Source organism: Coptis chinensis, chromosome 4 (genome assembly GCF_015680905.1).
Source record: "Coptis chinensis isolate HL-2020 chromosome 4, ASM1568090v1, whole genome shotgun sequence".
Lineage (NCBI taxonomy): Eukaryota > Viridiplantae > Streptophyta > Magnoliopsida > Ranunculales > Ranunculaceae > Coptis > Coptis chinensis.
The window spans coordinates 87,071,560-87,143,648 of NC_141459.1; the positions used below are offsets into that span (position 1 = coordinate 87,071,560).

Genomic DNA, 72,089 nt, shown 5'->3' on the forward strand with positions numbered 1-72,089 from the left:
CTATTACATACTTTTCACCAATGCAAAAAGCCAGCGAAATCAACATGGAAATAGTAAACACAACTATGGAAACCCTTAAACAAACTTTATACACTACTACGAAAACAAACCCAAGTTGATGGCGGTACATGTAAGTTTCTCTTTATGGTGGCATCCACGAGTCTTCATTGCTAAAACCTAAGCGGGAACCGTGACTGCAAAGGCAATCAAGCCACCGATAATGCTTTCGGTTGTTTTCTTACGCTTTTGAATCATGCCCCGAATCATATTCAAGTAGTCAATCCATTTTCCATCGATCTAGAAAGGGACTTGTTCATCAAGTACATCAACAAACCTTCCACAAGACACATGAATCCTTCTAAGAAAATATACACATCAAACACTTTCAATTTCACCTCACCATTACATATCTTCACTCCATGCAAAAAGAAAAATCAACATGGAAATAGTAAACACAACTATGGAAACCAAAAACTCTATACACAACTACATAAAAACAAACCCAAGTTGTTGATGGTACATGTAAGTGTCGCTTATGGTGGCATCCAAAGAGTCTTCATTGCTAAAACTGACTAACCAAAAAGGCAATCCAAGAACCACTAATGACGCTTTCGGTTGTTTTCTTACGCTTTTGAATCATGCCTTGAATCATATTCAAGTATTCAATCCATTTTTTCATCGATCTAGAAAGGGACTTGTTCATCGGCACATCAACAAACTTTCCACTAGACACATGAATCCTTCTAAGAAAATATACACATCAAACACTCTCAATTTCACCTCACCTATTACATACTTTTTCACTCCATGCAACAAGAACAAGGGTAGAACAAAATCAATATGGAAATAGTAAACACAACTATGGAAACCATAAAAACTCTATACACTACTACGTAAAAACAAACCCAAGCTGACCTAGAAAAGAAACCAACTTCAAGACAACAAACCAAAGCTCAAAACATTTCAATAAACAATGAGAACCGTAGAGGGAGAGGATAATCAAGAAGATGAACCTTAGAAAAATCCATTATCAAGATTTGTGTTCTTGTCCTCCATGATAAACCTTACCAAAATCACGAAGGACAGGATAACCAAGAAGATGAAGTAAAAAAACTAGAACCTTTGGAGGTTTGAAAACACTTTTATAGTTTGGCACAAAAATCAAGGTGAACATTGTCTCATGTCCGTACAACAAAAACAAACCAGAAATTGATGATAGTAGAACCATAAGTTACTGGTTCGTGATCCCACAATAGCTAAAGTCCGTTTTCATTTTTACTAGGTTGAAATCCAACGGTCATTAATTGCTGGTACGTATCGCTAAGAGAATCTAACGGATAGATATGATTGTGCATGTCAACATCGAAGTCAAGAGAGAGAGAGAGAGAGAGAGAGAATGTTATGCGGAAGGATAAAAGGATCAAAAATCCGTTGAATTGGTCAAAATTGAAAGGCATGGCGGTTGGAGGAACAATGTCGATTTAGAATGGCCGATTCAGGCAATTACCCTAATGTACTGTAGCCAGCCAATGTCTAACAAAGTTTGAATTTTATTCAGAATACTTTTTGGGTCGGGCTTGAGTTCGGCGTCAGTTATTCGACCAAGAAACGTACAAACGTGCATAAGGGTAGATATCACATCAACTTTGATGTATAGGTTTACCAAACACTACACTGGGATTAAGGTTAACTTTCATGGTAGGCCCATTAAAATGTGTAACTTGTACATAAAAGGGCTAGGGTCCAATATAATTACTCAACTTTCATGAGTACGAGATTACAATTTAATCAATTTTAGTCAGTTACCAAATCTTTTTTTCTTAGATAAAATCCAAAAAAAGTCCTATTTGAGGACAATAACGTGAAGAATTGAAATGGAAGCAAACATAATATAAGTGCAGAAAGAAATTTCGGCTGCAATGTCAACCTAGAGTGTGTGAAAAGATATACATGGCACTAGGGAAGGTTGCATCATAAAAGAAATATGAAAAATTTCCAAGTATATGTTATGTTAGAAAAATAAAAATATTGTAACCAACACCATAAATAAATTTCATTTCTTCATGAAGACTTATCATGTGCAACAAGAAACCTTTCTTTTGGATAGAATGGTGAAACGTCTTCACCAATCAGGTTGCCCTATCTCCACTCAAAGTTTTTCGATCTTTTTCTTTCTTATTATTCTCTTTTCTTTTCTTCCATTTTTTAGTTTATGTTTTTGGAGACCTACCTCCCTGCTATTACAAAAAATTGTAGACTGCTCCAGTAGGGAAAAAAAAAAAAAACTTCAAACAAGCAAAAAGGCCAACAAGCTGGCTTTATGCAGTAGTTAACAAAGCAAAATTAGGTGCTAAGCTGATTTTCGATGTTGGTCAGAAATCTTGGCTTCGCATCCCACCACAAACACACTCGCTCTATTGCCTAAATTCTCGTCATGTCTCGCACACTTGTCTGCCCCTATATTGACTTTTCTCCATGCCGTAGTTGCTCCAGTATATGTAGTTAAGGTTTGACCGATCCAATTCATAGACATTAATTAATTGTGTATACTATTCTCAATGAAGGACCAAAAATAATATGAACTACCATTACATGCAATGCAATACCTGTACTTGCAGATATCCTTCAAAAAACTTTATGTATATAACACAGTGTAGATGTCTCTGAACTTTAATAAGATACATAATATAGGCATATAGCTATTGGAAAACTGCGTTGTCAACATTCTGAATGATCTTAAAGTGCATCACAATTTCTGTGATTTTTTAATACCATGCATGTGCGCTCTTTTACAGCCTTAGGGCAAACTCCAACGGAGGGTGTAGAGTAACATCTCCACACAGGTGCCACTAAAATTCACAACTCCTACACTATATTCACTATAAGAGCAAGTCAAAGAGGGGGCACTTAGGATTTTTAGATTTTTTAGCAACTCAGTCAAATTTGATATGCCAAAACATGAAAAACATCTCTGGGATTTATTTATTTTTAGCGTTTTGTGGAATTGGTGGACGGAGGATGACAAACTACATTTTACCGTCTGTCACTATCTCTTGAACATTAATAGTAAACAATACGTTAATAGTGTGAGGAGAAAGTAGTTTTTGTCGTCCATTGAGCGATAAAAGTACTACTGTGAGAAACGTCTCCCCGAAACTTATTGCTAGCATTTGCTAGACAAGACCACAAATTTAAGCTGGGTATATCACACCAGCCAAATTTAAGACCCTAGCTTCTATTAGCCCCATCACAATGGTTATTTGGTTTTTGGGGTGCTATATGCTTTTTAGCAGCCCATATAGTAGTACCCATTGGACTTGTTCTAATGTATAGTATAAAGACATCTACAACGAACATCATCAAAGGGAAACTAATACAAATTTGGAACTTTAAAACAGAAGCGTCCTCGAATTAAAATTAAATAGGGACGTCCAAGCTTATTTTACATTATCATAAATTACTTATTTTAATTATACTTTCGTGTGTCACGTACTCCAAGTGACACCCAAGTCTTTACTTGTATCCGAATGGGGAATTCTCCACTCGATCTATTAGTTAATTATCTGCGATTTACATCTTATATGGTTTACACTCCTATTGGAAATGTTCTTACATATAAACTAACCTTACATAATAAAGTAAACTGTACATACACATTATTAATCATATACTATTGTAATTAACACTAATCTGATGGCAGATTGCGAAAGTAATTGGCTAAAACTTGATTATAGATCTAGCCGAACATTCATTGATAGTGCAATTCAATCAAAATTGGTCATGCTATATATGTGCAGAAGAAGTACAAGGCTTCAAGAGGCAAATATGCAAAGTCAATCTAGCTAGGTTGAAGTCAAAGGTTTGAGGAAATAAATTAAATTTCTTAGTATGTAGGGCGCCAAAATAAAGATGTATATGTCCCCATCAATTAATAAAGTAGGAAGTTGAAATGTTTTGGTCTAATATTCCACCTGGCTTTGTACAATGAAAAATGGATGTCAAACTCATTTTTTGAATACAATGCCATTTGTGTATATAGCTACGAAAATAACAAAATACAAATTAAAATAGACATATATGAATATAGCTAAACTTAAGATGCAAGCAACCATTTACATTTTTAGGAAATTTAGATTATTTGTAGTTGTACTGTAATTAATAGCTAGGTAGAATCTCTTTCTCTCTCTCTAGAACTAAGAGGTGGGGGGATTCAACTCAATCATAGAAAAGAGAAAAAAAGTGAAAGAGAACTAAATTCCTTCCCTTACCTCAAGAACAACAGGACTGAGGTTCACATACTTTATATTTATACAAGTTTCTTTTCTTTTACCCCTTCTTTTTCTTTTGTATCTTTATGTACCTGTTACTTCTCCCAAAGATTTGCTAAGTTTGGAGAAGTTGAGGGAACAAGAGAAAAAGGGTCACTGTGGGATGGGCATAAGAGCAATATAAGGAAAGATGGCATGGTGCAATGACGAGTGCAACGAAGACAGTGGTATTGAAAGGAGATCGCCGTCCTCTGGACCTGTTACTGAAGAAAAATCTATTGTAAATCACAGCAAAGCATGCCCTTCATGTGGTCATCTGATCCAGTGTGAAGAAAAGGTCGTAATCATGTTAATCATCTTCTTGTTGGTGCTACAATAATAGTACTATTTACTTGACCTTAATTATATCGTGTTGTTAATAAATTTTCAATGAATTGAATTCAGACTGGAATCCACAATTTACCAGGACTACCAGCGGGAGTTAAGTTTGATCCAACTGACCAAGAGATTCTTGAGCACTTAGAGGGAAAGGTTCGGTCTGATATTCTCAAGCTTCATCCTCTCATTGATGAATTTATTCCTACCATTGAAGGAGACGACGGAATTTGTTATACACATCCTGAGAAGCTACCAGGTGATGATCTTTGAAGATCCATACTTTTTTTTCCCTTTGTTTTAATCACCATGTATGTAAATGTTAAATACTAGTAATGAAGTTATGAGGAACGGAATTGTATATTGAAGGACTGTGTTTATAAAACTGAAGCCATAATCTGTTCATTTTAGCCAATTACCAAACCAAATCTTGAAACAGATAAGGTAAAGTAGATAGATTCTTCCATTACAAAGCGTTACACTGGTTAGTTTGTTTCAAGGTTATTACGGGCGGCTTCTTTCTACAATAGTTTGGCATATGTTATATTTATACTAATTTAATTTTCTTTTTTCTTTCGAGAGGGGGGTGGCCGGGTGGGAGTATGAACATTTACTTTGCATGGAATATATATATTATTAAACCGTCATGTATGGAGAGACCATTTTATGCGTTGATTTGAATATGTAGGGGCAAATAAAGAAGGGCTGATCCGCCACTTCTTTCATCGACCTTCGAAGGCATACACAACAGGGACTAGAAAGCGCAGGAAGGTTCAAACAGATGATGATGGAAGGAAGCGAGACCCGGTGGCATAAAACAGGAAAGACTAGACCTGTTTTTGTTGGTGGGAAAACAAAAGGTTACAAGAAGATACTTGTTCTCTATACAAACTATGGCAAGCAAAGGAAGCCCGAGAAAACAAACTGGGTGATGCATCAGTACCATCTAGGTAACAATGAAGAAAGAGAGAGATGGAGAATTAGTTGTTTCAAAGGTGTTCTACCAGACACAGCCTAGACAATGTACCTCGAGTGCGAAAGATTTACTTCCTAACAGTTCAAAACGTCGAAGCGGACAAGTTGTTCCAACTCTTAACGACACTGGCCTTGTGGATTACTATAGTACTTCAGTTGTCGCCTATGATCAAAGTGGTCATAATAGAGCAAACCAACAAAATCACATTCCAAATTTCATAGTCCATGCTGATGGATCTTCATTTCTGCGTTAACATATATCGTTCTCTTCAAATGAGGCAGTAGATCAAAACCAAGACTCTGGCCTGCAATCAAAATACAAATTTTGATTGTTCGAAAATAAAATAAGTTAATCAACTTGGTAAGTTTATGAGGTAGAAATAAATGAGACGGGATCCGAATAAAACCGAAAAAGTTACTGTAATGATCGAAGAGGGATTAATTCTTTTGGAGATTTACGTAGGAAGTTGAACATAATAACAGTATTTTCGTAATTTTTGTAGGTCTCTTGCAGGCTTTGTACAAGGGCCCTGAGGGGGTCATTGCTCCCTTTTGGAAAGAGACTTATGCTGACTGGAAGTGTACAAAGATGACTCGTACTATATAACTTCTTGTAACTTCTTATGTTTTAATTTCTTACAAGTTATTGGATACATCATTGATGATTTGTCTATGGAATAAATTAATTGCAACCTCTCTCTCAAACACATGCACACACAAAAGTTCACAGATTTCAGTCTCCTCATTGACTGATGGTTAGCTTCCACTTTCATCAACAATTAAACCTCAAAACAAATGGTTGTGGTACTTCTTTATCACCAGGGACGGAACCAGGATTCACTCGTGTAGGGGTGCAAGTGTATAATATATAATTTTTAAGGGCATTTCCAATGGGGGGTGTAAAATTACACCTCCACATAGGCTTCATCTAGGTGTCATTATAATTTTACAACTCCAATTGTAAATTATTATATAGTCCATAAATATCCACTCTCTATTGTTCCTAATGGAGAAGCGTAAAAAAGTTCAATTTTAAACTCGGATGACACATGAAGTGACATTTAAAGAGGGACGTTATTTCAAGTGTCGTCCGAATTTAAAATTTTCAAATTATGACTTTAGAAATAGATAGGGACGACCGTCCGAACATTTCTTTTGTTCAGACGTGTGTTCAAGTGTCGCCTGGGCTATTTATCAACTGATAGCGAGATGGGGAATTCCCCACCCCCTCTATCAACTAATAGTCTATTACCTACGGTTTAGCATTCGATTGGATAGAGTTTTTGACACTTTGAGGAGGTTTTCACTCTCTATCGTAATTTACTCTATATATAGAGAGTATTATTGAGATACAATCATACAGAGTACATTCCAAACCACTTCAAATGGAGTGGTATGACTTACTTTTCTATTCCGCGCCAGTTTAAGTGGAGTGGTAAGACTTACTTTATTATTCTGAGCCAGATGAAGTGAAGTGGTTTGTCGAGGTTTTCATTCTATACCCGTAAAATCATTTAACCCATTTTTCCTTATCTATATCTGTAAAAACACGGTTAAATTGAGGAATAAGGATGAAGAGTCCAAAACATTTAACCCATTTTCCTTACCTATATCTGTAAAACACGGTTAAATTGAGGAATAAGGATGAAGAGTCCAAAACCATTAGACTCAGCCTTATAGACCTAGACACATTCACAGAGGCAATGGCCAATCGATACATTTGAAGTAGACCTTGGAGACCTCGACTCATTCATAGAAATGAACTGTAAGAATTAAAGAGTCGAAAAAAAGAACAGTGAGTTAAATTGTAAGTAGGCATGCACATGTCAAATTTTGTGCCATTCACATAATCACATGTCAAATCTTGTGTTCACTTTATCATGTTGAAATAGTACCACCCTAAATAAGTAAATAGTAAAATCCTTATTAACTCAGAACCATCCGTAAATACCGTTGCCAATACCATTGCTACCCCGAGGATATCTCTATAGGGATGAGTGTGCCGATACCGTTGGATCGAAATCTAACGGTCCGAAAATCAAAAACAAAAAGGAAGAGAGAGAATGTGAATTTGTTTTTGATTTTCGGAAGATGTCGTCCCCCATGAGGATATCCCCGGGGTAGACGAACTCAAATAGTAGCACCATAAAATCATAAATCAACAACTCATCACCCAGATTTACCATATGTGGAGATTTGTTACCAATAATAAAAACTAAAATTTCTTACTTTAAATCTATTATCGTCAAATTAATACAGAAACAAATTTATCAGTTTCAGTTTTAGACTAGATAAACTTAACAGAACTTTGAGAAACTGCAAACAGTAGCAAAGCAGTTTAAGTAACCTGGAAACATTTACAAGAATCTGTAAAGAGTTAAAATATCCCTTACATTCTTCACACGATTTTGTTAAAGGTCGCTCTAAGAACTGTGCTTGATGGTCACGGCTTGCAGCACAATCACAGAACGAGCAACCAATCTCAACAATCACCTCGCTGCATAAACTAACCAACCACAAGTAGCAAGTACAAAAAGAAAATCTTCAAGACTCTAAGAACATCTCACTGTCACTTCTCCTAACAAACCGATATTACAACCATATGAGTAAATAGGCAAGGTACTATCAGATAGTCCAACCTTCCGAACACTTTCAACAATTTTGGCAACCAAAGTTGATCTATCACTACCAATTAGAATACAGAATACATATTCCCACTGCACACTAAAATATTAGATACTTCACTACCTCTTGAGAACATGTTTCTCATACAAAGATAGAATATCCCTTTTTTTGCAAGGATTCTTCAACTGAAGCAGCTCTGCACCAAAACCATGATCTGTAAGTTCCTGCTTCAGTTTCAACACTGTAAGCTTTGTATAATCCTCTGAACCAGTATACTGGCTGTGGTTGTTATCATCGTCACCCTAAAAACTGAACCTCCATCGTCAGCCTGTGTAACCTTGAGAGGACTGTTTGTGCTCTTGGATCTCTTCCTCCCTCCACTTCTATCATCAACCTCCATATCATGGGGCGGAGTCCATTCCCATATCATAGTTTTCTGACCTTAAGCGTTTTCCATGAGAAGCAGTCTTGAGTTTGCTATCAATGCAGTTTCATTCAGGCGAACAGAAGTCAACTCTTGCTGGAGTAAATCAAGTTTACTCTGTGTGGACTGGAGCTGCATAGATAGTGCTTCTGCTCTGTTATTTGCCTCTGCTCGTGCTGCTCGTTCATTCTCCAGAAGACTTTCAAGGACTTGGACAGTACTTGACCTCTGTTCATTATTTGATTTCAATAATGATTTCGATCTCTTTCTCCCTCTCGTCAACCGGGCCTCCAATAATGCAACCTTAGAAACGGCATCCATTTCAGAGACCGTAATCCATCTACTTCATTAATCAGGTCAGCTTTCTGTCTCTCCAGATTTTCAATCTGCCTTTCAGCTCTTTTCGATCTGGTTTAACCTTTCCATCGCAACCCGTTGAACTTCACTCTTTTCCCTCTGAGCAGTCCCAGCTTCTGCACGAGCTTTATCGGCCAAATCAGTTGCTCTCTTTGCCTCCATTTGGCAATTTTACATCTCTCCTGGACTTCTTCAAACCTTTTAAACTCCGAAAGGTACTTCTCCTCCAGATAGGTCTTTTCTTGTTCCACTATCCTGGCTCTTCTCTCATATGATTGAGCTGTCTCCTTAACAGATTCTAGCTTCTCGTCCAAGTCCTTGATTTTTTAAGTTGAAGGGCAGAAGTTTCCACACCATAATTCCTCAATTTTGACTCAGCAGCCTGCAAAAAGATAACAAAAAAATCATACTTAATGACGGAGGAGAGAGATGACATACTTAATGATAAAAGAGGCTCACCTTCAACTCTAAACTCAAAGTTGTCAGACGCTGGTCAGCATATTCAATCTTTGATACTTTTCCTTGATTACTTCTTCCTGCAATTGGTTTGTGGAGGGAGAATAAGCCTATAGTTAAAAGCCACAGAGAGAGAGAGAGAGAGAAAGATCACCTTCTCAGCCAAACTGGCAGAGAATTCTTCCCTCAAAGCATCCTCCCTTATTTGAGTTTGCTTATTTGAGCGCTCCTGCACCGTAGCAGCCTTTTCCAAAGCTGCCTTGGCCTCTCGAGCAGCAAGATCAAACTTCCGTCTCCACTCAGCTGCTTCCTCCTGAGCCGATTGAGCCTGTTCTCGAGCAGCACCTAGCATAGCTTCAGTGGCACTTGCTCTAGACTTCAGAGTTGCTATTTCTCCATGAGCCTGGCCTTCTTCTGCTTTCTGCTTCGACAAGATCTGGTCACATTTTCTTTTCCAGTCCAAAGACTCCTGCCGTGCAGAGTCTCGATCTTTCATTAAGTTAGTGCACCTTTCCTCCAAAGAGCTGCATTTACTCTGTAGATTAGTTATCCGGCCCATATAGTCCTCTGCAAGAGCCTTCTTGTCATTGATAGCATTCTCATAACGCCTCAAGTATTCTGTTTTATTCATTTCACTTGCTTCCAGTTGCTTGTTAAGCAATCCCATTCGATCCTCAATTGACCGGCATTTCAACATGAGTGCACTTTTCTCTGATCCAATTTGATCTACTTGTTTCTTAGCAAGATCAAGTATCGGACCTTCCAAACTGGGAAAATTGATCACATTAATAGATAGATAGAGATAGAGAGAGAGAGAGAGAGAGAGAGAGAGAGAGAGAGAGCATACCTTTGTTGTAAGAAGGTGGTTAGCTTTTGCCATTTCCCAGGACCATGGGATGATGCTTCATACTCAGATAGCAAACCATCGAGAACCTAACAGAAACAGTTTTTAGCATGATATATTAGTGTGTCACAGGAAAAGAACTACATAAACGGTATGGTGACAACAAACTACGCCCCAAACAAAACAAACAATAATTTAAAAAAAATCTGACATATCAAACTGGTATATCCTAAACAAGGAATTCGGACACTCCATATAGGCTATCTCATGTAAACTGGATCATTGATCTTTTTCAAAAGAGCATAACAAAATTAGATAGAAAAATGAGGTACTGGAGTGCACATCAAACTATGTATTGAAAGTATACCCATGACGGGCTAAGAGAAAAAATTCACTCCCGATTGGAACATCACAGGAGAGTTTTTTTGTTTGATACGTAAAAGATAATATATCAGTATACTCAGAAAAAGGATTACATTAACACTTGAATTATTAACAAGTAGCTAATTTTCAAGACCAAAACCCACCAAGTATCACCCCTAATACACCCACCCTGAACCCCATAACAGTTTTAAGGAAATAGCTCACACTTGCTCACCTCATACGTAAGGGATTTAATCAATCAAATATTATAGTTGTCTACAAGTAAAGCACCAAAGCATAAGTTCATGTGTGAATAATTCTACATATAAAGAAGGAAATGTATGACCATACAACCTATCTTCCCATATAATAACTTGTGTTTGTATTGCCAGCAATGATCCCTACTTCCAATATCAATCTTCTCGACAAATGATTGTTCTCCAAAACCATGTAAACCACTCACAATAAAGATTGATTGAATCTTTCACTTCTCCTACTTCCTAAAATTGCCTGTCATCGTTGTTTATCCACTAAGTACACCATCAGAAGGCGTTTGTGGGCAATGGTGTTTTCCATTCATCATTGTTATACACTTAGACATCGTTATTTATCTACCAGGCACACCGTCAGATCGTGTTTACCCAACAAACTTGTTATAAAACCTCTGAACGTACACGACATTGTATTTTGTTCTTTTGATGGGACACAAAAGATAAAATTCATACCTTGATAAAAATGTCCATCATTGTTTGTTATCCACCAAGCACACCATCAGATGGCGTTTGCTGGCAATGGTGTTTGCCATACATCATTGTTATAGACCCTCTCATTTATGATACCTATCAATCCTATCATCATTATTTATCTACCAAGCACAAAATCAGATGGTGTTTGCAAGAAAAGGGATTTGCCCAACAATATTGTTACACAACCTCTAAATGTTCACAACATCACATTAAGTTCTTTTGATGGCCACACAAGATAAAACTCATATCTTGATAAAAACCTCCAAAAGAAGGCGATTTGGAAACAAAAAAAGGTCTTTCAACATTCTCAACTGATGCAAAAGATAAAGCAACTACCATAGAAAATGGTATCAGAAAAAGACCAGAGTTTCATAGGACTAGAGAGCAAGGAAAATGATCCTTACACTTAAAATGTAAGTGTCGATGCTACGCTAAAGATGCAGAGTTGGATTTTACATGAAAGTGTTGATGCAAACTTTATATGATTGGTGCACTAACAGCCGGTAAAGGGTCCAATACAAGATTATGTGAATATGGAGATTACTTTCAGGTATTAAATGAAGGTTTCAATATAACACCAACAACTGGTCAGTGGACCTTGGACTCACAGAGCCTAAAAGTTAGAATAAGGTAAAAGAGTCAAGGAAAGCTATGACAAGGGAGAAAACTAAGAACTACCAATGCACCTAGGCGGTATCAGACTGGGTTAAAGAAACGAATTTCCAATCTTGAGCTATTGTTGCAAAAGTTTGGCTCCCATGTCCTACTTACGCTAGATACTATATCCTTTTTTAACTTTTTCAGTTAAGATACAAATATCAGTGTGTGAATGATAATATTCATTTTGCATATGTTGCTCTGAACATAATACAATGCTTCCTCCAAAATCGTACTAATAAACATGAGTCACTCAACCAAAATGATGATCTCAAACCTTTCCAAGGCAACTTTCTCTAAAGGAAATAAAACCAATTACAGTTCAGAAAAGAAAATGAGTCACTCAACCAGATAACTTGGTAAACCTAATTAAACCATGCTCACGCTGGGCCTGGCTGGCTGCTAAGAAACAAAGGAGCACCTTGCTGTATGTATCTGAAATCACAAGTGCATAATAGTATGTTACCACAGGCATGCATCTTTCCACATAGATCTTCCCTTGAGCAATCAGTTACTTAGCTGTCTAAGTACAGGATGTGAAATGAATAATAACTGAGCACAAACAGGGGAGGTGAAGAATTGGAACACTGGCTTACTTTAATAACATAATCAACTTTTTGCATCAGGTCCATGACACGCTGACCGTAACTTCTTTTCCATGGACTGTATAGTGTTTGAACATTTTCGCGTCGCCTCCATGAAAGCACTCTTTCTGTACTCCTGCATTGTTTGTTTAACCAAGTTAATACAGATGCAATGTGAACAGATTAAACAAATGACAACATGAGTACTTAATTCAATATCAGCATATGATACAGCAATTTTGTGGACGACATAAAAAATCTTCTGATTCACCATAACAACCACCATCTGATGCTTGTAGCAGTGTTATTAAAACCTTAGAATTCACAATTTGAATTTCACTAATCACCATGATTCCAATTGCTCAAGTATACAACTCTGATTGGGAACATCACAAATATTACAACAGGTCCACTAACTTAGATCAGGCCACAGTTTCTAGGAGAAAAATTTTAGGCACGAGCATTTTATGCGATTTAAACTGCGCTTTCCAACTATACACTCACCCTATCAACATTACATAGTAAAGACCATACATACGAGCATAAATAACAAGTCAAATCCACGGTCCAAACATTTTATTTAAAACATAGGGTCTGTAATTCGCTAAAAAGTCATTATTTTATTTGGACTTTAAGATTCATAATATGACAACGTAGCATGTAATACTTATATACGTTACATTCGGAGGAATCTTTATCAACAAATGACAAGTTGAAAAATGTGTACCGATGATACCAATAAAAGAAACATTGCAAATCGTTGGCCACTAAAATCAAAAAAACAAATTATAGAGTTGTAGTCATGTAATAGAAGCCACAACAAAGAAGTAGAGCATCGTTATACATACAACAGGAACAACGTGCAAAGCTATGAAGGATGGAAATTCAAAATCCATTGTTCCGAGTTAGCTAGTGGACATTGCATGACGTTTTATTACATGCTTAAAGGAGTTTTAGATGCAATTCTGACGGTTAATTCTGAAATGTAATTGGCCCATCAATGCAGCCAATAAGCGTAACCTATTTAAAAATAATATAAATCCAAAGGAGCTTGGGTGGGACCTTAGAAAATCTTATATAATCCTATCAAATCAAAGGTCTGTACTCAGCTGTTCATTACTGGTCCAAGTTCACATGACATCAGGTTGTTAAATTATCAACTTCCCTTCTAATTAAGGTATTCCCTTAAGTGCACAGTATCAGTCAAAATGCATTTGAAATCAATCTCTGAGGGGTTCTCATTATGAGCCTTTGGGTTTTTCTGTATTTGTCAAATAAATATCTGCATTTGGTGTTCACATGCTTAGTTGATTTTCAATTTTTAGTATCAGTTTTATGGCGGTTCAACAAATGATTTATCTAAATGAACTTCAAAGTACTTGACCGAAAGTTCATTACAAATTTTCGACTTATTTTTCGAAAACCTCATGAACTGCTCAAGGTTTAACATAATGATGCCAAAATCTACTGGAAAAGACGTTAAATATCACCTCAAAAGCCCTTCTTAAGAAAGTCTGAAGAAGCTTCTCGTACTTCTGTCTAACCGAACCAACTCCTACAGCAGAAGCATTAAATGCAGCAATTGATTTTTGAACTGCTTCCTCATGAGCTTCTCTTAAGGTAGCCTATAATATAAGTCATTAGATACCAGAAAGATTTTTTAAGGAAGCTCTAAACAATGCATACTTACTTCATCAGGAGGCTTCGAGCGATCAAAGGAGGCCATATAAACCTCAGAAGCTGTGTCATATGCCTTTCTACATTCTGCTTCTTCAACACTCTGCAAAGTAAATGTAACTCCAAAAGTGTACACAGAAGTTAAACATTCATTTCAACAAACATTCATTTCAACAAACTGCCAAAATAGAAGGGGCCATTATTAATTCCTTTTAGTATTGGAAGTAAAGAATAACAAAATCATCTTTCATTTCAACTATATAAAATGAAGTGCTCAAGTAGGAAATGTTTTCAATATTAATAAGTAGTAGCATCAAAAGGACCAAGTCATTAAGTTCAACTATCAGTCACCCGCAATTACCAGCTCTACTGATTAGAATTTTTGAGGTTTTAAAAAAATTTACCTAAACCTATTTCAGATTCCGTGGTTAGATCTCAGATAGCCCTGACTTGGACCAAGCTCTGTGCGAGGGCTTTGAGCGAATGGGCTTTGAAGAGCATCCCCAATTGAAAGGCTGAGGTTCCTCTTGACCTACAGATCTGTGAAAATAGAGTGTGGCATCCCAGCAAAGGAGGTATCTTTTTTGTCAAACCTTTGTACTTTTCTATTTTATCATGGTTGGCTACAGGGTTACAGCTAAAACTCCTGCCTCTATTCCTCAACTTCCTGGTCTAATCATCTAATGTTCCAGAACTCTTTTCAAGACTGTTTTTCTTTTTGTCTGCTGTGATGTGTACATTCTTTGAGTGCATTTATACCACCACTGATAACCTTTGGAAGCCCAAAACAATAGTACCTAACTTTTTTTCATCTGTAATAATGTGCTTTTGTGGTTTTCTGGCGCATTTGATCTGCTTTCCATCTAGATACTCAAATTACTTGGCTGTCTCAGCGTAAGTGACATCATTTTAAAGCCATCTCAGCCAGTGGCGGAGACAAAAAAATTCTCCAATTCACAAAAAAAATCCCCAAATCAAAATGAAGTAAAGTAAAATGCTAATTATTATGTCACTAAAAAAATTATTTTTTCTAATATTTTTTACATTACATGTGAAGCATTCCAAAAATTTCAAGCAGAAGAAACCTTTTTTAACAATACTATTTCTCTTTCTTGGTTTACCTCTAAAAATATGGCTTGGAGATTGAACTTTGATGGGATTCTACCAAGTGATTTAACATATGCAAAAATAGTCAACTTTGTATTATTAACTTTAACTATAAACTCCATTTACAGAAGTGATTAATTAGCACTTGGTGTTTGATAGTTTGAATGGTGGGACCTGGGGTGAATAAGTTGTGTGTGAATTACAGGAAGTGGTTTTTAAGCTTCACTGCTTGAGTGGTGGTCTAGGTAATGAGAGACTTAACTAGTTTTGTGGTTTGAGTGGTGGTGGTCAGTGAGGCTGTTTTGTGTGACTAATCCAAGTGAACTAGTTCCTTTTAGAAGTTCACCAAGGGCACGTGCCCCACCTGACTTCTATCTCCCCCACCCCCAGCTAACTGATGTCAGCTACACAAGAAAAAGTTTATCTGGTCAAAAAATGATTTTCGGTTTCAGTGGTCCAAAGTCTTCAAGGCTTTTGCTAGGTGCTTTTTGCTTCTTTTGTAGCTAGATGGGAAGATTGCTTAACTAAGGCCTTAACTATCAAATCCACCGATGCAAACCAATATCAGCACTGCTTATGCTTCTGCCACGCATGCAAACCTTCCTATGCTTCCCAAGTACCAACCTACCAAGATTATTAAAACCTAGCAAATGTGAGATCATAAATGGGTATTCACATATCTATCAACACTTGTGTTCTCTAGCTATACAAGAATGAACATAGTCATAACACTATTTAGCTTTTCCCTCCAATGAATTTGAAAAGCAAGTGAAGATTACCATTCCCACAGAAGACGCCAAATACATTACACTAATCCAAAAAGTGAATAAAAAGAACAAATTAGTTTCTTCATATGCTTTTAGTCATTGGCCACTGCATAGCATACCCATGTAAACACATAACATTAAGGCCAAAGACATCAATCTAGAGGAACATGTCAAGTGGTAACTAAGGAATAATCAACCATATCTCACCTGCCATGAGGAAGCTATAGTAGGCACTGCACCATTATTTAAAGCATCAAGAAAAGACTGCGTTAAACCAGCAAGAATAGGGCCAGTCATTACTGTAGCCCCTACTTGTTTGGGCCTAGTTCTCTCAAAGACAAATCTTGTTAATGCATCCAAGCCAGATCTGAACTCTGGGGTTAATTTGTCCAACTACAAACAATTTAGATAGGTTTATAAGGAGATGTAGATACAATCCAAATAAATTCATATAACTTAACAAAGTAGAAATAATTGGAGATTACAAACAAAAGATTACTCACAGATGTTTGATCGAAGTCGTTGTAGATCGTGTTCATTGTTCAAAGGTCTTACAAAGGGTGAAGCATTCAAGGTCCGAAAAAAGACCCGAATTGACTCCCCTAATCTACATGTCATTATATTCAATAAATTAACATCATCAACTGGACATACATAGCATTAAAATTGCTCCAAAAGGGAGAGGATCATATGTCCAACTAAAAAAATTACAACACGAGGCAGATGCTTAGTATCCGATAAAGCGACTAGAGAAGTCAGGTTTTCACTAGGGGAAAATTTCCCCAAAAATGAAAAAATTCCACTCCACCAAAATTCAAACAGTGTAGAAATTTCCACATGCAGATTTTATTTAATCCTACATAATACCTCATTTTTTTGAAGCTATATCTTTTCCACCACCTTGCATTGGCTTTAAAGCTAACTCTAGGTAATCACGTGGAGTTATCTTCCTATTATCCTCAGCTAATTCCAAATAAAAATCCTGTAAAACAAACAATAACTTGATGAATTCTCAAAAGTAAAAAATTTACAAATCGATAATGTGAACAAGTGAAAATATAACTCGCTAGGTTAATAAAGAGCAACTATATGACTAAGAAATAATTAAAGAAAGGCTAAAAGTGTGGTGCAAGATATAATCACCCTCAAAAGCCAAACAAAGATTGAGAGAATTGCCCAAGCTCGGATGCTGTGCTCCTTCCTCCAGAGGCTCTAACATTTAATATGTTTCAGTCATTTCAGTGACGAGGGATAGACGATCAATTGCAGATTCATCAATACCACCCATCTAAAACCCAAAGAAGAAAAAAGGGGAACCAAATGAGCAGCTTGTAGGATTTATTTTACATGATGGAATAAAGATTAGTAAGAATTAGTGATACGCCCAACCTGGTTGTAAACAAACATGCTAGATAAAAGGACAGCGAGGGAGAATATCTGCGTACTGTAAGTACCCCTGCGAGGAAGACAATGAATTAAGTAATCAGATACAGCCACATTAACAACTTTTTTACAAAGAGTGAATGAAACAACTAACCGTTTGATCATAGGCATCAATCCCTTCGCTATCCAAAAGTAAAAGACTATATTCGGTTCCATCAATAGTACTTCTTCTCAAAGGTGCACTCCACATCCATAGTCCTTTAGTACATGGACGGTGTGTCGATGCCACTTGAAATCCACTACTTCTCCCAAGTAGCTACAGCATTAATTTCCACCATTCATTAGTGCAAAATTTACAACCCTAACCCTAGAAAATAAAGAAACAACCGGTTTACCTGATTGAGAATGAAGCTTTTGCCTTGACGAGCACGGCCGCAAACAGAAACAACACCAATAGGACCTTTAACAAGTTGAAGAGTAGCAACAGCTTCTGGATCCATACGAAATTTACCTTTCTCATCACAATAAACTAATCTTAATGGTCTAGCCGGTCCAGTACCAGTTGTAGTACTAGTAAATAAATTCGATGATGGTGAACTGCTAGTACTAGGGTTTTGTGGTGACGACGTCTCCATTTCATTATTTTCTTTTGAACTGGGTGTACCACGATTGAATATTTTTTGCATCATCTTTTTTATTTATTTATTTATTATTATTATAGGGTTTTGTTTAGTGTGGGGGGAATAGAGAGAGGAGGAAGGAGGAGAGGAGAATTTTAAAAAGCAAAAGAGGGAATGAAATGCGTGTATTCACTTTTTTTGTGTTAAAAGAAGAGGTTTGATGCGCGTGCGGTGGTCTATTGGGCTCATTTTTAAGGTGGATAAAAGCCCAATACCCCAATGGGTATTTGGGCAAGGCGGGAAAATCACACTAGTCAGCTAAAGGAAGGGAATTAAAGACAAGGTTGAAGGTTGGGCCGTGCCGCTCTCCTCTTTCTCTTCAAAACAATGGATCCTAATTTTGAACCTTTCGTCGATGACTATTGGCAATATACAAACGATATTGGTGATGAAGAAGAACATAAGAATGTAGAGGGAGCAGTTGGCAAGGATGAAGAGGTTGAAGAAGCCAAGGATGCCGCATCGATTGATCGAGGTACATCCATACATAGTTGACTACCAAATGCACGATTTCGAGTGACAATTTCAAGCGGCTGACACAACGAATATGCAAGTAGTGTCTTCTAAACACAATACATAACACGTGTTGAGTGTAGTGGTTAATTCTAAGGTAAGTAATTAGTTTAGATTAAATATTTTGAATCCAATATACTATTATTAAATGTTATTAATAGTTAGCTTACATATTAGTTTAAATTTTTGGGATTCAATTAATTAATTTTCTTATATGCATTTATTTTTTTTATATAATACCATAGAATAGTGAAATATCGAGTTAGATCAACTTTACATAGTGTTATAGAGTGATGGAACTTTTGGATAGATGCTCAGACACAAGTAGATTTAGCTTTCACCGTTCCACTTGGTAGTGATCGAGAGTGCTCGTAAATATCCATGATATTTTTCAAAATGATTCACACCTAGCTCACTCACTAACAGGATATATCACATATAGCAATAACATCCCCAAACAGACAATCATATCTTACAACATCCTCAAACCACTCTAATATGCTTGAACCACTAGTTTATGTAAGTGATTTTTTGGGAGGGTGGAGTAAGCTAATAATGAAATGAGAATTTGCGAAATCAATACATAGTCCAAGTGCAGTAGAGGTGGTTCACTACACCAATTTGGCTAAAACGACACCTGCCTCGGGGCAAAAGGACGGTTAATGGCCCTTGTTTGTATAACGAGTGTTTATGGTCGTTGTTAATGGACTCAAAGGCTGTTGTTTTGCATTTGTTGTGAATGGACTCTCTTTTGGCTCATTCCCACCCTTATACCCAGTGAAAAGCAAAGTAATCTCGTCCGATTTCTAAAGAAAATCTATCAAAAGAAATTTTCAGTTCTCAACGCCGCCGCTGTCTCTCTACCACCTCAACCCCACACCAAAGCCACAAGTATCTCTCTCCACCTCAACCCCACACCAAAGGCCAGATCTATGACTTTGATCAGGCTCTCAACTTTTCTCAGGTACTCCCTCTATTTCTTCATCTCAATTTGTTTCTCTATTTATGGAAATCTAGGGTGTTGATCGCTTTTGGTGGTTGTGTTAAGTTGATTATTCGTGTTGTTGTGTAAATTATTCATTTTGTTTTATAAATTAATTCACTTTGAGTTTACAAATTTTAATTTTGCTGATTTTGTTTATTAAATTCATTCACACACTGTCAACAAATAGAGATATAATATGACAAATTGTTAACAAATAGAGATTTTCATAAGACAATCTCGTTTCTTCTTTGGTTTTAGGATTGAAGCTAAGGATTCAAAGGTCGAATTCAAGATGAGGATTCAGGAGACAAGTTCGAATATCCCCTTCTTCTTCTTCAAGGTTTCATTTTTTTTTGTGGATTTTCTCTAGTTAATTTAGTTTCAAAAGTCTTGTTTTGGAATTTCAAGTTGCTTGTTTGATTGTAATTAGGGGAAGAACTCAGTTCGCTCTTATTAATTATTGTTGTTATTTTAATTGTAATTTCATATTCATCTTCTCTATCTCTTTTAACTTTTCATTTTACAATCAAGAGTTAAAGAAGGTTATTTGGAGATTGAATTTTGTACTTCGGGTTTCTACTTCAAATTGGGGTGTTGTTGTTATTTGCAGCCGTGTATCGCTTGTTTTCACTTTGATTTCTTAGGCATCTGAATTTGGTGAGTAAACCATGTGTTTATTGATTGATTGGTAGCATTATATAGGTCTGCAATTGTTTTGAATGATGTGAATTCATTGGATTCTTGTTATAGGGTTTTCATTTTCAGAATTCAAAACTGTTCTTGGTAATTTAAGCATAGAAAACTCGTTTTCAATCTTTTGTATATAAATCTAATTCCTGTTTAATGTAGACACACATATCTACAACTTTCGTGTTTTGTAAAATCTCATATCTAGTCGTTTTGTATGCTAAAATTGAAGTTGAAGTTTGATGTAAAAACTGGGACTGAAACTGAGCAATATGTGGTAATAAAATAAAAAATTTACTATTTTGTGTCGATTCCAAAACCAGTAGAATCTAGACTTATAGAGGTACAATCTCATGTTTTTTACCTAAGTTCATACTCATGATTAAGATTATGAAAACTGACTTCAATATATGACGACTGTTGGCACATATACTATGGACAGGTTGTATTGTAGGAAGTGTATAGGACACTATACTTTGTAGATTTGTGCAAGGCCAAAACCTAATGAAAGCTTAAAGAGTCTTCTATCTAGTGCAGCAAGCCTCACTCAATTTGGATGAGTGTGGAAAGAGATATGACCTTGACAATTACTGTAATGACCCAGATTTTTAACGAAGGGTAATCTGGTCATTTTATGTGTTGAGTTAGTGATTAAGTAGAAACTTAAGTGTTGACGAGTGTTGGTATGGGTATTTGACGCGGTAATTTCCAAAGATAATACAAATTTATTGTTTGTGACCATTAAAATGGAACCGGTCAATTACTAGGTCATTAAAGGGTTAAGTTTATCATTGGCGGGGGTTTTAATGTTTAGTATTGGTGGACTTTGATGATTATGAGCTTTTCATTGATGGTTATTTTTATATTGGGCCTATTTATTGTATTGGGCTTGTTATTTATTGGGCCTTCTATATTAATATTGAGCATGTTCTATTATTGGGTTTGTTTTATTATATAGGCCTTGTTTGGTTACTTAGGCTTATGCTATTATTATATGGGCTTGTTCATATATATTGGGTTTGCTCCTACGGTCCTAAAAAAAAAAGAGAGAGGACAAGGATCTAATTTTTAGTAATTGGTGAGGAGATGACACCTATTGGCTGTGGGGAGAGAGAGAGTAGCACACACAGTAGTCCACGCACTAGTAGGGGAAAACCTTGCGAACTAAGGGGAAAAAGAGTTGGTGCTCGTGGAATTGGAAAGGAGGAACGACTTTGATTATGTGGTTTGAGCACTCCACGGTCTCTGGATCGGATCGAGCTATTGGAAGATAGGCGGTCAAGAATTTCGGGTACCTAATTTTCATGTTTATCTTGAATGGATTGTGAACCCTAAAATCATTAGTTAGCAAGTAATTTAATTTGTGCATACTTTTAGACTTGTCATAGACATGCATCATATGTATGTATTGAACAAATATACTTTATGTTGGACACTACCCATATCTTCTAATTTCGTATGTGTCTTCTTAGTGTACAATATGTGTAATTCACCTTAAGTTCATTATTAATTATTAGCTTATATATATATAGTTATTAAGATCAAACAAACTGTCAGGCCGTGCCAGGTCGTGTCAGGCCGCATCAAGCCATATCAACGGGCCGCACTAGGCCATCACCAGGCCGTGTTCGGCCATTTTAGGCAGTAGCCAAGTCACTTATATGCCATATCGCTAGGGCTAACGCCAGGCCATGCGTAATTTATTGTTTGATTTTCTCGCGTAACTATATTTTAGTTAGAATAGTATGAATTAATATTCTTTTATTGGTATGGAGTTTTTTGGTTCATTTGCTTGAAAATTTGGGAAAAACCTCGAATAAGTAGAAGTGAAGTGACATACTAGGTAGAATACCGATTCAAGTTGAGAATTGGTTAATTAGTGGACGTTACCTAATTAGAACATGAGTGAGGAATCCATATCGCCTTTCTTATCGGAATGGCTTAATCCATTCCCATAGAACCTTACACCCCAATAGGAAAACTACGATTGGCTTAATCTCTAAATGGGTACGTAGGCAGCCACCCGGCTCAGCCACTTCCATAGGAAAACCCCAACCCCTGGTAACAAGGATCGGTTATTCTATATATGTTATTACTGTATAATTTGGTTTGAACATATGATTCTACGTGTTAAGCATGATCTTAATCTCGTAGTACATAATATCTAACTATAGTTATTAACGTTGATCGTTTAAGTGTTTTCTTAGATATTTGTTAATTAATTAAGCACGCGGGGGAATTTTATAAGAAAAACGGTAAGGCAAACATTTCGATATAATGGAAAGGTAAGCCGTTAAGTAAATCTTGTCAGCTACATATAAATTTAATTCACTTTGATTATTATATACTGGTTAACCATCTACCGTTGCGTGTTAGAAAATGTTAAATGACAGGGACAACCAGACTCCCAGAAGACAGGAAAAGGCGATGTGCTCACTAAGAAAATTTTACGTGAAGCGTACACTGATTGGCTAAGGCGGTTCTTTTAGCTCTTTCTTGTTCTAAATTTATTCCCTTTAAGTGATTTTGTAATAATTTAGTGTAATGTTAATTGTCTTTAGTTATGAATTCATTAATTAGAAGTTATGACGATAATTGGGTAAAAGATCGGTTTCGGGGCGCTGCAGCTATTTGATTTAACTGGCATTTGTCGAGATGGTTAGATAGCCGGTGTCACGAATCAATATATCTTTTAGTAGTCGGGTTTACGACTGAGGTTATAATATATTAAATGGAAGTATATTATCTGATTTTCAGGTTAGGACAGGTTGTAGATTTATGAAATATTGAAAATACAGAGAAAATTTTGTCGAAATTTCTTTGAACGCTATGTTCAAAGAGGGTTTTATATTTTAGTTTTAGTTGGACTCATGTGAGTCAAAACCACTCACGTCTTGGTTTATTAAATGGTTGAATATTTTGATCAAATTCTTTTATTTGAATATTCAATTGTCTGGAAAATTGGGGCGTTACAATTATGCGCATCAGAAATTGTCAGAAAACAGTTTTCTGTGCAGTGTTTGATCCCAGTTTTCATAAAGTTAGGAGGAGAGTTAGATTTTTTGTAAAACACGAAAGAGTAAGGTTTGTGGGTTAGCTTTTAAATGCACAAAGTCTCATCACTTTTGGATACGTGTGGAAAGAAGTTGTGCTATCTAGAAGATAGCGTCAAAATTTTTAGTTTGCTGAAAATTAGGATTTTTACCAAGTTCGCGCTATAATTACTCCTAGTTGGGATGAGATTAGGACTTCGGGTTGTACATGAAAAAGTAAGTGTACATATCATAGTTTTCAAATAATCAATTGGTGTACCATTTAGAAGAATGTATGAAAAACTTTAGCAATGACAAGTTAGTTAGAAAACCTACTGTTTGATTGATAGATTAACTGATTTAAAACATCTGAAGCTACTACTATCAAGTCATTTAAGACATCTAAAGTTGCTGCTATCAAGTCATGACAGTGCTTGCATCTATAGGATGACATACATACTCAGCAGTTATCTATCACTTGAAACTCTTGCGTGTAAAATGATGGAGGTACTCATCAAAGACTTGAATTTGTCATTGTTCAAATGTTCTGATATGAAAGTTTTCCTAAAATCTTGCCTTGTCTTACATATTTATCTTTCTAATTTTAGGATTACGAAGCTCGTGGAGTGTACAAATTCACTAGTTTCTTTATTATTTTAAGTTCTAAGATCATAGACAATAGTTTAGACTGGACAACCAAGTTTTTGGTGTTATTTCACGTAATTTGTTCTCGCTTTAACCTATATAATTTGGTATGCCTTTACCTTATGCATAATAGTCGTCTAAGAGGCATGTGTAGTGGTGGAATGAACTTATTGTGTCCAGTTTTTGTTGCCAAAACTTCAAGTTGCATCGGCACTTAGGCTGTGTTTGGTTCACAGATTTCTATTTCAAGAAGAAATTCAGTTCCTGGATTTCACTTTGTCTGAATATATTTTCAGTGAATCCCTTTTTGTATGTTTGGTTAAAAAAAAATGATTTCTTTGTCTCCTACGCTAGAGCCCTCAACCAAACTTTGCAAAGCACTATAGCAAAACCCTCAAAAAGTGGATCAGTATTGCGAACCACTGGATCAAACCTCGCATAACACTACATCACACCCCTGGAAACCCCAAAATTTCTCATTTTTCCTGTGTGTGTGTAAACTTTGACGTCCATAATGGCGGCAGATCGTGGTAACACATGTAAGGATCTAACAATTAGCAGCGAACATTACTGCTTTGTAGAGATGGGCGGAGGTTTAAATCGGAAGATATTATGCCTTAACACTTCTTAATCAAGAGAGAAGGGAAACAAAGAAAACAACTTCCATTTTATTTTTAAGTAAGTTGGTTTCTTCCATTTCTACATGCCCGGAGAATCTATTTTCCACTTTTCTATTTTCCTAGAGTTGCCAAACACATTTGAGTATTCAAATTTCTGGAAACCATTTTCTTTACCCCACTTCTCCGTGAACCAGACGGAGCCTTAATGTTATACCATTTGGTCCTAACCAATAATACCACTGTTTGAGGACGGTGATCAATATGAAAATATTCTCTTCTTTATCTATTCGATCATTTTATAGATTTCCAGAAAATTTTCATTTGTGATAGTTGTACTGATTTATACATAGGTCTTTGACGTGGATGTTTTTCTGAAAAAACGACACTTTCCTGGTGTCAGATGGTGACCCATTTTTTTTGTAGTCGTTTTTTTCCTAGGACACTTCACATGTGTCGTTTATAATATTTTCAATTTTTTTTAAAAAAAGCTAAATTAGGGCCGATAAAAGTTCCCTATCCCCAAATCTACTGAATCATAGCCTAACAAAGCCTACTATATACAGAGAAAGCCCATTAGAGGCCCATATTCAATTGGATCAATTTCTATCCTAACACAAAATCTGTGGAAGCCCAAACTATAACAAAGCCTACTACATACACACAACCATTCTGCCAATTCATCAACTAGAATGTCCTCATCCCAGATAAAAACATAATTGTATTCCGCCACCATATCTGGATGTAAGAAAAGCTTAGCAAACCACCTGTTGATCATAAACGTCAAATTAAGCCAAAATCCAAGAATGCACATTCAAAAGAATAGAGCTTCACTCAATCACGTTGGTAAAAATTACCATTTTGTTTGATTAATAGCAGATATGTGTATCGCTCGATGGTTCCATTCCAAGTCATTCCACTCGTCCACAACACCATCATAATGGAAAACCATAATAACAAAATCGCTTGAAGGAAACTGCAAAATAAAGTGCGAGAGATTCATAAACCACAAAAAGAATAGATACAAACTGAAACGAGAGGGAGTAACATGTTGGTCTGTTACCTTTTTTACCATTTTGTTCACATTCTTTTTTTGCTTTATTCCAACCGCAATGGCGAATAAATTCATGAAACGCTTAGCATTTTTCTGGTTCAAACAAACAACAACAAAATTGATCTTAATTCAGAATAGTCAATAGAGTTGCCAAGAAATTGAATCGCAATAACAGTGATTTTCACTGTTTTATTAATCAGATGGAAAGTTAACTACAGTCTACACAGGCAACATTTACAATATTGCTAATACTTCTACTCCAATCGCAGCATGCCATCAACGAAAGAATAAAACTAATCTATTAAATGCCTACCAACAAAGATATTATAAACCGCCAAGGAAGAAAACTTTCACTTAACTTACAGGCAGTTGCAACTTAATAAGAACCATAAGCATTATTACAAGCTTCTTTTTCTTTTCTTTTTTTTCCTAAATAAAAAACCTTGTATTCTTCTGCAAAGTCAGGTACTCCCCATCTTGTTAATTTCTGCAGATTCAATCCAAACTCAGTAAATTTTAGTCACAAAAGTAGTTAATCAAAGGCAATTTTAGTGGAAGGGCTTGTAAATCTAAGGTTGTGAAACCACTGACGTATCTTGCTTTCATTTAGTGACCTATCAAATAGATATTTTACAAAACTGCAACCGAAGAAACCTTCTTATTAAGATGAAGCAAAAACAGACAAGGGGCTTAATGTCAAACCATATGTGGAATATCCTCTTATGCAATTACGTACCAGAATAACATAGTACTTTTTCAGGGAAAAGGAATTCAACAATGGGTATGAACAATAAGTATAGTTAAGTAGAAGTTTCATACTTGTTAGTAATCTGTCGCAACAAAAGCACTCCCGATAAAGAAAACTAGAACAAGCAAAGATGTTGTTGGAAGGAGACTGCACAGGCATGATCTCCTAGTCTTTGGATCGGACACAGAGAGAAAACTGAAAACAAAAGGCAGCAAAGAACATGAGACATCTTTTCAAAAGGTAGAAAAAGTAGAGAGTTAATCCAAAATGCGAGCAAAACTAAGTAAAACAAGAAGTAACATATAATTTTTCTTGAGTTTCTAACATACTAATAGCAATAGAAAGTCAAGGTAACTCAAACTAATGTCAATATCCCAAGATGAAGTATGTTTTTTTCTTTAGTGATTTGACCAAGTTTGGGGATCATGGTAGAATAATCGAAATCTATATTTTGGTATTGATATCAGGAACTAAATTTCAGGCATAATGCTCTAACTGATGGACAAACAGGATCAGAATCATGAGAAATCTCTTTCGTACATCATTTTCCTGTGTATCTAATAGACATGCAATTTTTAAATGATATATCTAACCGATAACTAAATGTATACATGATTTCAACACCATGCCACCAATGTTTATAGCATTTAGAAAAAGAAGTAAATTTAGATAAATGAACTAACATAAAGGGATAAATAGTATCAAGAACAATATCGGTGGAGCGTGTAAACACCAAACAAGAAATGGTGGGCATCAAATCCATACACGATGGAATGTTGTATGAAGCTAAGTAGGAACTTGACCTCGAGAACCAAACTTATGTGCATTCGAGCATCCGGTCGGTGGGACAAGGACGGCGTGTGACTTGGCGATAAGCATTCTGTTCATAACTATGTCGATACCCGTCGGCACTTGACATGTGTCGTTTGGTTTAAATACAAAGTGTCCATAGAATACCCGCCTTCATACGAAAAGAAATGATTTGTATCACAAGTCCCATCAGGTCATCTACTATCTTTAACTGCCTTTCTAAAGCTACCAAATATAGGGGGAGTGATCCTCATCAACTCCCACATTACTGAGGCAATTTATCAAAAAATACTCCAACTTTACAAAGAAATACAAATGTCTTCTGTTGATGTATCGAGCATAGTACAAAATATCGCGATATATATCGAGAAATTGAAAGTGGATATATAAATATCACAATATAGGATTGGATATATTCCAGTAATCCAATGCAAATATCCCCGATACTTATCGATATATCGAGATATTTCGACGATATAGTGGATATCACAATATATCACCAAACTTGATCATCGGGTTAATGATAAAATTGAAGGCTTTTGCCAGTCGAGCTAAGATTGTTCAAATTGATATTGAACCAGTTGAAATTGGAAAAAGAACAAAACCTCATGTCTCGATGGAATATGATGAAGGTCACTTTAGAAGGAATTAAGGAATTAATAGATTGCTAGAGCAGGGAAGAAACTTGAAGCTTGACTTTTCTTGGCAACCCATTAAAGGAATTTGAAATTTATCCAAATTGATTGAAGATTGCTGAAGGTTTTGTATACCTGTTGCACATGTCACAAGAAAGTGCGAGTTGGGCAATTCAAAAGATGGATGTCATATCCATTGTGACTCATCAAGAGCATGTAAAGATGTGATCACTGAGGGTGACGGGACTCGGGAGATCAACATATTAATTGTATTTGAATGAACTGAAAATTTGTGGTGAATTAGCAGATGTATCATAGGCTTTTGAGAATCATTAGGGAAAAATGGTATCGGTATTCGTAATCGGTATCCGGGTTTGTTGTGTTAGTCTTTTTTCCAGTTTCATTAAAAGAGGTGGTTAACTTATGTCAATTTGCCACTGTTGTCTTATTGACTGTTACGCTTTTAGCTTCTTACAATCTTACTAATACTTAAATAATTGCAATAATTCACAAAACACAAAAGAACTTCCAATTATGTGTTTACATAATTATAATTACATTAACCAGGCAACGTTGGAAATTATTTATTAACTAGCAATTTCCTTGGGTTCAGTGAGTTTTTCTTTTACATGCGCAAAACCATATTTTAAAAATTATCCTTGATATTTGTCGATATTTATCGATATATCCAGGATATTTACAGATGCCCCAATGTAAAATATCCCCACATAGAGGGATATATCCACGATACATATCCATAAATCAGAAGTCGATATATTACCCTATCCTGATATTTTGTACTATGGTATCGAGTATGATAAAGATAATTATCACGGTTAAAATCAACAGATTACAAGTTACCAAACACAAAACTTTCATTTTAATTTTTTATCATATTACCCAAAGCTCCTCTGTTAGGACACCAAACAAAAAGATTTCCCACCGCTAAACATCGTCATTAGCATTACGACATTACACAACGTGATTGCCTAACAAATAATTGTCAGCAATATCAACACACACAATGTTGAATTTGGTCATTTTTAATTTCTAAACTTTTAATTATGCATCTAGGTTTCATTACCAAACGCAAAACCAGCTGACAAATCAATGAATCACTAATTTCGAATATGATTACAATACTAATATGTTTAACTAATTTCAAATTTGATTACATGTTTGAAGATTATATGAATTAATCATTGACGGATTAAAAATCGTCAAAATCTAACCTAATCGCTTAACCATAATAACTGAAATCAAATAATTGAAATTACCTGAAGAGATTGTAGATTTGATGTGATTGAGATTGTAGATTTGATGAAGAGAACAATTTGAGGATCGATCAAATATTATGAAGAGAAATTGAGGATTTTGAGAGTGATTTGGGAGCTTGAGATTTTTCTTATTTTTGTGAGAGAGAAGAAACAATTTTTTTTGGGATGATTTTTTTTTTTTTTTTTTTCTATGGGTTGTGATCCGACGTTTACGGGGAGTTCAACGACGCATGTTGGGCGTGCTCACAAAAGGACAAAAAAGAGCCTCGGTAGTCTTGTCTTTTCTTTTTAAATCTGGTGTAGTGATGGAAAGGGTATAGGCTTGGGCAGTGGTGTCTCCAAGACTATACACATAGTTGCATAACCATATAAGAGAAAGGCCGAAAAAGAGCCAAGTTGAGGATTTGAAACATGAAATGACGAAGAGAAGAGGATGCACATGGAAATGTAGTCACAAGTTAATTTGTTGCAAGCTATACAATGAAATGATCCATAGTCACAAATGTAATTCTCTACAAACTCTACTTCTGATTAGGTATAAGTTACTTAAATTCTTTCTAACGGAGTTTGTGCATCTATGAACTATGGGATGATTCATGATCTTTCTACTTCTGATTAGGTATAAGTTACTTAAATTCTTTCTAACGGAGTTTGTGCATCTATGAACTATGGGATGATTCATGATCTTTTTGTTTAGTGGTATTCATGCTTGTGCACTTTAAAATAATTGGGTGATTGGAAGATTCAAGTGTAAGAACAAGAAGGAAATTTGAGCTTGGTCAAGTTTTGACTTAATTGGTGCAGGTCAATATCACAACAAGATACTTGTTGTTCTCGCTTATCTAAAGTATCCATAGCTTTGTGTCACTTTCTTAAATCGTGCTTGTGTGAACTATGAATGCTAGTAGCGAGACCTAAATAGTTATATATCAATATCCTTTAATATATGCACACTTAGTACTTGTTATTAGGCGATAATACCATGAATGGAGTATTTAATTTAATTTTGTAGAGAAAGATATATAATTGGATGTATTCTTCTTTCTTGGAGGTAATACTTATACATAAAGAATCTTGATATACAAGCTATGTATAAAGGAAATAAATAACAAAGAATATATAGCAAATATTATATAAAAGGAAACACATGAGCTATGTCATGTGTGTATCCTTAACACTCCACCGCAAACTCGACTGACCTGGAGAGACAAGGTTGGACCGCAGAAGTTGAAAACGAGGCTTGTGTAGCCCTTTGGTGAAAATATCAGCTAGCTGATCAGGGGAGGGAACCAACTGGACTCGGTAAGTCCCAACAATAAGACGTTATTGAATGAAGTGATAGTCCAACTCAATGTGCTTAGTCTGGGCATGAAACACTGGGTTGGCCGGCAGCCATGTAAGTAGTGCTTATGTTGTCACAGAAAAAGGTGATAGGGCCTAAAACCAACAATTGGAGCTCTCGCAGTAGATGAGAGACCCAAATAGTTTCAGCACACACATGAGCAAGAGATCGATACTCAACCTCAACATTGGAACGTGAAACAGTAGGTTACTTCTTGGCAGTCTAGGAAACCAAGGTGGAACCCAATTGACACAAAAACTAGTGGTAGAGCGGTGGGAATCCGGACACCCCGCCCAGTCAGCATCAGAATAAGCCCGAATGGCTAGGGGAGTAGGAGATCGAACAACGAATTAGTAAGCCACACTCTATAAAACCCTTAAGGTACCGAAGAATACATTTAGCCGTAATCAAATGTAGAGTACGTGGAGCACTCATAAACTGCGCAATGTGATGAACAACATATGCAATGTCAAGGCGAGTGAAAGCCAAATACTGAAGGGAGCCAACAAGATGGAGATACTCAGTCGCATCAAGTAAGGGGTCTCCACTCGAGGTAGAGAGCTTAGACTTGGCACACACAGGTGTGCCACAAGGTTTACATTTCGTCATAAACTAACGCCAAAATAGATCAACAATGTACTTAGTCTATGAGGATGAAGACCATCGGCAATATAGGTGATCTCAATACCTAAGAAGTATGAGAGAGATCTAAGGTCCTTAATCGCAAATTCTGCTCCAAGAATAGAGATGGAGGATAGCAGAGAGATGGAACATTTTCCAACAGAATAATGCCATCAACATACGCTGATAATAGAACCATTATCTCTGATGAGCGGCGAAAGACAAACATAAATAGATCTGCATGGCTCTGAAGAAACCCATAATGAAGAAGAAAGGTGTTAAGACACTGAAACCAAGCTCGAGGAACCTGCTTAAGACCATAAATAGCTTTATGAAGTCGGCATATATGGTCGGGATGAGTAGGATCAACAAAGCCAGGTGATTGGCGCATAAAAATGGTAGCATCAAGAAAGCCATGGAGAAAGGCATTCTTGACATCCAATTGGCGCAAGGACCAACCATAAGATACAGCCAGACTCAATATTGTCTGAATAGTAATAGGTTTTACTATTGAACTAAATGTCTCATCATAGTTAATGTCAGGCTATTGATGAAAGCCTTTAACCACTAACCGAGCCTTAGGTCGCTTAATAGAACCATCTGATTTAAGTTTTAGTCTGAACACCCATTTGTTTGGTACAATAAGCTCACCCTTGGGAGGAGGGACAAGAGTCCATGTCTTGTTCTTCAAAAGAGCATTAAACTCGTCTGTCATCGCCTGATGCCATTCAAACCGAACAGCCTGTGAGTAACAAGTGGGTTCCTCAGTGGAGGAAGTAAGCTGGGCAGCAAGTGCACGAGGAAGAAGGTACCGCACCGTACCATCAATGCAACCCTTAAGTCGGTGAATGCCATCCCTGTGACCAGTGACCATAGTATATCCAATAGGAGAAGGTCCGGACTCGGATCGAGGAAGAGTACCCTCTATAGTAGTAACGGTGGGTGGCCGAGAAGTGTCCAATTAGTAGCCGAGAATAATTACTAGGTGAGAAGAGATTAAAGGTGGGCACGATCCACGTAGGAAGATCATGAGCAAATCTTCGACCTAGTGCAATCATTGTAGAGGTGAACAATAGCGGGATCACTCACCGGAGGAAGAGCAATGGCAGGAGTGCTCTGAGGGAACTTGCCGAGAGGATCGGCCCAATGGTTTGGATTAAGTCAGGAACAAGAACCCAATCTGTAGGAGCTGTAGAAGAGCCTGAAGGTGAAGACGACTGAAAAGGAAAAGTCTGCTCATCAAAGCGGACATGCCAAGATATATATACTATGCCAGTAGAGCGGTCAAAGCACTTAACTTGTACCCCTTATGCTGCAGGCTGTAATCTAAAAAGACACACTCAGTAGTTCTTGGCAAAAGTTTATTAATCATATAAGCTCCTAAATGTGGATAACATGCACAACCAAAAATACGTAAGTCAGAGTAGGATGGGGACTTTCCATAGAGACGAGAATAAGGTGATGACCACTGAAGAATAGGAGACGGAAGATGGTTGATGAGATAGATTGCAGTAGAAATGGCATCAACCCAATGACTCAAAGGAACATGACTAGTGATGAACAAAAGAGTACGAGCCATATCAGTTATGTGGCAATGTTTTTTTTCTGCCAAACCATTCTGTTCTAGCATGTGCAGACCAGAAAAACGATGATGGATGCCAAGGGAGGAGCAGAGTTGCTTGAAGTTACTATTATCAGATTCCCCTCCTCCATCACTTTGGAAATTTTGAAGTGTATCGGAGAATCGAGTTTTGATATGGGCAAGAAAATTTTGAAAATGACTGAACACCTATGATTTATGTTTCATAAAATACAAATAGGTAAAGCGTGTAAAATCATCAGTGAACAGAACATAGTACTTGTAGCCAGAATGTGAAACAATAGGAGACTGCTAAATATCAGAGTGGACAAGAGTAAAAGGTGAAACAGTACTACTATTGTTAGATATTTTAAACTGGAGGCGCGTGGATTTACCCATAGCGCACCCTTTATAGAAAGACCGCTTGTGCTTAAACTCATATGACAATAATTTATTCGACCCTAAGAAAGACATAACTTTGCTAGACGGGTGTCCTAAACTACTATGCCATAGTGATGAAGATTGGTGAGACACATGTAAAGCTTGGACTCGAGGCAGAAGCGAAGGTAGTTTGTAGAGACCATCTTTACATTGACCTTGAAAGAGGAGACAACCATTAGATTTATCAAAGACATAGAAGTGGTGTTCAAATGCACACAATACATTATTATCATGGCAAAACTGAGCAATAGATAATAAGTTTTTGCGCATAGAAGGGATTGTTGGAAATTTATTCCAAAAATATACTTATTGTTAAGTAAACAAGAAAAATCAAATTGATATAACAAATATATCATGAACAAACCTTTAATTTCAACAAACAAACAAACCTTTTAGTTCAACGAATGAACTTAATTTACCACTTATTAAATCCGAGCCTAGTGATGATCACTATGTCTTTAAGACAGATTTTCCCCTTCACGGTGCTTGAAAGTTGATGGGAAACTGTCTCCCAAGATAGAATGGATTTCCTTCTATAGAAAGCTAGCACTTCAATTCTATATACTCAGCGAACACAACATAGTATTTGACTAAGAACAGAAAGAGAAGAGAAATATCAGAACTCTGTGTGATCTGGTGTGTCTTTTTCTCCAAATTCATCCACTATTTATAGGTGAGTAGTGCCTCTTCGAAACAACACAGTGACTCTTGGGAAAAAGTAAGCAACTCTTTGAAAAGTCACATGTTTCGAAATGACACACCATTTCGGCATAAAGCACTGTTTCGAACCAGTGCCTATTTCGAAAGGTCACACCTTTTCGGCATGATGCACTATTTCGAACCAGTGCACATTTCGAAAGATCGCACCTTTTCGACATAATGCACTATTTCGAACCAGTGCATTCTTTCGAAAAGGTTTTTCTCACTTTACGTACTGTTTTAAGATAAACCTATTTCATCTCAATTTGGGATAACTTGGGAGATAAATTACTCATTCATATCTCAATGGATTTGTGCAAATCCATTTTTCTAACAGGGATAACATAGACATTGTTAAGACAAAACTAAGAAGACCCAATAGGAAGTGTCATGTTACCCATGTAAGTAATAGGGAGCTAATCACTATTGCCAAGAAGCATTGAGTTAGATCCAATGTATGGTGTGCGCTAGTGGAGATAGTTCGGGTTGCCAATCATATGAGTGGAGGCACCCGTATCCAAGTAATAAGCATGATCATAAGACTGTTGCGGAATATAACCATCACTACAAGAAATGAGGGTTTTAGCAACGCTTGCAAGCGTAGCCAATACCAGCGAAACCGTAGCAAAATCTAATTTGCTACGCCTTTAGTGGCGTTGCAGATAGTGGCGTAACAAAAGCTTATGGGCAACGTTAAAAGCGTGGCTAATACTCTTTCTTCTATCCACATTTAAAAGCGTGGCTGAAAGACCTAAAAGCATAGTTGATAATATTTTCGAATTGCATTTTATAAAATGTATATTTATGTCTGAAAAAATCATTAGCAACATTTCAGCATAATTAAAGCAGTCCATCTACAACATTTTCAAGCGTAGCAGAAGAGACACTATTGGCTACACTTTCTCATGTGTTACAAATAGAAATACATTAGCAACGCTTCAAAGCGTTACAAATAGAAATACATTAGCAACGCTTCAAAGCGTAGCCTGAAGTATGAGCTTTGGCAAAAAAATAGGACATTTGCTACACTCTTATGGGTTGCAAATAAAATTACAATAGCAACACTTTAAAACGTATTAGGAAGTTTTTTATGTTTCAGGGTTTTGGCTACACATTAGCCATAGCAGTATGTGGTTTAATACAATATCAGGCTTTAACAATGTTTTAAAGCGTAGGTAAAGACTTGAACTGCTAGATATTGTTTCATCATTAGGCACACTTATTAGCATAGCAAAAGCCCTTACAAATTTGTCCTGCTTTTTAATTTACCCTGTTTTGAAATTGGTAGCAAACAATAAAAATATAATCCAACAAAACTTTTCCATAAGCTAAATAAACGTAAGTCATACACTTCTCCAAATTCAAATACACAAATTAAACATCACCCAAAATGCATCATACATACTATACACAATACCATATTTATCCAAAAATACTATCACTAGCAACATCCAAAATGTAACCCAAAAAAGTTGTGAATGCATCCAAAATGTTGACGTTAAACTTGTCATAGAAATTTTGTCCAACTTCGAATCATAACATTCATTCTTCCCAAGAACCTCATAGTCCTCCCTCACATCTTTAAGACATTAGACCCCATGACTTGAACTCTGCAATTGGAAAAGAGATAGTGAGATTAGAGAGCCAGCAGAAAAAGAGAAGGCGGCAGAAAAATAATGAGATTAAGGAACCACATAAGTTTAAATTGGAAAGACTAAGTTAATAGGGACCCCTTTAAGACCTCACTTTGCCTGTCCAACGGTCCAAAATTTTACCCTATTTCAACTAATACCAGAAATGGTATACTCTTAACCTAGATAGGTGTAAGTTTACACATTCATTCCTTGTAAGCACAAATATATTAACATCCCCTCTATCAATAACTAATTTTGACAACTTTCTCATTTTCTATTTTTCGAAAGTCACTCTATACTCCTACTCACTCAAATATGTGATCTCCTCATTAATTTCACCTTGAAATAGTAAATCCTAAAAGAGAGACACCATTCAAACTTGCTTACCCAAAAAAGGCATACCTTACTACCTTACCTCATTAAGTCAATCTACACTCTAAAATTTATTAACACAACCATACTATTTTCTCTTAAAGTGAATTTATTCAAACTTGTATATGCAATATATACTTAGTAATAGAACACACACTACTCACATCAGCACCAAGTATAACAGCATCTTCAGCAAGAAACAAAGTCATATGACTAGTAAGATTAAAAAGAGCAATAACCCAATTCCCACTTTGAATATTAAGTTGCCCACCACCTTTCTTCCCCAACTTCAATATCTCAAATATCAGCCCAGTCTCACCTCTCTTTCTGAAAGACATGTGGGCTACTGGGGTACTAGCTAGGAACTACGGTCGAAGTTTGGAAAAGAAGGAACAAAGTGGTATAAAATATGGATGATAAAATATGCAGTAGGTTAAATCTTACCACATGAGAACTGGCGAATTGCGACATCAGAAATTCAAGTTTCAATTCAGATGCAGCTTTCCAACTCTGCAACTCCTCAAACCTTAGGTCAATTTCAACTAAACAAGTTGTGATCTCCTTAGCACGTTGTTCAGACTCATGTGCATGTCTCTCAATAACCTCTGCTCTCCTCCCCCCTTGCCTCACTCTATAGTTGTTAAGAGTATTATTTATTGCCTTGCCTCTTCTTTTTACTCTCGATGAGGCAAGGCAATAAATACTAAACATAAGAAATTTCTTGTAACTTTTGAGCAAGTGCGGAATCAAATGATAAATGAATGTGAAATATATATCGAGAAGGGATGTTTGATTCAGAACAGCTCTTAATCTGAAATATATTAAGCTGCGCTAACCTTTGTATTTGGAGGCAAGAAGAGCAAGTTCTTGAGCAGCAGAAAGATCAGGCACACCAGCTCTAACAGTGAATCCTTGACGCAGGAGAGTCTGCGCAATACGAATGCCAGCTTGACCAGTTGCACCAGCCACGAACACTGTCCCCCCATCCTTACGTCTAAAGTTGCCTAGAGGAGATGAATTAATTTTTTTGTGCTTAGATATGAGTGGGAACAGATGTGATTTGTGTGCTTGAGATCATCTGGATGGAGAGTGTCGTTTGCAAACCTCTTAAATTTGGCCACGTCAGATCATATATTATCTACTCCAAAATGAGAACCAACAGTGATGCATGGTACGAACAAGTTTAAAAGTGTATTTAGCATTGATTTACATACTGCCCATGAGCACTGTCACAACAAAAGAGATCTCATTTTCTATATTTATTGCTCTTGACTATAAAACATAGATTCAGAAAGACTCATTGTCCTCAAATATAAAAGGAAATATTTTCCAGGAAGCTCCAGGATTGTTCGGTTGATACACTGATGGTACTCATTTTGTAAAGAGAAATGAAAACAAATCTAAAACAAAAATACAAAACTCTCATGCTTACAAATAACTGTTAATGACTGAGTGGTGGAATGTGGACGGAACTAGCTCTGTTTTTTAACTGATGGAGATAAAGGGGGGCCTTAGCCCTATGTAAAAGTGGAAACAATTACAACTAACATACACTACTTTAGTCCAACCAGAAAATCAATACCAACATTATTCCTCATCTTCCACAAACTACTTACACAATTTGAAGCTTTTGAATTAAAAACAGTTCAAAGGCTTTCACACAAAACCCATTAAAGCAATCAACTTAAAATTCCAGAAAAAAAAAATTACGGCAAAATGTTGAAGACGCCAAACCTGATCTTCCTTGTAGTTATAGAGCCACTTAAAAAAAACCCCAATTAGCTATATTTCCTGATATCAAGCTCACAAAGAAAATAAAAATTATAATAATAAAACTAAATATTCCTGGAATCAAACCCCACAATGTAAAAGTAATTAGTTTACCAAAATATAAAGGTAACAAAAGCAATTCGTACCTGAACACAAAGCTTAGCTTGAGATCCGACTAAACCGGCTTTTATATAACCAAAATGTGCAGCAAAAAAAAAAAAAAAAAAATCACCAAATTAGAATCATCAAAACCAAAAGCTTTAGTGGGTGTTTGGTTCTCATTTTTTCCAAAAAGTATTTTTTCTTAAAAAACACTTTTATGAAAAAGTATTTATTCTAAAAACAGTTTTTCAATAAACATGTTTGGTTCAATTGGTTGTGACTTTTCTTAAAATCTATTTTATCAAATAAGATTTCACACTATGTTTCTCGATATATTTTAAGATATCAAGATAAATCACTAAAAAGTCTAAAAACATCCCAGGTGAGTTCATTTGCCTTTTTAAATTTCCAAAAGTGTTTCCTTCAAAGAAAAATAGTTTTTAACTTAAAAAACAAGTTTTACCTAATAATTATCATAAAACAAGTTTTTGGGACCAAAAAGTGTTTTTTGGATGAAAAACTATTTTTTTTTAAATAGAAACCAAACACATTTATTTTTTCAAAAAATGTTTTTTCACTAATAAACACTTTTTAGCAATAAATAAATAGAATCCAAACACCCCCTTAGACTTTAGATGTTTAACGTCTAAATTTCCCCGAATTAGAACCATCTAAAGCTTTAGACTTTAGATGTTTAAACCAAAATGAGAAGAGATATTTAGCGAGAGAGAGAGATGGGAGTGAGTAGAACTGGAGTGAGAGAGTGTGTGGGCCGGGAACTCTGAAGAGAAGAGAGGGAGGCCGGTGTTATTAACTAGTTCTTCTTTTTGTTTCTCTCTTTCGGTAACTCACTTCATTTGTTTTCTTATCCCCATTTTCCATTTGATTTTTTTATGAAAAAAAATGAAATTTCAGTAAAAAAATAAAGCTCAAGTGAAAACAAGAGCGGCGGGAAGTAATGAATAATGGGCGCGGAAGAACAAAAGGGTTGCAAGTAGCATTTACAACGCAAGCAATGGTAGCCATGGGGGTGTCCATCTTCCCATCTTGCCACTAAGACCTGGTTTCAATTGCCTGCTACTAATCTAAAAGAAAATAATGAATTAGATCAATATTTATATTCTAATTAATTTCATTCTTGTTCACAATATTTTATTTATTTAATTACTGGAAGATGTATACCGAAACTTTTCCAGTTATTTAGATAATTACACGTGATCTACTGTGTGTTTATGTGTATATAGTTCCTTCCGAGTCAATTTTTAGTGCATGTGAAAGAATTATATCTGATTATAGTTACTTCCAAGTTCCTTAAAAGCTTTAGTTTGTAAACGATCAATCAGGATGGGATATCAAATGTGATATAATGAATGATTTCCGTAATTTGGTGCTTCGAGAAGCAATAATGTTATCAGACCCTACTTGGAGAGTCACCTCGGCGAAGGGACGATGCCACTAAGTTAGTAGTTCAACCAAGGTTTGACTCTGCTCGCAAGCAATTTCCTTTTGAATTTATAAAAATGGCACAATTAGACAATTAGCCATATTGGCTCGACCCACTGGTTAACATTGCAGTTTATTCGAGTTTAACAGAGAACTGCCCGAGTTAATTGGTTTAGCATTGGGTTAATTGCTTAAATGATATGATAATAAACCCAATCTGGTTAGGAGACTGTTGGGTCAAACCTTCGGGCTGGGGCGGGTTTTATAACACTATTGAGAAGTGTATTATCTATAATAAGGGGCACAGATGTCGAGCCTCTAGGCTTAAAAACCTAATTATAAACATCCAAAAAAGATATATATATATATATATTATTATTATTATATTTCAAATGGCTTTCTTATTGCCGTCTTTTTTCTTCATTTATACCAGGTTTTATCATAGTCGAAATCCGAGCCCAAAGGATACTAGAAATCAGTGATTACTGCCCAAGGACAAAGCCCAATAATAATTTCGCCCCAAGTCCACCATAAATTTTAATTTTGAATTTAAAGAAAACCGGGTTGACATCATCAATCTTTATTTATAATTTTGGCTCAAAGACAAATTTTCATTAATAATTTCGGCTCAAAGACACACCGGGTTAACGTCATCATATATGTAAATTTAAATTTACATATGATAGTATAAAATTACACAGTTTTCTTTACCTATGTAAATTTACATTTTCATACTATTTTATATATGAAAATTTAAATTTACATAGTATTTTTATAAAAATTTCAATTTATGTATGTAAAATTAAATTTTGTAAATTTACATAGTATTATACATATGAAAATTTAAATTTACATATGAAAATTTTGTTGATGTCAGCCCGTGTTTTTTCCTTCAATTCGAAATTAAAATTCAAAGTGGACTTAAGACGAAAAAAAATCATAAATGATGTCCAATTATTCAACATTTGCAACGAATAATAAAACGTGGCCAAAGCTTTGTCATTTGCAACCAAATAATGAAATGTAGGCAAAGCTATTTTAGGTGAGTATTGGCTACGCATTTGAGCGTAGCAAAAAAAATTGACTATTTACTACGCTCCAAAGTGTCGATGATACTATAAAAAAGGAATTAAAATTATTTTCTACCATTTCCATTTTACTTAAAAATGTGAAATATTTTTAGCTACACTTAAAAGCGTTGCCGATACTACCAATTTTATTTGTTAGCTACACTTAAAAGCGTTGCTAGTGTATGGTATCCGCTACACTTTCTAAGCGTTGCAAATAATTTCATAGCAAAAGCCCCCCATCTCTTGTAGTGCATATGGGCTTCTGGAGAAATAAGCCTGATGATATACATGCGGAGCAATACGTGAAGCAGAGTGCAGAGAGCCAGAGCTCTGAGATCTAGCAAAATAAGGCAACATATGCGACAACTTGGAGCAAGATCCCCACTTGAGTGACAAAGTTTGCAAGATCCAACAGTTGGAAGCGCTCCAACAAGACCGGGTGCACCTGTGTAGTGCTGGGGAGGCCTCCTATAGTGATGAGAGTCATATATAGTTGAGCGGTGAAGTCCAGAAATATCAGGTCCAGCCGAGGTATACGAAAAGTATTGACAGTTAAACGGCGAATAAATAGTTGAGATGATGAAACCGTGACAAACTGATCATACACTAGCCACTAGCCACGTCAATGGAGATGTCCAGATTTTATTCATAAACCAAAGAAGCTCTAATAAAAGGCCAAATGAGAACCAAAGCAAGATGCTATGTAAATATTGGTAGCCTCACGACTTTAAATTATACCAATCAGAATTGAACCTTGTCTTTAGCAAACCAAAAGTCAACAAGAACCAAGCACAACCAATAAGAACCAAGCCAAACCAATATTCAAAGCAAACCAGCCGCCAACAATAAGCTATGCAGGCAAGCAATAATTAAGTACTTAAGCAAGTCAGCACAAGTTAATGAACGGTAGTATGTTTTAGTTACGATTCAAAGTAAAGAAATGTTACCAAAAGACAGATCGAAGGTGAAAGATAAACAAATATTCGGTATTCCACAGCCACCGATTAGAAAAGAAGAAAAATAAATCTTTCCTTTCAACAGCAACGTCGTCGAGCGGAGAGAAAACCCAATTAAGTAGTGAGATTGGACCGATAATGGAGAAGCTGAGAGAGAGAGAGAAAAGTACATAGCCGGAAAAGGAGGTGGCTAGGGTTTTTTCAGGCGGAAGAAGAATCTACTTTAAACTGATACCATATAGAGAAGGATAATTATAGTATCTCTAGGTGGTGGTAGCATACTCTTCATATTTGAAGTATGCGAATGAAAAAGTTGGTCGCAAATTTCGACCAACTCTAGATGGTCGCAAATTCGGTTACCAAAAAACAACCCACGCGACATTAGCACTGTCGCGCGACAATTGTAATGTCGCCCATGTATAATTTGAAAACAACCCACGCGACATTAGGAGTGGCGCGCAAGTGAAAAAAAACCCCTACGCGACATTAGGAGTGGCGCGCGACAGTGCAACTGGCGCGTGTGGTGCTGGTCAAAGTCAAAAAAGTTGTGGGGCAACATTTGCAATGGCGCACGATATTGGTAATGTCGCGCCGCATCCGCATCCAAATTGCCAAATTTGCGAACAAGAATGCGAACAAGCAGGTGATGCGACTACGAATGCGTCCACCTAGAGTTGGAATTCGGAAAATTCCTACGCATTTCTTCAAATTTGAAGAATGCGACCACGAATGCATCCATCTAGAGATGCTCTTAGATGTATTCTTCTCTCATGGAAGTAATACTTATACATAAAGAATCTTGGTATACAAATTATGTATAAAAGAAAAAAATAACAAAGAATATATAACAAATATTACATAAAAGGAAACATGTGACATAGCTCATTTGTGTATCCTTAACAAATTTGACATGACTTGACATGATTCTATACAGTTTTGCCTTATTCATCTCTTTTTTTGTTGTAGGCAAGTGTGCATTATATTCAATGTGTAGGCAACTAACAACTCCAAGGGAAACGTCGTCATCATGTCAATCTATATGTGAGTTGCAAAATCTTGGTGGGAGAATTGTTATTGTTGGATTATCGACTTTACTAGTGAGTTGTTTGAAGTTAAAAGGAAGAACCTTCAATGATATTGAAGTGGGACATGCATGTGGCTTAAAACCTTTACTAGTTTTTTGTTTTGTTTTGTTTTTTTGTTTTTTTTGTTTTTTGTTTTTTTTTTTTTTAATTTTATTTTCCAAGTTCAAGACTTGTTTGTAGAAAAAAAAATGTTACTTGGGATATTGAGTTTGAAATATGAAATGAATGGGATATTGAGTTTTCATTTATTTAGTTTCTGTCGTAGTATTTGTTTTTATATTTTCGAATGGGTGGAAAACAGGTACAAGCAGGCACAATAAATAACAAAAAAGCAACCAATATCTCCCTTTAATAGTGCAAAAACGACGGCCATGGGATGTTGTTTACGTTTTTAAATAGGTAGACCACGAACTGTAAGAAACCAAGGCTGAAGGCCGTCGTTAAATAACAAGTGTTAAAAGTCGTCATTGTTTTTTAAGCATAACAAATGTCCCGAGCCGTCGTTTTCTAAAAACTACATCGGTTTTTATGACAACCCTAACAATAGATTCTAGCACTTGTTTTAAAGTTAAAACACGTTTATAGACTGTTCTTTTATAGTGGTTGTTATATATATATATATATATATATATATATATTAGCCATGCTGCCCGACCTGTGGTCGGGCCAGCTATTTTTAAATTTATTATGTCCGGGCCTATTAATTTTTAGGCTAAAGTATTTTGGTTGATGTACTTAATGCAAAAGCGCATTTGTGCATTGAATAAGTGCGAGGCTTAAGATCTTCAAGTTGTGAGTGGACAGAAGTTCTTCCTTAACTTCTATAGCTTCAGAGGAAACTTCATGTAAAGCTGACGCGAAACTCTCCATTGTTTTCTTATTTTTCTTTTCTTCATTTCTAGATAATTCCAACTCATTCAGGAGCTTGCTGAACACTTGAAGCTGCAAGTATTTCATTGTTCAAAGCTTGCACCATCTCCACTTTGACAATCTCAAGCTCAGTAGTTAGTGATTCAACCATTCTTGATTTCTCCAATGCCTCCTGTTTGGCAGTATCAAATTTCGAGATCCCTTATCTGTCTCTCTACTGATATCTCTAAGGATTCCACCTTTGCTCTAAGAGATGCAACTTCAGCCTGTGTCCTGCAATAAGCCACTCTGTCCTTCTAACTGCTCTATCAAAATAGTCAAAGACTGATGCAAATCTCTCTAACCGATTAGCTTCATGAGCGTGACTCTCAAACTGTTTTGCCTTCATCTTCCATCAACCAACTTAAATGCATATGATTCGGCTTTCTTAGCATTAATTACCTCAACTATAAGTTGTTTCTCAAGTTCTTGTTTTAGTTGTCCGATTGAAGTTTCTGCCTCAGCTATTTATCTTTCTGTCGCTTTAGCTTTCTCGAGTTATTTTAGTTTTTCAATCAAAGTTTCCACTTCAGCAATCTTCATTTCGGCAGCTTTTGCTTCCTCCAGTTCTTGTTTTAGTTGGATTATCATAGCTTCTGCTTCCGTCGTATTTGTTTCGGTAGCACTGGCTTTCTCAACTTCTTGTTTTAGCTGTTGAATCAAAGCTTCTGCTTCCGTGGTCCTTGTTTCAGCTGCTTTAGCTTTCTCGATCAAGTTCTTCTTTCAGCTTTAGTGTTCAGCTCTTTTGTGCTCTCATTGGACTTTAACTTAACATTGGAATCAAGTAAGGCCTTCACACGACACAACTCCGCAGACAGGAATTCCACTTTCTTGGTATGAATTTATGCAATCTTGATCGCATCATCAGTATGGCTCAATGCTTGATTCTTTACATCACTCAACATGGCCATCTCATGTTTCACTTGTTCGAGCTCCTCGATAGTAGATAGTTATAGGGCTGAGACATCATCAGCATGTTGAAGTCAGACAACATAGATCTCTTTCTACCATTCCTCTTCAATTCCCTCTTTTGTGCTGCCTTTACTCCTGCCAATTCCAATTCACCAGCCCGGAATTTCTCAATCTCAGTAGTCTCCTCCGCTCACTTTTGAGAAATTAAAGCTTCCCCAATCTTTTCAGTAGCCTCCTCAGTCAATTTCTTCACCCAGTTAAAAATACTCCTCATTATTGGAATCTTTCGATCACAAATTACTTCATATATGACAATACAATAAGTTTTGACAAAGCAACCAACACAATCATTAAAAGAAACTTCTCTAAGTTAACCAATAACAATACCTATACAATGATCATTACAATAATTAACCATAATACTTGTCATTCATTCCAAATATATATATACATATGTGAATGTGAATGTGAATGTTAATGTTCGATAGGGAAAAGGCTATAAGGTTTAACTCTAATAATTTCTATCTCATGAAAATTCAACTGAGGAAAGGTCTCCATATGAATTAGACCTACAATTCCTCCACAAATTCAAATTGGGCAGATTCACTGACAAAAGAACACACTGGTTTGCCACCAATCTCTCATTCGTTTAAAAAAATAAATAAAGCTAACCAAGGACAGACTCAAGAAATAACTTCAATGTTATAGATATGCTAAGCTAGATGAACATGTAGGGGACGCACATTGAAAATCAACTCAGTATATGATCTCAATGAATTTCGGAATTCTAGCTGTAGTTTTAATAATTTTTAAAATTTCAATTTATCATCCCTGTACACCTAGAAAATTGATAAGGAGATGTGAGAATCACTTGCAAGACCTTTTAGTAGCCTGCCACTATCAAAAGTATAAAAAAAAATTAAGCCTTCTTGGTAATAAATAATAATCTAGCAAGATGATGAGTGACCAATAAGCTACAGGTCTATAGCTACCAATGACATCTTATTACTTTTACCAATGTGTACATTCGAATAAGAGAATACCAACTTGGAATTCATCAAACACTTCCTAAGCTGGTTTCCATTACCAAGTGAATTATGATTCAACTACTGAAATAGTAGAGTGCTTTCAATTAAACCATTCACTAAATATTATAATACAACACATACATATATGATTGTAGACTCGGTTACCTTTCAAAGCACCTAGACTTTCTTTAGTCATTCATGCTAATTTACATCAACACCATAAGGCTCTATATATAACCCATGTGATACTCTGTGTAGAAACCAACAACTTATATTTAAAATCGAAAACACTTTCACATTAACGTAAACCAAGTAGCAATTGATCGAGGACTCGAGGTATAACCAAATATATAACACTGCTCAATAAGACTGAGCATATCACCTGAAATCTCCAACTTAATTCCATCTTCATTGAAATGGCGTCTTTTGAATTCATAAAAAGGTCCCTTACCAAATTTCCCATCACCTTTGACCATAAAGGTAATTGTCTGAAATATTAAGGAAGTGATATATGTAAGAGACCATTTCATGCATGGAACATATTCAAAACTATAAGAACGAAGCCAAAACAAACCTTTTGAAAAAGCTTGCAACACGGGTTCGGAGTGAAGACAACCTCGACATAAAATTAATAAGTGATGGCGAAACAAATTCCAGTTTCAGATCAAGAATTCCCTATTCAGTATATTAGTTGTCATGGATCAAACAGAGTGTGAACAAAGAACAGGCATTTCTCACGAAAGTAAAGAAAAATAATTATAACAAAAATGAATATGAGTTTCTCCAACTTTAAAAAGATAGATATGAGTGCTGTCACTTACTTTCTTTCACACATACTCAAAATGGATCAAAGCCTATATTATCAATGTATCCCCTAAAAGGCTTATGTTCATGGCTAATATCTGTCATTAGACTGGTGAAACCTCTAAGTACCATACATCCAGAAAGCTAGGGTGGTATTAGATTCACATACAAAAAATCATACACCATGATACTAATTGGAGTAACATTATTTGACACGGGTTACTCAGAAACGTACTTGGAAAATAAAATTAATTAGATAGATATATATTAAGATATCTCAAAAAATTCATATAGCTTCTCATAGTGTTTTTTTAGTATAAAAACATAACTTGTATATATTACTTGTAATAACAATCAGGAAAAATTCCTCTTAAAAATCAACAACTAAAATTACTAAAGGCAATCCTTATATTACCAATTTTGCAAGCATAATGAGTTATTCTACTGAACAAAGGAACTAATTCATTGATTTCTCAAACACAGGGAAATGAATTTCAGATTCAAGATGATAGATAGTAATACGGATGCCGAAGGATCATATTTAGCCAACTTACAATCACAACTGGAAAAAAAAATAACAATACTTAAGGAACAAAGTGGCACCTTAACAGCACATCTCCACGTTGGAACAGAGTTTAAAATTGAAGTCCCTCAATGAATGGAGTGCATCTGCTGTGAACTTATCAAATTATTAATGCTTCTTTCCTAGATAGAAATGGGAATCGGCCCATCCCCAACGCTTTGGCCTAGTGAGCCATCAGACACCTTCAAGACTCCAACACTTCACAAACAGACTCCAAAAAAATGTAGTTCACTCTTGAAGCGCAAATCACTTTTCTGACTTGTCTGAAATTGAAGTTAGGAACAATGTATTGAAACCGATATTTATCTCTAAAATCTACCAATGAGCAAAACCTACTATACAAACTCAAGCCATAACAAACTCAATAGAGTAATACAATAGAAACCACACGCACTTTGAGAGTTTAGTTAAAGAACAAAATGTATATGACTGCTACAAACAATGTAGAACAACTCGATCATTTTACAATGTTGTATACTGAATTATCATCAAAAGTAAAGCATACCCATTAATATTAAATCTTAATTACTAACTCAAATTAGATGAAACTTGAAAAACCACTATGAAGAGTTTTACTCACCAGTGTTTGATGCGTGTTTACACAAAGACCCATGAGAACCCATTAGCTCTCCACTCGAAGCTTGGGCGATTTCTTCAATCAAACAGCCACACTAACATTCATATTTTGTCTTAATGGCTGGACTTTTCTGGACGACGGCATATTAAGATCAAAATCCTTGTTCGACACAGTTAGCGTAATTTGTTTGGCTTCATTCGTCAAACCAGCCTTTAAAAGAAAAGCTTAAAGAATTCACAGTGATCACCAGGCAAACTCTTCTCTAAATTATCTAAAACCGTGTGACTTACAGTGGTTAAATTGTTTTGATCATTTGAAAACAAATAGTTTTGATCATTTGAAAAAGGCAAGCCAGAGTTCGTTAAATTTCTAACCTAAAAAAAAGAATGAGAAATAAAAGAAATAACTTACATGAGTGAATTGGTGATGCCATATTTTACATGCAAACCAATTGATAGTGCTAGCTAAAAACATTCTAGACAACAGTATGTTGGTGTCCCAATTTGTTAGTAAGAAGCTTCAAAAGAAATAAACCAAGTACAAACAAATTGGGAAATAACCTAGTACCAGCGCCTGAAAACATCTCCTAGACAACAATCCAAACATCAATTATGCTTGAACACTCCCTAAAAGAAACAGTATAAAGCAAAAGCTTTTACTTGAGTTTCTAATAGAACCTATACCAGCAAAAACAACTATATCACAGTGCATAGTTGGAGTTAGAGGCCAGGGAAACGATTGCACAGTATAAAATGACTCTGAATAACAATAAAAGATGCTTCACCTAGCCTATCAATGCTACTCTCAACTCCACATACAGTTCTAATAGAAAAAAGTTGCTGGTACACTTACCTTTTGCACAATGTTTGCACCTAGCCGTTCACCTAGCCGTTCATCAGCGTCATCAAGTTTTTCCTTAATTGCAGGAACAAACATTGATAGGTGAACCAATGCAGCACCACCACCAGGAACGATCCCTTCCTCTATGGCAGCAAAAGTTGCATTCTTTGCATCCTCAATCTGGAGCTTACGATCCTCAAGCTCAGTTTCTGTAGCTGCACCCACCTTTATAACTGCAACTCCACCTGACAACTTGGCAATTCTCTCGGCCAGCTTCTCAAAATCATACACAGAATCTGTCTCGGACAACTCCCTTTTTATCTGAGCTATTCTAGCCTGGATCTCATCTTTTGACGCAGCATCTGTAATTATTGTGGTTGAATCCTTGCTGATGGTCACCTTTCTCGCAATTCCAAGCTGCTCAACTTCAGTATTTTCTATCATCAAGCCCAGATAACTGGCTTGGAACTCAGCTCCTATGACAGAGAGAATGCAGCAGACAAACGTAAGTAAAAGTGGAAAAATGTTGACAGCACAGTTCACACTATCCAATATATGCTAAAATATATCTCTAAGCTGCTATGATAGAAGGAATCAGCTGATAAATGCAAGTAAAAACTGAACAACATTAACAGCACAGTTCACACAATCTAGTGTATGCTAAAATATATCTCAGCTCTAACCATTAAAGTGTATATTTTCAAAGGAGAAAATAAAAATGAAAAAGAAATTCTTGAGGTGATTTGATTTTGTGAACTGCAGAATCAACATCAAGGTTGTTTAATAAGGTGCCCATTTTCAAACAGATGGATCAATTAGAAATGCTAGGTCTCATTTTTTTCAAAACACCCATCATTTACACATCAGCAACATCGTAAAGAGCATAAATGACTAAGCCAATCATTTTTTCGGTAAAGATTTCTTTCCAACATAAACTCGAACGTACAAAAGTTGAGAAGGCCCTGCAGCCCTCCTTCCGAAACAGACCGGTGCAAATTCATGTCTTATGATTAGTCACATTGGAAGGAGAGACCCCAAACCTCTCAAGTATCAGTTTATCATGTGCAGTTAATGTACTTGATTGCCATTTGTTTCATCCCTCTGCAACAGTATGAGACAAACAAACTAATGCCGATAAGTTTTCCCGGCTGACCCTATCCCCTCTATGGAGAGTTCTGAGAAGAATCTAACTTAATCTTTGCAATAAAGTGTTGAACTTAGCCTATTCAGATACCAAAGCTCAAGGATCCTCTACAGCTTGTATAGTGACACTCAAAGAAAAAGTAAGTTAATGTTCTGTTCTTTAGCATTTGATTACTCAAAGATAAAGTGTAACCTGTTTTTCTTCATTGCTGTAGAGGTTGTGTGCACTGTGCAGTGAACATTGGAGACAGTGGTTTTATCGTGATAAGGAAGGAAAAAAAGATTTATCGAAACCCGTAGGTGACGGTGAGATCTGGTTTCAATTGTTTTCCTGATTTGGAGATTTTAGAGAGTTTGGGTGTTTGACGACAACTTGAGTTTCTTTTTTAAGTTGTTAATTACTTTCTTACCCCCAGCATACAATTCAAATGAGGCGTATTTTTGGTTTTTTTTCCTCACCACATGTGAAAAGACCTAATAGATTTCTATAAATTACAAAATAGACCAATTTTAGGGGTAACTTTTGTAAGAAGAAAAATAAATATTCTAAAAATATGGGTTTTTTTAAAATTTTTGCTGACGTGGCTCACTGTGAGCATCTTGGAAGAATGGATATATATATATATATATATATATATATATATTTAATTTTTTAATATTTATTTATTTATTATATTATCGAGGACACATTAATTGTTGCAATGTGGAATTAGACACACCCCAGAAAACCAAGATCCAGTGATAATCAAGCTACTTCACATGAACAAATAAGCTTCAACTCGCAGCAGTCGGATCTTGGTGTGTGTGTGTTTTTTGGGGGTGACTAATTTCGAGATTGGTAGAGAGTAAAAAATGAAAATAAAAAATAAAACCTAAGAACTAAGAATTTTAAAAAATTAAAAAATCAAACAATATGAATACTATATGAAGAAATTTGCATTAGCGTATGCGTGATAATTTTTATTCAAGTAGGTTAACCCTGTTGTGAGCTCAAATCCACTTTCTTTAACCACTCAAACTAAATGGTCCAGCTTGAACAGACTATATCCATGATATTGATATTATACAATGCAATAATAGAGTTTAATTAAAAGGGGTACTTGCTTTGCCCCCACTAGGCGTCTAGGCGTCCTTTATCAAAACAAAGCAAGTATATATATAAGTATATTAAAGGAAAAAGTTTTCCGGTTGAAGAGAGAATATGCATGGATCTCTTCCTCTAACCAGTGTTTAGAAAACCAGACTGGACCGGACATCGGGTTGATCAGAACACGTAAATTTTTTGCTTGGGCCTCAGTCTAAGCTGAATTAAACCGGGGTTGAACTGAGTTCCAAATAGAGAAAAACCAGATCGCCCTTATTATAATTTTTTTTTTTGAAAAATTGATAATGTGGAGAGTTGAACCTAACACCTAATAAACAAGGTAGTCCAAACTCCAAACCAATGCTATTATGCTTTTCTTGTAGAATAATTCTATTTTGATTTATAATAGCAATTAATATTGAATTGAAACATGTATTTATTCATTTCAATTTTGTAATTATATAATTTATTAAAAGTTTTGCTAAATAAGCATCAATCAGTCAAATCAATTCGAACCGCGGTTGAACCATTTCAATAAAAAAATCAGTTCGATTACCGATTCAGTTTTCAAAACATTGCCTCCAACACAACACTTGATAATTTTCTAAAGACATCTTTTAACCCTCATGATGAAGCACTCATACCACCTTTTTATAACTGCAAAGTTCTCTTATATATAATATAATCAGTCTTCTCCCTCCAACACAACTTTATTTTCAGCTCTGCATTCCATTGACAACTTATGTTATTTATAAACCATCCAAGTACTCACATCCATCCATCCATTGATGTCGAACACATGGTCCGAACACCAACTCCTAAGAAATCCCTTGTTTGCTCTCCTTCTGTGTCATCCTTCTGAATTCTACTGCGCTTTGCTGGGTGTGTCTGCAACTGATTCCATGAGGCGAAATCGCCTATCGAGTTCTCTTGATCGGTTCTGATATTATCCGATGTTGCATTAAGACTAAACAAGGCATTATTGTATTTGTTTCCATCTTGAACATAATTGTTGTTGGACTTCATCCCAATGCTGCTCCCAAGGAATGATGGGTCTGTGGAAGTTGCACCTATTTGTGCAGCTTTTGCAGTAGAGCCGTCGCCGACATGTTTGCAGAAGTTGTTTGTTGGTGAGGTTGGAGGTGAGTGCTAAACAAAGAAGGAGCACTTACAAGGTGAGGACTGGGCACTTCCTTAATATTATGACCTATTGGAAGTGAAGTGCTTGTCAACTCTCCAGCATTAGTTGATGAAAGCTTATTCCCATACATCCAGTTAAGTTGATGATGATCTGATTGTTGAGGATTTGAACATGCAGCAAATGGATCAGAGTACACTGTCACCGAATTTCCCGATGCCATTTGATGTAATTCTTGGAGGTTATTGCTAATAGGATTGCCAACTCGGGATCCTTGATCCATCCACAAAGAGAGTCCTGGTCTGGTCTGATCAATTGTTTCATTGTTGCTTGATATTGGCTTGAAAATAGAAGAGAAATGCTGTACCATGCTAGCTCCATGTGAAGTTCCTATCAGATGATAATTCATGTTACCAGTATTCATTGTGTTGCTGATGTTAGATGCTGCTGTAACCCTAGCTGTTTCTTCTGCTAAGGCATCACAAAAGGCTCTATGAGTAATGAAGCTATCCCTCCTGTTCAAGTAAATTGAACACACACTAATTAGACTTAGAACTATATCATTAATTCTGAAAGAGAAAGATAAAAGATAATAAGGCCGCATGAATATATATAATAGTGATGTTTATTAAGGTGTCAGAATAAGCACCACCTCATCCTATGAACAGCTGTAATAATCAATAACGAAACCTGATCAGAAGAGCATTAGAGCAATCGAGTTGCATAATGCATGGGAATCAGGACGACAATGCATTTGACTTCTTATATAAGTTTCCTTCACCCCTTTCCTCACAAAAGCCAAATATATGAAGTAAGATGAGAAGAGATCGAGGGATGAGAGGACCACTTAGCCACTGTCACTTAACATACAAACAAAACACTCCAACTACATGATTCAAACCATCTCTGTTCATCTTCAATTCTTGCTACTTATATGTGCATTAAAACAAACTCGAACCATTAATTAATAAAAGCTACTAGAAACATCAACATAATTACCGCGAAAATAGAGTCCCACAATCACATCTGTACTCCCTTGTACCACATGTTTTGGAATGGGCTTTCCAATCAGATTGCACTGCATATCGCTTCGAGCATTTTTCGCACTTCCATTTCTTCTCTCCATGTTTTCTACAGAAATGCTTCTTTATACCAGTAAGGTCTCCAAGAGCCCTTGATGGGTGATGATGAACACAGCTCTTCTCCGGGCACACATAGACGCGTTTCTTTGGTTCCTTGCTAGTTCTTTGCCTTAGCTTCCATGGAAGGTTATGTCCACGCCGATGTAGTTGAAGATTCTGATCTCTCTGAAATCCCTTCCCACATATCTCACACAGAAACCTGTTGGTAGCCATGAGAGTCTTTGGAGATAAGGCAATAACCTCGGCTTCAGGATCTGCATAGCAGAATCAGTGATCATAAATGTAATTAAAGATCTATGAATATAACAATAAATATGTAAGAGCTCTATAAATGAAAACAAGGGAACTATAATAAAAGATAGTTATTGTAGAAGAGAATATTTGCCTGGATTTCCTGGTAGGTTTCTCTTCTTTTTTGTGATGGGAGGATTGGATCCAACAACAACCGAGTTTTGAGTGAAACCATTAGGGATGGCTTCTCCTGCCATATTCTCTAGCATCTCAGCTTTTAATTCCTTAATGATTTAATCCACAAGACACACAGAGGAGTACTGGAAGCATGAAAAGAAGATAACAAGCTATAGTAGTGACCAAGACGAGATCAATAGGAAACCAAATAGCATGGGTACCGCTTAGTTACTAGTCTAATGTTATAACATAAGCTGATAAGTGATGGATTTCTTTCCCTCTCTCTCTATCAGTGTGCAGTCATAACAAACTATTTGTTTATGGGAGGCGGTGAAAAGTTAAAGTTGGGAAGGGGGTGAAGTGAGAGTGTCCAAAGGTGCATGATGACACATGATGAGGTTGGAAGAAAGTGAGCCTCTATGCCTTTCTCATTTGGAATGATTATCCCATAATTTGATTGCCCTCTCTTTTGTTTTTCACTCAAAATCTTTAACCAATTGATGTATTATTCTAATAAATTCTAATTACATTAGAAAGGGTATATAGCCTCAATAGGAAACATAAATAAGCCTGCCAAAACAAAAGTGGGAAACATAAGTAGACTCGCGGGCAGATACTCCACCAAAATCAATAAGAAAATATTTCATTTAGCTTAACTAAAGCACTTGATATCTTCCTGAGTTTTCAAACACAAAAGAAAAGCTCACTGAGAGTTACAGAGAATGTGCATTCATCCAATTTAGTTCATAACCATAGCTTAAATTATTGTCAAAACTAATTATAACTAGATCTCTGATAGATATCTGTGTTCACATAACCCACAAAAGAATCAAAGCAAGCTTATAAGAAGCTTTTTCCTCACTACCGAATGCAGCATACAAACTCATCAACGACTCATTTTTCTGTGGGTCGAAATACTGTCTATACAATATTAAAGTTATCCTTAATATAATCTCTTTAAGTTCTTCAACTGACTTTTTGCTAATGCAAGACCTACAAATACATTCCAACTATTAATTTAGCATAGATTAGCATAAGCTACGCAAGAGGTTAAGCTACTAACGATATTTTACAGCAGTCTTTGGTGACAAAGTCTCACAATGTATGCAAAGCTTACTCTAACATCATAGCCTTTATACAGCCATTATACATTAATCATTGGCCTTTATATAAACAACACTGCTACTGTCCCTATATTGAAGTGATAGCCATTAAGTATGTAGTAAAATGCATCACTAGTAATCACTAAACTATCACTGATTAATGCGTGCACTAGCTGATTGGATTTGGATTTAAAAACTTAAAACTAAGTTGTAAAATAGTTGAAGTTTGATAAATACTTTTTTTTTTGGCTTGGTAAAGTTTGATAAATGCCACTTCATCATGATATGACCTTAAAAAGTAATCAATGTACTTTGTTTTGCGTAAATATATCGAATGTTTTCAATGTAGTTTTCAGTGACCAATTAGATTATGATAATCACCACTTTCACAGCTGTATACTATCAACATTTTGCACATCAAACACACATGTAACAGTGGTACTCCTGCTGGTTGAGAATCCATAGAGAATGCTAGCTAGCTAGTGCTTGTGACTTGTGACTAAGGTGTTGAGCTGTAGTCAGGTGAGCAGCAGAGGAATGTAATATGTGCATAATAACTCAGTAGCGCTCTTTTTAGTATTTGCTATATCCGTAGTTCCATACATTATCTGCTGTTATGCTCTAAGTAGTAAACTACTAAAATTAAACATTATATGGCCGCTGTAGTGTTTTTCTTTCATTTCAATGTTTTCAATCAAATGGGTTGAATCAGTTGACACATACAAAAAAAAGGTAGAATCAGTTGATCATCAGATCATGTGAAACGTAAGACAGTAAAATCTCTCAAGTTGCACAGAAAGAACATTGGAAACCATCCAGTTGGAGAAGCAAACAAACAGACAGAAAACAAAAAAGCACAATAATGTAACATGAGAAATTTTACTTAAAAGTTTGTCATTTAGAAACCAGGTGCAAGCCATGCACGTGCTCAAGTGTCGAGGCAGCTAAAATCTTAAGGAAACGACACTCAAACACAGATACACACATTCACACATACAATGATACAAACACCACATAAAAGGGAATATATGTCTCAGACGATTATGACATATTTACCTAACATTGACTAGATATATGTGATCTAAGACCCTCTTCAAGATGTTAACTATAGAACTTAAACTTACCAGAATAGTATAATAGGATTATAGCACTAGTAGCAGTGCCCCCGTAATCAGGGTTGCATTTATTATCCGTGGATCCATAACAGAAACACTCTGCCAGCATACTATTTCTGATCAGTGAATCCATATATAACACAAACACTCAACATGGGAACTACTTCCGAATTAATGCCGTGGTCCATCATCAGTCGGTCGCACTGAACCAAATATCAATTAGGTCATTGCTTTAGTACAGTTTGAACGAGGCCTCTAAGTTTGATTCTCCTTAGACCCAGGGTGTTGGGCCTCCTGCAAGACGGGCGTTGGTGCCTAGCCGCCAGACCATGGTCCAGTTCGACGGGCATTCATGTCCCACATACTACCACTGCGGGGAGCTAATTAGCTGAAAATGGCTTCGCCCTTGGGGAAAAATGACAACGTGTTCATGATTTCAAGTAAAATTTGCAAGTTAAAGATGTCCTTAAGTCCTGAACACAACTTCATACAAAATACGGTTCACACCTTCTTCGTGTACTATGAAATTTGGAATCTTGAATTGCCCCTCTCCCTCATCTTGCTACTCAAGTACTCAAAAGCTTAAACCTTAATTTGAGTACTATTGTACTAATGTAGTTCTATTCTTGGTTGGTGGTTTGGATATCTAGTTGCCTGGTTGGTACAATAATATCACAAACCACAGGATCCACTATGTGATGAATAGGATGAATTGTTTGCAGGTTGGTGAACACAAAGTCTTCAATAGTTTAGAGGACAGCCAACTGACAAAGGCAGTGAATTTTTGGAAGTGTGAGCAGTCGTCTCCTTGTGGGCTGACTTTTTATAATACTCTTAATCATAATCTAATGATGTTTTTAACACCTTTACTTTACAAGTACTTTTCAAACATAAGTCATTTGGAGTTTTGCTGTTGTATTTAGGTGACCCAAGAATATTCTCACCTTGTTCAACACTTAGAAAGACTTCAACTTTCAAGATTTATGAGATTCCTTTACAAACCCCCACATAAGTTACCGAGCTTCAAACATTAGAAAAAGTTGAATCTAAGTCTGTCTTGCTTGATATTAATTTGATTCTAGTCTAATAAGAAATCTTCTCTAAACTATATTGAGAGAGATGGATTTGGGAAAAATCAAAATGTTGTCACCAAGGGTATGTTTGTTTCGTTGTTTCTTTATTAATTTAAGTTTAGAAATAGAGGAAAGATTGGGTTGTTTTATATACAGGTTTTGTGTGTAGTACTGTAATCTAACCTAACCTAATACCCCAAAAATATTCACGAACTTCAAGGGATTGAGGGGTTCCCCAATTGCACCTAAGTTCCCCAATGAACTCATACATAGTTGGTATGAGATCCTTTCAGTCTTTTGTTCATTTTGTCGATTTTGGTATGGCCTAAGAGAATAAATGATGTACTCTAGCTAATAAAGGAACTCAATATGGTGATGTTAATTTGTGATTCGCTAGGTGAAATGAACTGATGTCGTAAGCAAATGCAAGCAGCCATCCTATAGCACTAGTCAGCACCAAAGCACTCTGATTAGCCCCTTAGCACCAAAGCACTCTGATTAGCCCCTCAAATCCTTAATCATGCTGTTATTATATGGGTATGCGGTATGCCGTTCGTATAGACTTGGTTTAGCCCAAGATAACTGAAAATGAAAGATCAGTCGAAAACATGAAATTCTAACCACGCAAGGTTGTCTATTCAAACTTATTTCTTTACAAGTTTTGCCAAGTTAATGTTGGTGGGGTTTATACTAATACCAATCGATTTTCCCACTACACAGATAATTTGTATTTGAACACATTTCAACTTCAGACAAATTTTAAATATCAACTACAACCTATGCTAACATGCCCAACTCGCTAAACAACTATTAACAACTGATAATAATGTAAAACAGAATTAAATGCATACCACAATACAAAGATATACCGTGGTTCGGTCAATGATGCCTACTTCTACAAGAGCTAGTTTTTTATAAAGTGGGAATGAAGATTACAATTTCTCCTTTGTTGGGGATTATACCAATACCAATCGATTCCCCACTACACAGATAACTTGTATATGAACACAATTCAACTCCGGACAAAATCTAAATATCAACTACGACTTATACTAACATGCCCAACTCGCTAAACAACTATTAACAATGATAATAATGTAAAAGCGGTAAAAGCAAACCACAACACAAAGATTTACGTGGTTCGCCAATGATGCCTACTTCTACAAGAGCGGAGTTCTTTATAAAGTGGGAAGGAAGATTACAATCTCCTTTCGGTCTCTCACCTTACTAGATAACTCTTATCTCTTTACAGGGTTATATCTCTGTAAAGGTTATCTCTCAATCTTGATAGCTTTCAAGATTGGGTTTCTCTCTTTGTTTTTGTCTGGTTCTTAGTCTTAGGTTTTCCAAAACCTTGATTTTGGTTTTATATCCAAAAACCAAATTTCGCAGTTACTGTAGCGAAGCCCACAAAGATTAGACTTTGGGCGCTGGCGCTCTTTGGCGCTGGTCGCGCCAAAACATCGGAGGCCGAATGGTATGCGCTTCTAACATCTTGGAGAGCTCGAGCGTCGCGCTTCATATGAGCGCTGGGCTCCGCCATTTTCGATGTCGAATTCGCTCCGTTTCTCTCCAGCTCTGTTTCTCTCCTCATGTGAGGGATAACTCCAACAATCTCCCCCTCCCGAACAGTGAGGGGAATACCTCCATGCAATTTCCAAATCGGCGGGGAGGAGTCCGCTACCATTCGCGCAGAAGCACAACAAATATCAAACTTACCTTTCGGTAGAAGACTTTGGTCATCATATCCGACCCGTTCTTGTCGGTATGGATCTTCTCGATACACAAATGCTTGTCTTCGAAAGTACTTTTCTAATCCAAATGATAACGCGTGTATGTGCTTAGATCTAGAATGAAAACTCGGATTCTTGCTCAAGTGGATGGCGCCCGATCATCACATTTAACTACAAACTGTTTCTCGCTTTAGCCCTAGTTCGTCGAAGAACCTCTTCATCCATAGCATCTCCTTGCAACACTCGGTGGCCGCAATATACTCGGCCAGAAGTGGGAGGGCAACACACTTTGCAACTTAGATTGCCAAGAAACCGCTCCCCCGCAAAAGTAACCCGGATAACCGGAGGTGGACTTCAACGAAGTCAACATCACCGCCATGTTCCGTGATCGGTGTAGCCTTCAAGTAAGGGCTTACTTCCACCAAAGCACAAACACGATTTGGAAGTGCCTTTGAGATATCTCAATATCCACTTAACACCTTCCCAATGTTCTTTACCCGGATTTGGTAAATCGCTTTACAACCCCAACGGCGAAAAGCAATATCCGTCTAGTACACACCATGACATACATCAAATTGCCCATCATGGATGCATAAGGAAATCTTTTCCATCGACTCGCTCATGCTCACCCTTAGGACACATCTCTTTGGTCATGCGGAACCCGACCACCAAGCGGACAACCGACCGGGCTTCGGCTTTTGATCCAAGTTGAATCTCTTCAACACCCTCAATGTAGCTTTCTTGAGAAAGCCACAACTTCCCACTCTTTTCGTCACGAGTGATCCGCGATCCCAAGTATCTGCTTTGCTTAACCCAAATCCTTCATCTCAAAGGACTTACTCAAGTCTTTCTTTAGCTTGGATATCTTGTTGATGTTTGGGCCAACTATCAACATATCATCCACATACGTTAATAACACTATGAAATCCCCTATCCGGAAATCTCGAACAAACGCGACAATGATCGGAAGCGGACTTCTTGTATCCTTGCTTTGCCATAAAGGAGTCAAACTTTATATACCAATCGTCTCTCGGTGCTTGCTTCAACCCATACAAGCTCTTTATCAGCTTGCATACTAGGTGCTCCTTGCCTTTGACCTCAAAACCCTCGGGTCGGTCCATGTAGACATCTTCTTCAAGGTCTCCATGAAGAAAAGTCGTCTTAACATCTAACCGCTTTCAACCTCTAGGTTCATACTTGCGGCCATACCCAATACCACCCGGATAGAAGTCATCTTTACTACGAGAGAAAATCTCATCAAAGTCAATCCCTTCCCTTTGACCGAATCCCCTTCACAACAAGGCGAAGCTTTGTGCCTTGGGTGAGGATTGTTCTCCTCATGCTTGACTTTGTATATCCACTTATTCTTGAGAATTTTTCTTCCCCGTGGGTTTCTCAACTAACTCATAAGTGTGATTCTTATGCAAAGAATCCATCTCGTCATGCATGGCCTTCAACCATTTTTCTTTGTGCGTACCTTCAAGTGCCTCTTGATAGTACATATAGGTTCTCCACCATCCGATAGTAGCATGTATGCATTATGTGGTGGATACCGGTTGAAGCTAGTCTCCTGTCGGACCTCCTTACCCCATCCTGGCCGGTGTCTCGGGGAGGTTGCTTCCGCTTGCTCACGGTGGTGGTTCATGCATCTCATCCGCATCTTCTATACCAATAGGTTCTATCCCATCATGAGCAATATGATTCTCATCATGAGCTTCAAACTCATGGTTCTCTGCATTCTCAATGCCTTTCGTGACGTTCTATAGTAGGAACTTCGGTTCAATCAACAAGATCATTGGTGAAAGCCTCGTAGTTTTCACCACCTCCTCAAAGTCTGCTATGGTTTGGTCTTCTAAGAACACAACATCTCGACTTCGGATTACCTTCCCGTTAATCGGATCATAGAGTTTGTAACCAAACTTTTCATCTCCATAACCCAGAAAAATGCACCGCTTGGCTTTGTCATCAAGCTTGGATCTCTCATCCTTCGAATATGCACAAATGCCCCCGCACCCAAATACCTCAAGTATCCATAATCAACATCTCTCACCGACCATACTCTCTCCGGATAATCACTATTCGAGAGGCTTTTGCCGGGCGACAGGTTGATCACATGCACTAACAGACGATTGCTTCTACCCAAGAGCTTCTAGGTAGCCTAGAGTGAGATAACATGCATCTCATCCTCTCTACAATGGTACGGTTCATTCTTCTCTCGCTATTCCATTCATTTGCGGTGTCTTGGGGAACGGTGCGCTCATGACGAATCCCATGACTTCGGCAATACTCTTCAAATGGCCCAATGTACTTTCGCCCCATTATCCGGAAATAATACACTTCAACAACTTCCCAGTCTCTCTCTTTCCACCATCTTTGTGGAATTTCTCAAACACGCCAAGTACTTCATCCTTGGTCTTTCAGACTATAGGCCCATATCTTTTTGGACGATCATCAATGAATGTCAAGAAGTACGAAGCTCCCCTGGTGGGACTTTTTACTCATAGGACCACATAAATGCGGTGCACTAGTTAAAGGGCGGTTGTCCTTTCGTGGAGACAATCTTTTGGAAAGACACCCTGTGTTGCTTTCCTACCAAACAGTGAGTACATGTATTTAAATGTGTACCTTTAATGTCTGGCACGACCTTTTGCTTAGCAAGAACTTCCATCCCTTTTATGCCCATGTGACATAGTCTCTTGTGCCACAGTTCAGATGAAGCTTCTTCTTCTGCCGCATTCGCTTCTGCTTTACACAAACTAGCCTGTGTTTTGTAAAGAGAGCAAGTTTTCTTTCCTCTGGCTGCTACAATGGAACCTCTGCTCAGTTTCCATACCCCGTTACCAAACGAGTTTACAAAGCCATCGTCATCCAATTTTCCAAATTAAATTAGGCTTAACCAGTATGTCGGGGACATGTCTTTCATCCTTGAGTGTCAAGGTGTAGCCGACATTGGTTTCTACATGAACATCTCCAATGCCTATAATCTTCAAGACTCCACTGTTACCCATCCTTACTTCACCATATTCACCACAGCTGTAGGTAGTGAAGAATCCCCTGTGCGGTGTGACGTGATAAAATGCTCCTGTATCTATCACCCACTCAGATCCCGACATGAGGTACTAAGGCAAAGACACACCACACCGACACAATTCCCACTAGGTCGTCGACTAGTGCGGTAGTATCTCTGCCTGTGTTTCCGTTCCTCTGTACCATGTCTTCATGTACACAATTATTCTTCTCATCCCTCTTCAGTGTTCTCCACTCATATCTGAAGTGGCCTTTGGTGGCACAATAGTAACATTGCCTCTCTGCCTTAGGAGTTCTAGCTTCACCCCTAGATTTACTCCCTCGCCATCACCTCTAGAACGAGATGGTTTTCTGTTTCGACCTCTCCCCGTTTCTTTGTGAAAAGGATCTCTGAGTGAGAGGAGCTGCTTCTTCCACTCCTTCTAGTCTCCTCATTCAACAAAGACGTGGTAGCCATCTCCATGGTAACAATTCCATCCTTGGCTGCTCCATGTAGAGAAACTGCTAATGTCTCCCAACTTTCGGGTAGAGAGCCTAATAGAAACAAAGCCTCAACTTCGTCTCCCAAATTGATCTTCATCAAATGCATCTGATTGATGATATTCTGTACTTCATTAAGATGCTCAGACATTGAAGAACCTTCTTGGTACTTCGTTAATCCGCAAACTTCTTAACGACTAGCACTTTGTTTCCACCCGGGCTTCCTCTCATACGTGTCTTCGAAGTTTCTTCCACGTGACCGAAAGTGTAGTCTCTTGGGACACATGGTGAAAGACACTGTCGTCAATCCACTGTCGAATATATCCAATCACCTTTTCGTCAAGCTTTTTCCACTCAGCCTCATCAGTTTTTTCTGGTTTTACTCCCTCATTCTCAATGGGAAGTGCCAAGTCCTTGCAGTATAGCAAGTCTTCCATCTTGGCTTTCCAGATGGTGTTGTTCTTCCTATTCAGACTCATCATACGAGTGTTCACAGAATGGTCCATCTCTACAAGTTATTTAACCTCAAATCTTCTCTCAAGAATTTCGTCAAACACCTTCTGACCAAGATTCAGATAACACCCTAGGCTATTCTAACCAAGGCTCCGATACCACTTGTTGGGGATTATACCAATACCAATCGATTCCTCACTACACAGATAACTTGTATATGAACACAATTCAACTCCGGACAAAATCTAAATATCAACTACAGCCTATACTAACATGCCCAACTCGCTAAAAACAACTATTAACAACCGGATAATAATGTAAAAGCGGTAAAGAAAAGCAAACCACAACACAAAGATTTACCGTGGTTCGCCAATGATGCCTACTTCCACAAGAGTCAGTTCTTTATAAAGTGGGAAGGAATATTACAATCTCTCCTTTTCGGTCTCTCACCTTACTAGATCACTCTTATCTCTTTCTGTGGTTATATCTCTCGTAAAGGTTATCTCAATCTTGATAGCTTTCAAGATTGGGTTTCTCTTTGTTTTTGTCCGGTTCTTAGTCTTAGGTTTTCCAAAACCTTGATTTTGGTTTTATATCCAAAAACCAAATTTCATGTTTGAATAAGCCCACAAAGATTAGGGACTGGCGCCGCTTTGAGCTGGTCGCCAAAACACACTAGAGCCGGGTGGTCGCGCTTTAACATCTTGGAGCTTTTAGCTGGTCGGCGCTTTCATATGAGCGCTGGCGCTCGACATTTTCGATGTTGAATTCGCTCCGTTTCTCTCCAGCTCTGTTTCTCTCCTCATGTGAGGGATAACTCCAACATCCTTAGTCTCTCACCTTACTAGACCACTCTTATCTCTTTACAGGGTTGTCTCTCTATAAAGGTTATCTCTCAATCTTGATAGCTTTCAAAATTAGGTTTTCTTTGACTTTTGTGCTGTCTCTCGTGTGTTTTCTGGGTGTTAGGTTTTGCCAAAAACTCTAACTTTTATTGCAAACTTACTGTCCACAATTTCTTTTGAAAATAGACTTGGGCGTGGGTCGCGCCTCGGGTAACACCAAGTCGAGCGCGGGTTGCGCTAAAGGTACTGGAGGTCGACCAAGGCATGATGGCGGGTCACGCCTATTCTGAGCGCGGGTCGCTCTCAGACTTCTCCAAACAGAAATCAACTCCTTTTCTCTCCTCATGTGAGGGATAACGCCAACAATCTCCCCCTCCCGAACAGTGAGGGGGGCTTTCTCCATGCAATTTCCAAATCAACAGGAGGAGTGTGCTGCCATTCCGGTAATAGCACAACAAACATCAAACTTACCTTTCGGTAAGACTTTGGTCATCATATCCGACCCGTTCTTGTCGGTATGGATCTTCTTGATACACAAATGCTTGTCTTTGAGTACTTCTCTAATCCAATGATAACGCACATGTATGTGCTTGGATCTAGAATGGAAACTCGGATTTTGCTCAAATGGATGGCGCTCTGACTGTCACATAGAACTACAAACTATTTCTGCTTTAGCCCTAGTTCGTCGAAGAACCTCTTCATCCATAACATCTCTTTGCAACACTTAATGGCTGCAATATACTCGACTTCTGTAGTGGAGAGGGCAACACACTTTTGCAACTTAGATTGCCAAGAAACTGCTCCCCCTACAAAAGTAACTAGATAACCAGAGAACCAGAGGTGGACTTCATCGAGTCAACATCACCTGCCATGTCTGCATCAGTGTAGCCTTCAAGTAAGGGCTTACTTCCACCAAAGCACAAACATGATTTGGAAGTGCCCTTGAGATATCTCAATATCCACTTAACACCTTCCCAATGTTCCTTACTCAGATTTGACAGAAATCGGCTTACAACACCGCCCAACGGCGAAGGCAATATCCGGTCTTGTACACACCATTGCATACATCAAAGTTTCATCGGATGCATAAGAAATCTTTTCCATCGACTCTACTCATGCTCACCCTTTGGGCACATCTCTTTGGTCATCGCGGAATTGGCCACCAACCGGACAACCTGACCGGGCTTTGCTTTGATCCATGTTAAATCTCTTCAACACTTTTCAATGTAGCTTTCTTGAGAAAGCCACAACTTTCCACTTTTTTTCAAGTATGAGTGATCCACATCCCAAGTATCCGCTTTGCTTGACCCAAATCCTTTATCTCAAAGGACTTACTTAAGTCTTTCTTCGGTTTGGATATTTTGTTGATGTTTGGGCTAACTATCAACATATCATCCACATACAAAGAATAGCACTATGAAATCCCCATATGAAAATCTCACGAACAAACACACAATGATTGGAAGCGGACTTCTTGTATCCTTGCTTCGCCATAAAGGAATCAAACTTTATGTACCACTGTCTCGGTGCTTGCTTCAACCCATACAAGCTCTTTATCAGCTTGCATACTAGGTGCTCCTTGCCTTTGACCTCAAACCCCTCTGGCTAATCTATATAGACATCTTCTTCAAGGTCTCTATGAAGAAAAGTTGTCTTAACATCTAGCTGCTCAACCTCTAGGTTCATACTTGCGGTCATACCCAATACCACCCGGATAGAAGTCATCTTCACTACAAGAGAGAAAATCTCATCAAAGTCAATCCCTTTTCTTTGACCGAATCCCTTTACAACAAGGCGAGCTTTGTGCCTTGGGTGAAGATTGTTCTCCTCATGCTTGACTTTGTATATCTACTTATTCTTGAGAATTTTTCGTCCTTGCGGTTTCTCAACTAACTCATAAGTGTGATTCTTATGCAAAGAATCCATCTCATCATGCATGACCTTCAACCACTTCTCTTTGTCTGTACCTTCAAGTGCCTCTTGATAGTACATAAGTTCTTCACCATCCGATAGAAGCATGTACGTATGTGGTGGATACCTGGTTGAAGCTAGTCTCTCTCTGTTTGACCTCCTTGCTCCATCTGTTGGTGCCTCAGGAGGATGCACTTCTGCTTGCTCTGGTGGTGGTTCATGCATCTCATCTGCATCTTCTATACCAATAGGTTCTATCTCATCATGAGCAATATGATTCTCATCATGAGCTTCAAACTCATGGTTCTCTACATTCTCAATGCCTTCTACACGTTCCACAGTAGGAACTTCTGGTTCTGAATCAGCAAGATCATTGGTGAAAGCCTGCAGCTTCTCACCCTCCTCAAAGTCTGCTATGGTTTGGTCTTCTAGGAACACAACATCTCGACTTTGGATTACCTTCTTGTTAATCGGATCATAGAGTTTGTTACCAAACTTTTCATCTCCATAACCTAGAAAAAATGTCGCTTGGCTTTGTCATCAAGCTTGGATCTCTCATCCGCCGGAATATGCACAAATGCCCTGCACCCAAATACCCTCAAGTATCCATAATCAACATGTCTGCTTGACCATACTCTCTCTGGATAATCACTATTCAGAGGCTTTGACGACGATAGGTTGATCACATGCACGGTACAGACGATTGCTTCTACCCAAGAGATTCTAGGTAGCTTAGAGTGAGATAGCATGTATCTCATCCTCTCTACAATAGTACGGTTCATTCTTTCTGCTATTCCATTCTGTTGTGGTGTCTTGGGAACGGTCTGCTCATGACGAATCCCATGACTCGCGCAATACTCTTCAAACGCCCGATGTACTCACCCCATTATCCGGAAGCAAATACACTTCAACAACTTTCCAGTCTCTCTTTCCACCATGCTGTGGAATTTCTCAAATACGCCAAGTACTTCATCCTTAGTCTTCGGACTATATGCCCATACCTTTCTTGACGCATCATTAATGAAGGTCACAAAGTATAAAGCTCCCCTGTGGGACTTCACTTTTATAGGACTACATAAATCTGTGTGTACTAGTTTAAGGACATTGTCCTTTCTGTGAGACAAGAATCTTTGGAAAGACACCCTGATGTGTTGCTTTCCTACCAAACAGTGAGTATATGTATTTAAATGTGTACCTTTGATGTCTGGCAAGGCCTTTTGCTTAGCAAGAACTTCCATCCCTTTTATGCCCATATGACACAGTCTTTTGTGCCACAGTTCGGAGGAAGTTTCTTCTTCTGCTACATTCACTTCTGCTTTACACAAACTAGCCTGTGTTTTGTAAAGAGAGCAAATTTTCTTCCCTCTGGCTGCTACAATAGAACTTTTGCTCAGTTTCCATACCCCGTTACCAAACAAGTTTACAAAGCCATCGTCATCTAACTTCCCAGCCGAAATTAAGCTTAGCCGAATGTCAGGGACATGTCTTACATCCTTGAGTGTCAAGGTGTAGCCGACATTAGTTTCTACATGAACATCACTAATGCCTATAGTCAACTCCTTTTCTCCAAGCAGAAATCAACTCCTTTTCTCTCCTCATGTGAGGGATAACGCAACAAATGTATTCTTTCAATTCAAGAATTATTAAACACACATAAGTGTGACAAGAGTGAAGGCAGCTTGGCGCGCCTTAGCAGCTTGCAAACTTGCAGTGCTGCAGTTTATTTTATTTTCTTTTCTCCTTAAGCCAGCTAGTGAATTAAGTGGAGACAGAGAACCATAATGTCAAATTTAAGATAGTTCTTTCAAGATGGTTTCATTCTTTAATCCAAAAGAAGAAAATATTTGAATCAAGGAAAACCGTTAAAGAAACCTCAATGAAGAAACCTCAATGCTTTTTGCATAAGCAAGCAGGAGAATAGGTACCTTTAGACACCCTACATTATCATTTTTTATCTTAGGTGCCAGTGTGCCACGAGCCCACGATTCTATATGGGCAATTATATCTAACTTTTATACAGCTAAAACAATAACTTGTTTATATATAGGGGCAATTATATATATATAGGGGAGGGATCTATTATCTATATACAGCACTTTTTATACAACAGTTTATACAATGTTTTATATTTTACTTTACAAATTCATTTAAGACTTGAGTTTTTGTGGATCTTACCTTCTCACCATAGAGAACATTCCTATAAAAAATGGACTTATTTGGAAATTTCTAAATATGGCAAAAAAGGGTCGCAAAATTTCAATTAAAAAAAATCACATTTTCAAATCTATTTTTGAAAAAAATAGAGATTTCGAAATGAACTAAAATTTTGTGGATATAATATATATAGTGATAAGATCATACCCACAAAATATTATATCTTAGATTAACTTAAAAAAAAATTATATAAACTATTGTACAAAAAGTGTTTTATATTACAAGTGTTTTATATTAAAAAGTGTTTTATATAAAACTATTGTATAAAAATTTATATATAGGGATATATTATGTTCACTTATTGATAAACATGATTTGGTCTATATACGTAATCAATGGGAATATACAGGGCATTCGGCCATGTCGGACTTATGGATAAGCTTCTATGAAATAATGAACCCTTATAGTTGATTTCATATTGCTAGAAGCTAATATCGGACTACTATACTGATGGTGTCTCCGTACGCTTTTTTTTCTTCAGAAGTCAGAACATAAATCAATCTCAGCTAAATTTGCCTCAATTGTTTGTCTCTTGCCTTCAGCATGGCACTAGTTGGCTTAGCACCTATGTCCAAGTGCCCACTTGTACTTGAATTGATTTCGTTGAGCGATATGATTTTCATTCTGAAACAGTTCTTGCCAAAATTTCATATATAGTAAGAGTGGATTTTTCTAAACCATCTCCGTGTATCCTCACTTAGTTAATTAATATTTAGGTTGAATAGGATGAATATTCCTCATTATGCAAAGAGATCAGCCTGCAAGAAAAAGATGCAATCATTTTGGTCAAACTGATTACAAAAAGAAGTCGAGTGCACTGTGAACCAATAACTAGATGATATTGTGATAATGCAACTTACTATATGAGCTAAATTAAAGATTCTCCTTAATTAGTTCTCCATTTTTGCTTAGAAGTTAGAACCAAAGGTAATAAAGGGAAAGGGAAACATGGTTTACAATAATAACCTTTTAATGAATAATGGATTGGGACCAATAATCAACGTTTCGAACAGATCGTCAGTCTCTGGGTCTTGTGGTCTGTATTGAAGGTGTGGCGTGGGAACGAGAGTGTAATACCGTCCAATGAGGAAATGTTGCAAAGTTCTAATGGGAATGAATTATTGTATGTTCTGATGGTGATGTACTTGTAGAACTTGTGATAAAGACATCACAAAATGCCATATATCAAATCTTTTAAGGGACCGTTTGCTTTTTTCGAATCTGACCTGATTGTCGTACAACAACTGAAGATCTAAAGGGTATCAGAAGTTTTGGTAATGGATGAGGACGAGAGAGAATGCCAACTCTTGTCGTGAAACTAGATTAATCGAGTCAAGCAAATTTTTAGCCGACTTCTTGTCAACAACTGATTGATGGGTTAGATTTAGAGCTTTTTTCTTACAAGTAAGAATACGTGTATATTCTTCACAACAAGTCGATCACCTCGCAAGTAAGAAATCCGGATTCTTGTTGGCGAAAATCTTCTGACTAATAATGGGAAGATGTATGGTGTTTTCTAATTGCTTAAAGTGCAGTTAATTATTCCTAAAATAAAAGTCTGATCTTTTTGCTACATGGAAAGCACAGCTTAAATGATCTTTTGCCGAAAAAAAAGAAAAAAAAAACGAAAGAAAAGAAATCACTTAAATCACAGCCTAAATGACATTTAAATTGAAAATCTGTTTCATACCAAGAACTCGATCCTATGTTGAAGTGTCATACTTAGAGCACCTCTAATGGGTGGTGTAAACCGTATAGAGTGGAAAGTTTACATTCCAAGTTTCAAAAAACTCTATCTAATGGAGGTGCTAACCCGTATGTAATAGACTATTAGTTGATAGAGAGGGTGGGAAATTTCCCATTTTGCTATCAGTTGATAAATATCCCGGCGACACTTGAACATATGTCTGAACAAAAGAAATGTCCGGTCGTCACTTGGAGTGTCGTCTCTATCTATTTCTAAAATCATAATTTGAAAAGTTTAAACTCGAATGATACGTGAAGTGACGTCTCTCTTTAAATTAAAGAATGATACGTGAAGTGACGTCTCTCTTTAAATTAAAGAGGGACGTTATTTAAGTGTCATTCGAGTTTAAAATTAATTTTTTTTACGCTATTAGAAACAATAGAGAGTGGATATTTATGGACTATATAATAATTTGCAATTGGAGTTGTAAAATCTTAATGACACCTAGGTAAAGCCTATATGGAGATGTAATTTCACACCCCCCATTGGAGATGCCCTTAATGACTTTATATAACCAAACAACTTATTAGGTTCTTCACTGAAGAGTAAATATGGAAGGAATCGGGTTAATGATTAACCATTTGTATAAATCTATAAGATAGTAGTGATGAAAGGAATTGGGTCTCACATATTTTCATTTGTTAACATTTGTTTGTTGAGGTAGAACGTCAATTTTCTGAGCCAAGCAGGCGCAGTTGGACCAGATATAGTGGGCTTTGTTACTTTGTTATGAGCTTTTTGATTCAACAGTACAAGTCTTTGGACTCCTGGCCATGTTCACCTTAAAAGGCCAGATCTAACCCTAATCGAATACCTTCGGCGTTGGTCACCACTGGGCCTTAGTTGCATTTGGACCTCCTCCACGGTGAGGAGTTTTACCTAAAAAGGCCTCGACACAATTTCCACTTTTAGGTCTACTGACTTTGTTGCTAGTTGCTACTCGATATTGACTTTAGGTAGTTTTGGTCCACAACCTAATAGAGTTGTGAGCAGGGACCGAGTAAGATGTGTGAAAGTAGAGTGGTGTGGTTGGGTGTTAGGTTTGTATTTTCAGTTCTTTTCTTTTCAAAACTTGGTATTTAACCAATCGTTAAGTCATTGAGAAATCACAATCCAAAAATTTACACATCAAAGTGATTGCTAAAAAGGAAATCAATTTTGGCAGAGATGTTCTCCACACAATAGATCATCTTTACAAAAAATCAGCTCATTTGAAAATATACAACCTCATAAAAAATCATTTAGAAAGTTATAAAATTATCCAACGGTTCATATTTTTTTAATTTCGATACAATTTTTGACAATGTTAGACATATTCAATTGAGTTGATTTTTTGTGGGTATTATCCATCATGAGATGTATACATCCATAAAAAATTAGTCTTCAATTCATTTTATAAGTTCATTTTTAAGAGTGGAGTAACTTTAAAGTCACTATAAGATGGAGTTCATATAACCATCCATAATTAATATATTGTATATGTTAAAGTTAAACAACTTTCTTTGGTCTTACATATGTGCTGTAGTAGATGCGATATGGAAAGATAGAAATGGCCGGAGGTTTCAAGCTAGGTTCTTCTAAGACAGCTTCAGTCCTCTTTAACAAACTGGTAAGGGACCTCAAAAATTATCTTGTTGTTCTGAAGCCTACTCTAAAAGACGCACCTGTGTCAAGAGACGTGAATGACAGACTTGGGCTTAACATGCAGTTCCAACCCAAAGGCCTTAATAGATGTTCTTGGGACCCTCCCTTAGAGAATCAAGTTAAACTTAATGCTGATGGTAGCTTGAGCAGTCGTGGTACAGGGCATGGTGGAACGATCAGAGACAGATTTGGTCGGGTGGTTGCAGCGTACACAGGAAGTGGAGGAATGCTATCGGTGCTTTTCCAAGAACTTTTGGCAATTGAAGTCGGGTTAAAAAGATGTCTAAATGAGGGGCTGTTGAAAGTAGAAGTTGACTCAGACTCATTAAGAGCAGTTAACGTGATTAATAAGAAGGAAAAACCTCTTTGATACTGCCTGGACATAGTCATGGTTATCCAACTTTTGGGCCCTTTTTTTGATTTCATTTTCTTTCGACATGCAGTCAGAGAAATTAACCCGGCAGCAGACCTTTTAGCTTCTATTAGTCAGGCCTTTTATGTAAATTTTGCTTTCTTTTATGCCACCCCTTGATGAGACCCTCAACAACATTGTTGAAGAGGATGCACAAGGAAGAATTTATGTAAAAATTTCTTAAGTAATACAACAGGTGAGGGCATGCCAAACCCTAGTTTAATTTAAAAAAAAAAAAAAAAAACTTTCTTTGGTCTTACAAGTTACAAAGGGAGTTTGGTAGTATAAACACCATCATGCAGTACAAAATTGATATACTAGTAGACAGGATCAAACTGAAATGCAACCTATGAACCCATTGACCGCCTGCCCGATAGCCCAGACTGACCAAATCGAGGCCCTCCATTCTTGCTTAGCCTGGCTCGATAGCCAACATAACCTGATCCATCATACAATCAAATTAAAACTGGGCCTGCCCTGTCGTATTATTAATTTGGAACAATCAATCAAAACTATGGCATATTCAAATATGCAAATGAAGTTATGAACAAACTTACAAACATGAGTACTCAAACGTACTGTCTTCACAACCCAATTGTGCGTCATTTCGCCCCTTCATTGTGCACATTCCCAATTACCCATAACAAAGTTGTTTGTGACTATTCAATGGAGTCATTTTGATGAGTGATTTTTTGAACATAAAATATAGGGTTATTTTGACTTATCTCTCGATTTGAAAGCTGAATTAGATTCACCCCCCACCCACCACCACCAACCCCCTCATGGGAATTAGACTTGCCCATACACTAACTCACCGTCATAGTCAACTGTTATTGACCGTCATCTCGTGGTCAAGACAGTTGAAATGTCTGAAATACCCTCTTCATTGAAAAATTACCAAAATGACGGTGAGTTAGTTTAGGGTGACAAGTCTAATTCCGTTTTCAAATGGAGGGCAAGTCAAAATAACCCTTAAATTAGAAAATGTACATGACACATGTCAAAATCTAATTACTCACATCCAACGACTCACATCACTCATTGGTAATTAACCCCTAAACCATGAGTTCATTAATAGAGATTATTCAATTATAATGGTGATTTGGGGGGTATGTCTAATAACACATATAATAGTGGGTGGGGGGGGGGGGGGCATGTCTAATTTCTAACTTAAGATTTATTTTTTAATTGTTTTTTTCTTGCTACCTACACCCCCTCTTGTCGACACGTGTCTAATGTATTAAATGTTTGTGACAATTAGATTAGATAGGACGAGATGTCGACACGTGTCTCTTTCTTTCTCAAACATGAAAATGGGTCTTGAATTGCAAAACCAATATGTCATTTTGATTTGCCCCC

The 72,089-nt window shown here is 36.9% G+C and overlaps 3 protein-coding genes, 4 long non-coding RNA genes and 3 pseudogenes across 10 annotated transcripts; 3 read left to right on the top strand and 7 right to left on the bottom strand.

Annotated features, from left to right (window-relative positions):
- Window positions 1-4,086: 4,086 nt before the first annotated feature.
- On the top strand, window positions 4,087-6,310 carry LOC147505380 (NAC domain-containing protein 73-like; annotated as a pseudogene). The gene is made up of 3 exons (XR_015193303.1): window positions 4,087-4,605; window positions 4,713-4,902; window positions 5,332-6,310. The product of XR_015193303.1 is annotated as an NAC domain-containing protein 73-like (transcript).
- A 1,637-nt stretch (window positions 6,311-7,947) lies between these two features.
- LOC147505381 (uncharacterized) lies at window positions 7,948-16,612 on the bottom strand (annotated as a pseudogene). The gene is made up of 8 exons (XR_015193302.1): window positions 16,433-16,612; window positions 14,365-14,454; window positions 14,165-14,299; window positions 12,687-12,810; window positions 10,328-10,413; window positions 9,635-10,247; window positions 9,484-9,560; window positions 7,948-9,406 (listed from the first exon to the last, which is right to left on the bottom strand). The product of XR_015193302.1 is annotated as an uncharacterized LOC147505381 (transcript).
- A 1,493-nt stretch (window positions 16,613-18,105) lies between these two features.
- LOC147505382 (uncharacterized) lies at window positions 18,106-23,078 on the top strand. Its single transcript, XR_015193304.1, has 2 exons — window positions 18,106-19,765; window positions 20,045-23,078. It is a non-coding gene; the product is annotated as an uncharacterized LOC147505382 (long non-coding RNA).
- Window positions 23,079-25,456: 2,378 nt separating this feature from the next.
- On the bottom strand, window positions 25,457-26,025 carry LOC147505383 (uncharacterized). Its single transcript, XR_015220591.1, has 3 exons — window positions 25,831-26,025; window positions 25,625-25,743; window positions 25,457-25,534 (listed from the first exon to the last, which is right to left on the bottom strand). It is a non-coding gene; the product is annotated as an uncharacterized LOC147505383 (long non-coding RNA).
- Window positions 26,026-35,276: 9,251 nt separating this feature from the next.
- On the bottom strand, window positions 35,277-36,800 carry LOC147505384 (uncharacterized). The gene is made up of 2 exons (XR_015193305.1): window positions 36,424-36,800; window positions 35,277-35,583 (listed from the first exon to the last, which is right to left on the bottom strand). It is a non-coding gene; the product is annotated as an uncharacterized LOC147505384 (long non-coding RNA).
- Window positions 36,801-36,818: 18 nt separating this feature from the next.
- On the bottom strand, window positions 36,819-38,023 carry LOC147505385 (uncharacterized). The gene is made up of 3 exons (XR_015193306.1): window positions 37,896-38,023; window positions 37,714-37,770; window positions 36,819-36,983 (listed from the first exon to the last, which is right to left on the bottom strand). It is a non-coding gene; the product is annotated as an uncharacterized LOC147505385 (long non-coding RNA).
- Window positions 38,024-43,049: 5,026 nt separating this feature from the next.
- Window positions 43,050-44,500, bottom strand: LOC147505386 (WEB family protein At4g27595, chloroplastic-like; annotated as a pseudogene).
- Window positions 44,501-45,417: 917 nt separating this feature from the next.
- LOC147505387 (ruBisCO large subunit-binding protein subunit alpha, chloroplastic-like) lies at window positions 45,418-49,559 on the bottom strand. Of its 2 annotated transcripts, none has more exons than XM_086604129.1 (5): window positions 49,395-49,559; window positions 48,071-48,534; window positions 46,662-46,904; window positions 45,829-45,929; window positions 45,418-45,742 (listed from the first exon to the last, which is right to left on the bottom strand). In XM_086604129.1, the coding sequence occupies exons 2-3, from the start codon at window positions 48,500-48,502 to the stop codon at window positions 46,842-46,844; spliced, it is 495 nt and encodes a 164-aa protein (XP_086460255.1). In that variant the 5' UTR covers window positions 48,503-48,534; window positions 49,395-49,559; the 3' UTR covers window positions 45,418-45,742; window positions 45,829-45,929; window positions 46,662-46,841. The 2 variants fall into 2 exon arrangements, with proteins under 2 accessions (XP_086460255.1, XP_086460256.1); XM_086604130.1 differs by having other exon boundaries at window positions 47,222-48,534; window positions 49,395-49,557.
- Window positions 49,560-50,919: 1,360 nt separating this feature from the next.
- On the bottom strand, window positions 50,920-53,261 carry LOC147505388 (zinc finger protein MAGPIE-like). The gene is given in 4 exon segments (XM_086557922.1): window positions 50,920-51,367; window positions 51,370-51,938; window positions 52,423-52,819; window positions 52,951-53,261. Coding segments are annotated over 4 exon segments (1,395 nt in total). The 5' UTR covers window positions 53,066-53,261; the 3' UTR covers window positions 50,920-51,053.
- A 16,962-nt stretch (window positions 53,262-70,223) lies between these two features.
- Window positions 70,224-70,688, top strand: LOC147505389 (uncharacterized). The gene has a single exon (XM_086605527.1). It carries the CDS (start codon window positions 70,224-70,226, stop codon window positions 70,686-70,688), a length of 465 nt encoding a protein of 154 aa, XP_086461653.1.
- Window positions 70,689-72,089: the final 1,401 nt, after the last annotated feature.

What these genes read in the sequence shown, in the direction of transcription:
- LOC147505387 (XM_086604129.1), bottom strand. Translation starts at nt 48,502, where the DNA reads ATGATAGAAAATACTGAAGTTGAGCAGCTTGGAATTGCGAGAAAGGTG. An exon ending in GTGCAAACATTGTGCAAAAG is followed by an intron (nt 46,905 to 48,070) that starts GTAAGTGTACCA and finishes CTTCAATTTCAG; the next exon opens with ACAAGTCAGAAAAGTGATTT.
- LOC147505389 (XM_086605527.1), top strand. Translation starts at nt 70,224, where the DNA reads ATGGCCGGAGGTTTCAAGCTAGGTTCTTCTAAGACAGCTTCAGTCCTC.